We start from the raw sequence: 72,089 nt of genomic DNA on the forward strand, positions 1-72,089 counted from the left end.
AAAGGTCTAGCAGAACAGCTGGGCCCCACCTCTCTAATGGCATGGCAGAACCAAATGGCTTTAGATATGATCTTAGCTGAAAGAGGAGGGGTATGCAAATTGTTTGGTAGCATGTGTTGTACCTTTATCCCTAATAATACAGCTCCTGGAGGGACTGTGGCCAAAACCCTGGAAGGACTAACTGCTCTATCGAATGAATTAGCAGAGAATTCAGGTATTAATGATCCATTCACAAACTGGCTTGAGGGATGGTTTGGTAAATGGACTGGACTTATCGCATCATGTTTGATCTCAATTGCTGTGGCTTTGGCAGTTCTGGTCACTTGCGGATGTTGCTGCATTCCCTGTGTTCGAGGACTTTCACAAAAAGTGATCGAAACTGCAATCTCAAGAACAATGTATCAAGCACTTCCTACCTCCGAGGAGACATGTGTGGACGTTGAAGTTCAACTTAATGACATATAGCCCGAAAGTGCATAAAACACAGGGACTATCATCGAAATGTGTTGAGATAAAATAGCCACACAAGAGGAGGGAATGTTGGAAAAGTTTTCTATGTGCATTGTGTGACTATTTATAAAAATGTAAAATGGAGTCCAGTTTCTGTAATGGCTTCTAAGGACACGTTGCTGCTCTTCTAGTTCTATTGTTTGTTTTACTTCCTTAAATCAAACTTTGCTAAGAGTTGTAAAGAGACACTGTGATTGGCAATAAAGCTGTTTGCGTCATGAGCCACCGGTGGTCTTTAAGCCAATAGTACACTTTCTGTTGACCATATAAGAAGGTCATACACCTCGTGTCTGTATGGGACTTTTTGCTTTTTCACGTAGCATGTAGACTTCCATCCAGTTATACCGGTGTAACTGAAATAAAGCTATCTTGCTTCTGGAACACTTGAAGTTTGACTGATCACAGAGGAAGAATTATCCTATCAATTCTCTACAATTAAGTAAAAAAAAATCAGTCAGCCCCTTCCACACTGATCCTCCTGTGTCACTCGTATTGAAAAACAAAGCTTCCATATACCTCAATAGCTCATTTTTTTTCACTGACCTGGTCACATGACTGCTCTCCTCTGATGTTACACAGATGGTCATGTGACCGCTCTCCTCCTCCAATCAAAACTACACTCGGAGGAGGAGGAGAGCAGCCATAAAAAACGGAGCTATAGAGATTCTTACAAGCTTCGTTTTACAATGACACTAACACAGGAGGAGTGGTGTAGAAGGGGCTGGCAAGTGACTTTTTTTTTTCAACTTCAGATTATGCAGGAAGCACTGTTCCAGGGTGAGGGGAGGCGGTACGGCCAGCCTGACACCCCCTCAATGGGTTGCTCCTGGGGCAGCCTGCCCGATCCCCGCCCCCTGTTGGTAAAACACGATATCAGCGTATAACACGCAGGCACTGTTTACCCTCTGTTTTCAGGGGGAAAAAAGTGCGTGTTATACGCCGATAAATACGGTACTTGTTTAGTAAAAGCAAATTAATATACTATTATATACCATTACTATCTAAGGGAGATCATTTCTTCTCCATGTCCCTATTATGGAATCATTGAAACACCAACAGACTGTTCCCTGGTGACAAGCAAGTACAGATTTGTCTCTGGGTTATATAGAAATTATATTAGAATAGGTTATATTTCTGTCATTTGGGAACACTTTATACATTTAAATTCCATCTGATCAATGCTTTTGCTAAATGTTGTAAAAGAAAAAAACAGGTTAATATATTGTCTACAAACCCATCGAAAACATATGAAAACATTTTCAACATTTATGATAATTTCCTTTATGAATGCAGTCAGGAAAATGGATAACATGTATGGTTTCTTTCCCACATAAATGATTTCTAACAAAAAACATGGGCTTTCATTTTTTATGTTGTATATACAAGAATAAATGATTGGGGAAGTGGAAAAGGGGGGGGGTCTGATGGTAGATGGGATGGGAATGGAAGATGGTCCAATGGTGGATGGGAGATGATATAGAAAAATACAAACAAGACCAGATTGGCATAGGAGATGTTTGAGCAAGGTGACATGGAACACATCAGGATCTTAACTTAAAAGTGATACTAAAGTCTCATTTTTTTTCTATAACAAACATAATTACCTTCTCTGTGGAATGGTTTTGCAGAGAGCAGCCCAGATCCTCCTTTTCTCAGTCCCCCCCCCCCCCCCCCACAGCCAGCAGCTTGCTATAGGGTCACCTAAGCCGAGTCACTGCTCAGTGTGTTCATTCACACATGGAACAGCAGTTCAGCCCCACCCCTTTCTCTCCTCATTGGCTCACTATCTTTAATTGACAGCAGCATGAGCCAATGGCGCCCTGCTGCTGTTTCAGCCAATGAGAAGGGAGAGTCCCAGCAGCCGAGACTATTGTGTAACATTGCTGGATCGAAATAAGCTCAGGTAAGTATTAGGGGGGCTGACTGAAGGTTTTAAGATAATACATTAAGATAAAAAAGTCTGACTTTAGAACCACTTTGAGCAATGCATGACAGCGAGAAATAAATGATAAAGAACTGTGGAGAGGAAGAAAGTGGACACAGTAGGGTATTCACTGATTGTATAAAGGGGAAGTGGAACAAATACAGGTCAGGAGTCTGAAGATCAATCAAGGACAGGGTTTTGTTTTTGTTCTTGACTCCTGACCTGTCATGTCAAAGGGAGGCAGCTGGAAACAAAAGATGAAGAGAAGGAACCTTTGTGACAGAGGCCGTGTGAGAGAATGTCAGCAGGACCAGACCTTGGATTAGCAGCAAAAAAAGCCTGTGCCAGCAAAAGCCACAAAGTCAATGTCAGAAGAACAGGCACTTTCAAATTGCACTACTGAAGAAAACCACAGAGGTGAATGGAAAGGCCACAGCAAAGAAGACTGTAACATTTAAAGAAGATCCAAAAAAGGAGAAGAGAGCCAACAAAAGAGTGAAATGTTGACAAAGAGCAAATACAAGGTAGTAGTGCTTTTTCCCCTGAGAATATACAGTATATAATGTACACAAGATAATTTCAATAATTGTGGCAGAAAACAGAAAGTGTCATTCTCTCAATTGTGTACAGAAAGAAAATAATTTACATCAAGAGCAGGAATCTGGTTGGATGACTGAGCTAAGAACTAAAAATAATCTAGCTTTTCAATCACAGTGGTAAGAAGTACAGCAGTTTAAGCAGGTGCAGTTACATAGTCTACCACTAAGGCCGGGTACTAACGAGCAAACATGTACGGTGAAACCGGTCCGTCGGACCGTTTTCACCGTACATGCCTGCCAGAGGGCTTCTGTACGATGGTTGTACTAACCATCGTACAGAAGTCCGCGCGTAAACATTACGCGGGGCGTGTCCGCGTCGTCGCCGCGATGATGACGCGGCGATGACGTGGAGACGTGGGCGGGCCTGCCATTTAAAGGCTTCCACGCATGCATCGAAGTCATTCGACGCATGCGAGGGACGGCGGGCGCTCGGACATGTACGGTAGGTCTGTACTGACGACCGTACATGTCCGAGCGGGCAGGATTCCAGCGGACGGTTTTAAAACACGTCCAGGAATATTTGTCTGCTGGGAAAAGGCCCGGCGGGCAAATGTTTGCTGGAATTCGGCCCGCTCGCGCCTACACACGACCGAACATGTATGCTGAAACTGGCCCGCGGACCAGTTTCAGCATACATGTTTGGTCGTGTGTACGGGGCCTAAGTGGCTCTGTCTCAAAATAGAGTGCTAATAGTAAGTGGGTGCTAGGTCCATCCACTTTTAGACAAAAACATCCTGTAGCAATGTAATGGGTGGAATCAGTGCCCATATATACCAGGTTAGGAGGAGCCTGATTTGAGTTGGGGCATGAGAGTTAAACACCCCACTAGCCTGCAGATGTAGTCAATTATTGCAAAGGCACTATACAAAGCAGAAGGCCCAGGCGTGTCTAATACCCAGCAGAGATAGCTGTAGTCATACTGATTCCAAACATGGTCTAAGTTGACTGGGAATATGGTCTAACTGGACTGGGAGCGAAATGCAAAAGGCATTTAAGGCCAAACTAGTGTTCTCTAACCTGAGTACAATGCCTCTTGGCCTTATAGTGACACCTAGGAGAAGTGTACAGAATCTAGAGGAGCAGCTGCAGCAGTCCTGTCTCTGGACCGACATGAAGGATGTCATGAGCTGAATACATAAAGCCTAATTGGCAAGTCGGAGCCCTCTAAGTGAGTACTACTGTCCCCGTAGAATAAGAGAGTGACATCTGGAAGCTATGGAGTGGGACACAGAAGGAGAGACTAGCATACTACAGAAGGCACCTTGTGAATCTCGGTTTGAATAAAGCAGAATGCTACAGATTTAGTATACAGGGAAATGGGTCCCAACGCTATGGTGCTCCCAAGAAGAGGAGGGAGGAGATGACTTATCAGTGAGGTTCAATGTGTGGCTTTTTACAAAAGGCTTTTACAGCTTATCTGTGAAAATAAGTGTAGCGCTAAATGGAAGACCCACTTATGAGGTGGATCTACTAAGACAGGAAACCCTGGGGTGCTGTATTCCTCCAAGTGGACCTCTTCTGGTTCAATCCACCATTAACATACTATCTCCTTGGCTTTGGGCCAGGTCCGTTTTTGGATGTATATATGATCGCATAGAGGTATAATCACCAATTTATACACATTTTATGTTTTTGTGTCTTGTAATTTCACCAGCCAATACAGCGTAATTGCTTTTTGGCTGCCCTCTTCTGGGACACCTGAACCACACTAATACACTGTTGGTGTTGATTCATTCATGGGTTACATTTTGATATCCATGTTGTGGTAATCACTCACTGGTTTCTTTTTTCTTGTATGACTTACCATATTATAGTCACTTTATTTACCCTTTGCGTTAAGGTGGATAACACTTACAGATATTGTGAAGATATCTTCACACATTTTTACACTTTTATCACATACGGGTCACCCTGGTGTGGTCTATCTGTCTACCCTCAGTGGAAGAGGTCCACTCGGAGGAATACAGGTTTCCAGGGTTTCCTGTTTTAGTAGATCCACCTCACAAGTGGGTCTTCCATTTGGCGCTACACTTATTTTCACATTTACTTTTACAATTTTCCTTGTTGTGTTGGCTGCCTACACATATATAATTTTTTTAGGTTTAGCGCAATATATTTATTTTAATTTTTTTACAGCTTATCTACCTATGTGTATGACGATTTAGCTAAAGACACCTGTCAGCATGTCTATGTGGTGTGATGTGTCATTGCAATTTTTAAAGAACAGTAAAATGCAGAAAATATATTGGACATTCTTTCTTAAGAATATAAAGGTTTTGGTTGGTAATGTCATCTATAGGCCTATGGCAAGGAGTTGAGCACAAGATGGCAAAGTCTAAGAACAACCAGCAGTAAGTTATTGTGCTATGCATGAAGAAGCAGGATGGAAGCTTGGATGATTTGGCACCAATAGTTGGTCAATCAAAAGCCCTCTTACATCACTATGTGACTGTGACTCTTCAGAATTCAGCAGCGAGCTAGCCAACAGATAGATAATTGAGAAAACTGCTATAGAAGACCAGGTCATGAGTTTAGAATAATATGTCACTCTGAATATTTATACCACACACATTAAATCATAGCCCAGTTTTTGTACATGCCAAGTCAGCTTATATACAGTATATAGTATGTGGCTCAGCTGTCTGTTAGCAGTGCAGAATTAGGTGTATCACACAAAAGTCTGGCAGGCCTCTGCCAAACAAAACACTACCCTGAGACCACACATCTCCTCACACATCCATATGTTCACTATGGAAACTGTCCAAATCATGACTTTTCACTCTAAGTTTCTTTTACTGAAATTTTATTAAAGTTTTCCAGTATTACAAGAGAAATGAAGCAATAGAAAAAATAAATGTGCACTAAAAATAGCAGTATACATTGTACAAATTTTGCTCCACAATTACAAAGTAAGAGCGATAACAGTCAGATACTGTAATAGAATATGGGAAATACAAAACTTACAAAACATAAATTTATAAGAGTAATGCCGCGTACAGACGGTCGTTTTATGCGATGTAAAAAAACGAAGTTTTCTGTGAAGTAAAAAACAACGTTTTTGAAACTTCAATTTTCAAAAACGATGTTGCCTACACACCATCGTTTTTTCACAATGCTCTAGCAAAGCGAGGTTATGGTCACCACGTTTTTCCATTGAAGCTCGCTTCATAACTAGCTTCTGGGCATGCGCGGGTGTAAAAACGTCGTTTGAAACATCGTTTTTGTCTACACACGGTAAATTTCTGTGAAGTAAAAAACGACGTTTTAAAAAACGACACATAAAATTGAAGCATGCTTCAATTTTTTTTGGTCGTTTTTTACAAGACATAAAGCGACGTTTTCCCCCACACACGGTCAATGAAATTTACGTTTTTAAAAACGTCGTTTTTTTACATCACATAAAACGACCGTCTGTACGCGGCATGAGATGGTCGTCCAAGACTTTAGGATCATGTGTGTGCAAAAAGATGCCATAAAAGGAACAGAGTCCATCCAGACTATGAAGACAATATCGTGTAGTCAAGACCACAGATGTTTCTACGATTCAATGACACATATGAAAAGTATGGGTGAGCGGCCTGGTCAAAAAAAAAATGTAGGCAGCCTGGGCCTACCCTGTTCAACTGGAGCCTACAAGAGCAGTGAGAGAGAAAAGCGCATAGGAGCAAGCTGCGAATAGGACAGGAAAAGAAAGACGGTTCATAACCTTTTCAAAGCTAAGAAGCGGTGTCGTCCAGGACCGCTTTGTTGCCATAAATATATGAGTGATTACAGTACATTGCTGGCAGCTAGCATCTGCTATTGCCGCCATCTTGTTACACCCTACACTGCCCTTGTAAGCTACTGCGCATGGGTCAAAGTCTCCTCGAGCATGTGCGGGGACAGGTAAGCATATACACACGCTCGGTTTTCTCGGCAGGAAAACACTGCAGAGAATCCCAACGAGAAAATAGAGAGCAGGTTCTCTATTTTTCTCATCGAGATTCCCGTCAGGTTTCCCGACGAGAAACCATATACATGCATGGTTCTCTTGGCAATAAGCTCTCCGTTCGTGTGTACGAGGCCAAAGAAAATAAAACTGATGATTGGTAAGCTGCAATATTTTGGGTTTAATACCTCTTTAAGTCCCCTAACAGATGTTGAAGTTTGAGGTTCCCTACCAATCAAATGAACACTGGTGTGTGGTGCAGTCATGTGCAAAAAACATGACAACCAACCAGAAATGTTCTTTCCGTAGCTTAAAATGGTGAGACTAAGGCCCCATACACACCATAGAATCTATCCGCGGATAAATCCTCCCGTGTGTATGGGGCCTAAGGGCCTGCTGTATCATGTACTTGTATGAAAAAATATCCAGTTGTCAATATGAATGCAAACTGAAGTAACATAGAAGCATCTCAAATACAAGGCATTTTTTTTCTGAGAGTGCCTGAAAGCAAACTGCATTTGATTCAGTTATGCCGAGTACACACGACAGAATTTTTTCATCAGATATTAATGACCGTGTGTATGCCCCATCAGACTTTTTCCGTTGAAAATTCCGACGGACTTAGAAAGAGAACGTTCTCTTTTTTCCGACGGAAAAACTTCTATCGGAAATTATTTTCGTCTGTATGGGATTCCGACAGAGAAAAAAACACACATGCTCGGAAACAATTTGACGCATGCTCGAAAGCATTGAACTTAATTTTTCTAGGCTCGTTGTAGTGTTGTACGTCACCGTGTTTTTGACGGTCGGAATTTGGTGTGTCCGTATGTATGCAAGACAGCTTGAGCTGAATTCTGTCAGAAAAACCAGTTGGAGTTTATTCCGACAGAAAAACTGATCGTGTGTACGCGGAATAATGAATCAATCTTGTACCCCAAAGATAATAAAAGATGGCTTGTCATCACTATGGCCTATGATTTTTGAATGAAGCTATGAGGACTACAATCTCTAGATATGGGGCTTCTTTCATCCAAACGTCAGTACTCATAATAGCTGATATTTCTCCATAGACCACACACTTCAAACTTCTAGATTTTATCTTTTTTTTCTAGGCATGTTGAATCTGATTTGAGGCCATAGAAAAATATCAACAATTTAAAGTCTTGACACCTTTCAACACATTGTACATGAGGTCATGTGTTGTCAATGTTATTACCAGAACAGAAGATAAATATATCTTAAGCCTCATACACACGATCGGATTTCCAACGGACAAATCTGTGGAATTTTGTGCGAAGGGCGTTGGCCGTGAACTTGGTATGAATACAGACGGCAGAACTTTTTCAGTCAACATACACAAAACTACATGGTTATCAGCTCTTTAGCGCCACCCTTTGGGCAACTTCTGCTAATGTTGTGCTATGGTTAGCATTGGTTCGGAGCATGCGTGTTTGTACTTTGGATTTTTTTCCGACTTGTGTACACACGATTAGATAATCCGACAAGACACATTTGTTGTCGAAAAATTTGAACGCATGCTATAAAACATTTTCTGTCAGAAATTCCGACAACAATTGTCCAAAGGAGCATACAAACGGTTGGATTATCCGACAAAACCCTGCCATCACACATTTGTTGTCGGAAAATCCGATTGTGTGTACGAGGCTTTAGACTCGCAAGACTTATGCCGGCCATAGATGGATTACAATTCAGCTGGTTTAGCAGGAACAGACTACTTGGTTGTACTGTCTTCCATACAACCAGCCTGTCTGTTTTTCTTCACTGCCACTGGCTATAGCCGGTAACACTGATCATTGTATTCTGATGACAGGGTAACCTCCCGCTGTCAGAATACAATAGCACAGTGGGAGGGATACAGTCATTAGCGATGGGGGAATCTAGCAATCGTCTTCCCTTCAACCAATGTTTGGAGAAAAGAAAATTGGCTAATAGCCAGCCCAACAGTTTAACAGTTTCCTGTTAACAACCTTTGTTACACTGCTGCTTCTACAGCTTAGGATTGCTTCCTCAACCTAGCACCTAAAGTAGGAAAATAATAAAGACCCAGTGTTAAAAATAATGGGTAGCTTTTTTAGTGTAATGCCGCATACACATGACCGTTTTTCATGTCATGGAAAAATTCCTCTCAAGCCTGCCTTGCATACACACGATCGTGGGAAAAAAATGCTCGAGCAAAGCGCGGTGACGTACCACACGTACGACGGCACTATAAAGGGGAAGTTCCATTTGAATGGCCCCACCCTTTGGGCTGATTATGCAAATTTCCCCTCTCATAACTTGCTTCTGAGCATGCACATTTTTTTCCCCGTTGTTAAAGCCTACACACGACCGTTTTTCATGACGAGAAAAACGACGACGTGAAAAACAACGAGAAAAAATAGAGCAGATTCTAAATTTTCAATGGTCATTTTTCTCGTCGAGAAAAATGCTCTGGAGCCTACACACGATCGTTTTTGACCCCTTCCCTACCGGCGCATTGTCAAATGACGCCGGCAGGAACCCTCCCTCGATCCGCGATTGCCGCCGGGCACCTGCGATTGGCGGTGATCATGGCAGGAGTGTGGATCTGTGTGTGTAAACACACAGATCCACCTCCTGTCAGAGGTGAGGAGACCAATGCTGTGTTTCCAGTACAGAGGAACACACATCGGTCTCCTCCCCTTGTGAGTCCCCCTCTCCCCTACAGTTAGAACACACTTTAGGGAACATTTTAACCCCTTCAGTGCCCCCTAGTGGTTAAACCCTTCCCTGCCAGTCACATTTACACAATAATCAGTGCATATTTTTAGCACTAATCGCTGTATAAATGTGATTGGTCCCAAAAACGTGTCAAAAGTGTCCGATATGTTCGCCGCAATGTCACGGTCACAATAAAAAAATCGCAGATCGCTGCCATTACTAGTAAAAAAAATTATAAAATAAAAATGCCATAAGTCTATCACCTATTTTGTAGACACTATGGGCCAGATCCACAAAAACCTGACGTAACTTAAAAAATCCAATTTAAGTTACACTGGCTTAAAGTTTCTACCTAAGTGCCTGATCCACAAAGCACTTATCTAGAAATTTCAGGCTGTGTAACTAAAATTCCGCCGGCGCAAGGCGTTCCTATTCAAATGGGGCGAGTCCCATTTAAATGAGGCGCGCTCCCGCGCCGGCCGTACTGCGCATGCGCGTCGGCCGTACTGCGCATGCGCGAAGTTACGTTACGCCGAGTTTTGAGGATCGCGACGGCTTAAAGTTGCGTCGGGGAAAAAAAAAAATGACAGCGGCATGCATTCCTGAGGGAGAACTCCATGCCAATTTTCAAAGAAAAAACCGGCATGGGTTCCCCCCCCAGGAGCATACCAGGTCCTTAGGTCTGGCATGGGTTGTAAGGAGACCCCCCCACGCCGAAAAATTGACGTAGGGGGTCCCCCTACAATCCATACCAGACCCGTATCCAAAGCACGCTACCCGGCCGGCCAGGAAGGGAGTGGGGACGAGCGAGCGCCCCCCCCCCTCCTGAGCCGTGCCAGGCCGCGTGCCCTCAACATGGGGGGGTTGGGTGCTCTGGGGCAGGGGGGCGCACTGCGGGCCCCCCCACCCCAGAGCACCCTGTCCCCATGTTGATGAGGACAGGACCTCTTCCCGACAACCCTTGCCATTGGTTGTCGGGGTCTGCGGGCGGAGGCTTATCGGAATCTGGGAGTCCCCTTTAATAAGGGGGCCCCCAGATACCGGCCCCCCACCCTAAGTGAATGGATATGGGGTACATCGTACCCCTATCCATTCACCTGGAGGCAAAAAGTAAAAGTTAATAAACACACAACACAATGCTTTTTAAAATATTTTATTATTCTGCTCCGGACGCCCCCCCTGTCTTCGTTATTAGCTCAATTACCAGGGGGGGCTTCTTCTTCCGCTCTCCGGGGGTCTTCTTCCACTCTCCGGGGGTCTTCCGCTCTCCGGGGGGGCTTCTCCGGACTCCGGGGGGGCTTCTCCGGACTCCGGGGGGCTTCTTCCATCTTCTCCCCTCTTCCGCTCTTGACTCGGCGAACCCCGGTTCTTCTGCAGCTCTCCGGTGCCTTCTTCTTCAGCGCTGGCTGCCTGCTATGTTTGTGTGTTAGCTCGATTTCTAACAGGCAGCCGGCGCGGTCTTCTGTGGCGTCAGGGTCTTCTGGTCTTCTGTTCTTCCGATGTTGTCTCGTCGCCTGTTGTCGCTGTAATGATGGAAGCGCGCCTTGCATCACATTTATATAGGCATCACCGTCCCATCATGCTCCGGTAGGTACCCACGTGGTGGGTGCACGTGGGTAGGCACCCACCACGTGGGTACCTACCGGAGCATGATGGGACGGTGATGCCTATATAAATGGGATGCAAGGCGCGCTTCCATCATTACAGCGACAACAGGCGACGAGACAACATCGGAAGAACAGAAGACCAGAAGAGAAGATGACGCCACAGAAGACCGCGCCGGCTGCCTGTTAGAAATCGAGCTAACACACAAACATAGCAGGCAGCCAGCGCTGAAGAAGAAGGCACCGGAGAGCTGCAGAAGAACCGGGGTTCGCCGAGTCAAGAGCGGAAGAGGGGAGAAGATGGAAGAAGCCCCCCGGAGTCCGGAGAAGCCCCCCCGGAGTCCGGAGAAGCCCCCCCGGAGTCCGGAGAAGCCCCCCCCGGAGAGCGGAAGACCCCCGGAGAGCGGAGAAGACCCCCGGAGAGTGGAAGAAGAAGCCCCCCCTGGTAATTGAGCTAATAACGAAGACAGGGGGGGCGTCCGGAGCAGAATAATAAAATATTTTAAAAAGCCTTGTGTTGTGTGTTTATTAACTTTTACTTTTTGCCTCCAGGTGAATGGATAGGGGTACGATGTACCCCATATCCATTCACTTAGGGTGGGGGGCCGGTATCTGGGGGCCCCCTTATTAAAGGGGACTCCCAGATTCCGATAAGCCCCCGCCCGCAGACCCCGACAACCAATGGCAAGGGTTGTCGGGAAGAGGTCCTGTCCTCATCAACATGGGGACAGGGTGCTCTGGGGTGGGGGGGCCCGCAGTGCGCCCCCCTGCCCCAGAGCACCCAACCCCCCCATGTTGAGGGCACGCGGCCTGGCACGGCTCAGGAGGGGGGGGGGCGCTCGCTCGTCCCCACTCCCTTCCTGGCCGGCCGGGTAGCGTGCTTTGGATACGGGTCTGGTATGGATTGTAGGGGGACCCCCTACGTCAATTTTTCGGCGTAGGGGGGGTCCCCTTACAACCCATACCAGACCTAAGGGCCTGGTATGCTCCTGGGGGGGAACCCATGCCGGTTTTGTTTTTTACAAATTGCCGTGGAGTTCTCCCTCGGGAAAGCATACCAAATGCCGTCGCTGCAATGGGCCTTTACAAGGTGTGACTAACTTTACACTTTGTAAAACGAGCCCTAATTTTACACTTGCAAAATAACACTTACGGCGCAAAAAAGAAGCTAGAAAGCTTTGTGGATCGCCTTAAGTGCTAATTTGCATACTAGCAACGGCATTTCGACTCGAAATGCCCCCAGCGGCGGATGCGGTACTGCATCCTAAAATTAGGCAGTGTAAATCAATTACACATGCCGGATCTTCTGTGTAACTTTGGAAAAAGCCTTTTGAGGATCGTTTCCAAAGTTACACACAGACTGAACAGCACTTAAGTCGGAGTATCTCTTTTGAGGATCTGGCCCTATAACTTTTGCGTAAACCAATCAATATACAATTATTGTGATTTTTTTTTTACCAAAAATATGTAGAAAAATACATATCGGCCTAAACTGAGGAAAAAAAATATAAAAAAGATTTTTTTTTATGAAAAAAGTAAAAAATATTGTGTTTTTTTTTTTTAAATTGTCGCTCTTCTTTTGTTTATATCGCAAAAAATAAAAACCGCAGAGATGATCAAATACCACCAAACGAAAGCTCTATTTGTGGGGGGAAAAAAACTTAAAGATTTAGTTTGGGTACAGTGTTGCATGACCACGCAATTGTCATTCAAAGTGCAACAGCGCTGAAAACTAAAAATTGGTCTGGGCAGGAAGGGGGTGAAAAATGCCCTGTATGGAAGGGGTTAAAGCGGAGTTCCGGCCACAATTTCACTTTTTAAATATAAATACCCCTGTAATACACAAGCTTAATGTATTCTAGTAAAGTTAGTCTGTAAACTAAGGTCCGTTTTGTTAGGTTGTTACAGCATTTAGACACTTTATAAAATAGAAATTGACTGGGGCCATCTTAAGTGTGGGCATCATGAAGCCAAACTGTATGACTTCCTGGATTTCAGCCTTGCAAATCTCGCACATGCTCAGTGCTGCACAAGCAGTGTCAGATCAGGTTTCAGCACCTGTGCTGTCCAAGTCACATGATTCTTTGAGACTGGGGAATGCACAGACTCCTGGAAAGTTACACCCTCTACATTCCCAGGAGTCTGTGCGGTGTAGGTTAGGAAGCATTAAGCACCTAGGTGCAGGAAGAGGGAAGATTAACTATTCTGCCTAGCAACAACACTTTGAAGGCATCTAAAAAAAAAAAAAAATCCGTAAAGGACTAATGACATTTTTTTAAAACTACTGATGTAATGTTATATTTATGGGTGGAACTCCACTTTAATGACCAATTTGAAAAATGGCATTTATCTCGTCATTAAAACCGGTCATGTGTACGCGGCATTACAAGTTTTAGCATGGGCTGGCCCGCTTTTCGCTTCCTGTTGTGGCTTCAAAGTGGGTTACCGCCAATTGCTATTTTCACTACTTGAGAGGTAATGTTCAGCTACTCTAAATTTGTCACCTGTACAATGTTATATTGCAGTGATTTCTGCTACTCTTGGTTTATTTTTGGGGGGATTTTTCTATTCTTACATTTTTCTCTGTATCATTTTGAGAAAAAAAAAATAAACAAAACATTTCTTTGAATAGTTATTAAAAAAATAAAAATGAGTAGCACCAAACTTAAATCAGAAAATGCATTAATCATATACACACAATTAACTATTGGTTTAGGTATTGTGGTGATTTTTAAATAATATAATCTGGAGAGTGATTATTAGTATAATGGATCATTTAGAAGAGATGTGGGTGGCCAGCTGTGTCCGAAAATAGAGCAAGACAGAGAAACGTCCATAGCATGTAACTTTCATGGTCTAAAGTTCATGGGTGGTAACAGCAAAGCAGCAGCCTCCTGGATTCTGATTGGGCGTCTCGGAAGCCATCAGTGACATGTTTGTCATACTCAGGATACATAGACAGATGAACAGACTTGCAGATGAACAGCAACAGGAAAGCAAGCAGATGACAGAAAAAGACTAATGAGGACCAGAAAGCGTCACTTGGCCAATCTACAGAGTCTAATAAATACATTTTGCTTGTGTATTTAAAAAAGATACAATTTTAAGTTTGTTTCTCTCCCATCCATGGTTACAAAGCAGACCGTGTTTTATTTGATTGGTTTTATCCTTGCACATTTGATCTTCTTTGCTGTTGTTTATAAGACCAATAGTTATCTGGGACAGTCAGCAGTTCTGAGTGTTTTGCTGTTTTCTAACTGTCCGCCTCATTTGCTGTTTAATCATGTATTGGAACTTTGCCAACCCTCTTTTTGGCTCAGAGAGAATTTTTAAGTGTATACAAATAACAATATGGCTGAAGAGCAGGAACCAAAAAGTGAATGCAAGTCCTTTTTAACGTGAGCCTGTGATATTTGCACATACTAAAATTGCCCCTGCACTGCAGAAAAAGCACTGCTCCAGCAGCCCCAAAACCCAGGGATCTCTACTATGTGATTTCTGATAAGAGCTTACACGGTTGTGCTTTAGTCCAACTCCACACCTCCCTATTGACTAGTGGCGGCTGGTGCTTGCATTTTTTTGGGGGACGCAAACAAACTGAAAAAAAAAAACATCAATTGCAGCTACTGTGCCATCAAACGCAGTTACTGTGCCATCAAACGCAGCCACTGTGCCCATCAAACGCAACCACTGTGCCCATCAAACGCAACTACTGTGCCCATCAAACGCAGCCACTGTGCCATCAAATGCAGCCACCGTGCCATCAAAAGCAGCCACTGTGTCATCAAAAGCAGCCACTGTGCCATCAAAAGCAACCACTGTGCCATCAAATGCAGCCACTGCACCCATAAATTGCCACCACTGTGCCCATAAAACGCAGCTACTTTCCCCATCAATTGCTGACACTGTGCCCATTAATTGCTGACACTGAGCCCATCAATTGCCACTACTGTGCCCCATCAAATGCTACCAGTGTGCCCATCAATTGCCACTACTGTGCCCCATCAGATGCTGCCTGTGTGCCCATCAATTGCTGCTACTGTGCCCCATCAGATGCTGCAGTGGGCCCCATCAAATGCCGCCAGTGTGCCCCATCAGGTGCCACCAGTGTGCCCCATCTGATGCCACCAGTGTGCCCCAATAGATGCTGCCAGTGTGCCCCATCAGATGCTGCCAGTGTGACCCATCAAATGCCACCAGTGTGCCCCATCAGATGCCGCCAGTGTGCCCCATCAGATGCCGCCTGGACTTACCTGTCTCGGAGTGCATCAACGCCGATCTCCTGCAGTCCTCCATGTCTTCTTCCGTCCTCTCTCAGGCATCATATCACAGCGCCTGACGTTTCAGCTAATCAGGTGACCGGTAACAGAATCGCCAACCTGATTGGCTGAAAAGCGGATTCAGTGTTAGCAAAGCAAGAGTAACGATCTCAGATCCCTTGTGTATAAATGGAAGTTTCAGGGAAAAAAAGAACTTAGCTAGACAGGCTACAATTGAGCTCATGTTCAACAGAGTACTTAGCATTCAGCCCTCGAAGCCTCCGAAAAGCCACAAGACATAATAAGTAATCTCAACCTCCCCTCTAACTAGGAAATAATTCCCCAGAACAGCAGAGACCTACTACCTCAAATAGATTTTTATGGAGTCTTGATCATCCATCTATCTGGATGCAGCAAGGAAAATGATGCTTAGGAGGAGAAACTTAAAAGCTTTACTGGATCTACTCTTTACCCATACTCCATACCCAAGGGGCTCCCACTGATTAGGATACCCTTTTCCCTTTATTACACAATAGGTAGAGAATACGCCATGCTTTGCTTTCTTGAGGAGTTAAAAGGGAGGACCTTTATCCCCAAAGGAATATCCAAGTTTCATCACTCCCAGGGTGGTCTGACCATCTTGACTAACTGGAACTCCCTTCCCAGCCAACTTGGAAGGAGGTGACCCACAAGAGTCCTACATCTGAAGTTAGCAATCAATGGCGGAACTCACGCAGATATCAGACCCTGTGTGTTCTGTCTGCTAGACCAATAGATTATACAACCATTCCTTTATCTTCATGCTGTTTTTTTCTCTTGCCTTTCCCCCTGCCTTTTAGCAGGGTCATTTTGTTTTGTTCCTCCTCATCTTTTGCCCACTGTTATGTCTAAGTCTCTGTTCTAACATTGGTACACATACAGTCCGTGCAGCAATTGCAGCGATCTCTAGAGGTGTGCACTGGCATCTTAATACAGTGGTGTGTCCAATTTTTGGTAATGCCTTTGCGAGCCTAATTGCCTCTCCATGCATTGTAACTTTAAACATAGAATTATGTAGTGTTATATCTTATAATGCTAAATATAATGCTAATGCATCCCCTAGCTTGGTCTCCCCTGAAATCCTAGGTTTTGTGGTGTGGTTGTTGGAGTCCCACAGGTTTGTACCCTTTAACTTTAAGGGTGATCAAGACATAAAAAGATTACTTTTCCTCAAGGGAAACACAGGGAAAACAAAAGCAACTATAGCAAATCTGTACTGTCTAAAAACAAACCGGACAAGATGCTTAACCTCCTCTATTATCAAATAGGAAGGCTTTAGAGAAGCACTAACTTTTTTAACTAACTTTTTTTTGCATTCGTCTGTGTCTAAATCCCCTTCTGCCACTTCCATAAGTAAATCCTCATTAGCTTGCTCAAAACATAAATGAGTCAAATATTCTTTACACAAATTACAAACACAAAAGCTTATTCATATTACTCGGCAGCCCACACTTCTTGCTCCAGATTAGACCTTATTTTCATGAACCACTACCACTTACGCTGAGCACACTATGCATGATATTACGATATTAGATCACGCACACGTTTGTGTAGATATTGAAATAGGTTACTATGGCATTACAATAGGAAAATTAATGAGGCCTTTCTAACTGATGCCATTATTTTAGAATCCCTGAAATCAGATCTACTGTTTTCCTTAAAGAAAATGGCCAGTGTCGTACTCATTTCTATTAGGGGCTCATAACGCTTACAGTATATTCAGAAATTGTTGTATTTTGGAAATTCTACATTACAGCTACATGGTCAGATACTATGATCAATTCAAACATATTTTATTCCCTTATGTTTTGTATTTTATTGAACTGCCTCAGGTTATTATTGCCTTCCAGTATGTTGACATTTAGCCCTGGTTCACACTGGTGCTTTTTGCCATGTGATTTAACATGTCAAATCACATCTCAAATTGGCGGCATTTTCCGGCAATTGCAGGCAATGGCACCGTCCTAATCGATGTGACGCCCCATCTGCGGTGATGCACCGATTTCAAAAAGTCGTTTCTGTACTTTTTGCGATTTCGGGTCACGATTTACATTGACATCTGGGCAGAAATCTGTCCTTTACTGTGTGACTTTGGTCTCTCACCCCGGTCTTTCTCTCCCGCTTAGTGCTAATAAGTTTAGTCCTAGCTAGATGCCCCCCCCCCTTTGGATTTTTCCATGTTTCTTAATGCCTAGTACACACGGGCTGAATGTCGGGAGATATCGGTCCAACAAAAAACAGCCGACATTTGGCCCATGTGTATGTCAGCTGGTCCGACAGAAGCTGACAATTTGGCCGGTTTCTGTCATACAAGCATGCTGGAAAACTAGCAGCCGACTGGCTCCTTATCAGCACCCTCAGCCAGTGGCTAAGAGTGCTGACCAGAGTGTTCGGATAGGGGGCCCTGTCAGAACACAATAGCTCAGCAGGGGGAGATCGCTCTACTAAGAGAGAGAGAGAAAGAGAGAGACGTGTAAAGCGCAACACATGCAAACTGAATCGCCTCTGGGCGCTGTATCCATTTCATGGGTAAGAAACCCCTTGACCTCAGAAGAGATGGGTTTTAATCTTTCTCCTGAAGGCCAAGTGGTCCGACTCCAGTCAGATGGTGGTTGGTAGTGCATTCCACAGGCGAGGTCCCTGGACTGCAAATCTTCGATCTCCTTTGAACTTGTATCTGGCCTTGGGTATCTGGAGGAGGTTTTGATTGGTGGATCGCAGAATGCGATTGGGGCTATGGGCTTTTATTTTTTTATTGGGGGGCGTTGCCTTGAATACACTTATGTATTAGGCAGAGTGCCTTGAAAGTGATTCTGTCTTTTACTGGCAACCAATGAAGGGATCTCAGTGAAGGTGAGATTGATTCCCATGGTTTTTTCCCAGTCACTAGTCGAGCGGCCGTATTTTGAACGACTTGCAGACGAGTGATTTGGTATTTGGGGAGTCCTAGATAGAGGGCATTTGCGTAGTCGAGTCTGGAATTGATGATTGTTCCCACCACGACTGCAATGTCCTCTTTCGGGATAAAGGGCGTGAGTCTGCGTAGTAGGCGCAGCAGATGGTGGGATCCGCTGACTACTGACCCTATTTGTGCATCCATTGTCATGTAGGTATCGAAAATGATTCCGAGACTTTTGACTTTGGTGCTAGGGGTGATAGTTTTACCCAGAATGGGTGAGGGAATCCATGTTGACGCGGGGTGATTTTTCCGGTTAGCGTGAAACAGGAGAAGTTCTGTTTTCGAACCATTGAGTTTAAGATAACTGTTTGTCATCCAGTTATCTATTAGGCCCCGTACTCACGACCAAACATGTCTGCTGAAACTGGTCCGCAGGCCAGTTTCAGCAGACATGTTTGGTCGTGTGTGGGCGCGAGCGGGCCGAATTCCAGCAAACATTTGCCCGCCGGGCCTTTTCCCAGCGGACAAATATTCCTGGACTTGTTTTAAAACAGTCCGCTGGAATCCTGCCCGCTCGGACATGTACGGTCGTCAGTACAGACCTACCGTACATGTCCAGGCGCCCGCCGTCCCTCGCATGCGTCGAATGACTTCGACGCATGCGTGGAAGCATTTTAAAGGCGGGCCGCCCACGTCGCTGCGTCATTGTCGCGGCGACACCGCGTCATCGACGCGGCGACACCGCGGACACGCCCCGCGTATTGTTTACGCGCGGACTTCTGTACGATGGTGTGTACAACCATCGTACAGAAGCCCTCTGGCAGACATGTATGGTGAAAACGGTCTGACGGACCGCTTTCACCATACATGTTTGTTCGTGTGTACCCGGCCTTAGAGTGAGGCATTTCTCTAGTCCAAGAGAAAGATCCTTTTTGTTGCAGATGCGGAAATACAATTGTGTGTCGTCTGCATAAGAGTGGTAAAGTAACTTCTGGTTACTGATGATTTCAAAGAGAGGGCGAAGATAGATATTGAACAATACGGGCGATAAGGGAGATCCCTGAGGGACTCCGCATGACACCGTACGTTTTTCAGAAGTGAAAGACCCCAGTTTCACTATTTGTGATCGGTTTTCCAAGAAGGAGGAGAACCAGGGTAAAACACATTCAGCGACTCCGGCTACTTCAGCTAGCCAGTAGTAGTCTGTGGTCTACAGTGTCAAAAGCCGCGCTTAGGTCCAGCAGTATCAGACTGAGATTTGAGGAGAAGTGGTTTAACCTTAAACTGTGCAGGTTTTTTTTTACTGTCAGGCCAATAAGGATGTGGAACTCTCTTCCACAATTGGTGGTGTCAGCGCGAAGTATTGAAATTTCTAAAATACTATTGGATGTGTATCTTAAAGAACACAGGGCCAGATCCACAAAAGAGATACGCCGACTTAACTCGATTTTTCTAATTTTACACGGCGTGTATCTTTGCGCCCGATCCTCAAAACGAGAAGCGCCTGAAATTCCGGCTTTTCCGTCCTACCTAAAATAATTACACCGGCGCATTCTCGGGCGCAAATTACGCTAGGCACGCCGCTTTATTTGATAGGCAAAGATGCAAATGAGGGAGATAGGGCGATCCACAGAATTAAGTGTGTGCGCCGTAGATTACGCCCTGTGCGCACCTGTTAGTTTCCTGGTGGGAATTTACACTTTATAAAAGCAGCCCTAATTTTACACAGCCGTCTGAATGTCTGCTGAAGCAACACCATTCAGGAAGAGCTCAGCACACACACACTTTCAGGACTAAAATCTCTCTGCCAAAATGCCAGGACCATCAATGATACTAGCTGCATTAGTGTCTATAGAGGCACAAAGAAGGAGGAGGGCACAGAGGAGGAGGGCACAGGAGAGGGTATACCGCCCACGCCAAGATTTTTTTGGCATGCCTGCTTCTGAAGTATTCCGCAACTACAGATTTACCCGTGAGGCCATCCTGGAATTAACAACAATACTTCAGGATGATCTTACCAGCCCAACACAACGCTCCCATGCACTGCAGCCACTCACCAAAGTACTGGCAACTTTGCATTTTCTTGCCACTGGCTCATTCCAACGCACAAGTGGAGGCGTGGCTGGGATGGCACAATCCTCCATCAGCAGGTGTGTGCACCAAGTGGTCCCTGCAATCCTGCGGCGCATGGGAAATCAGTTTCAAAAACCCACCCAGGAGGATCAGCGTTTAAAGACCATGACAGACTTTTATCACATTGCCAGATTTCCACGCACCATCGGGGCCATTGATTGTACCCATGTGGCACTACAACCACCCCATGATACTGAGCACATGTTCCGGAATCGTAAAGGCTGGCATTCCATCAATGTGCAAGTGATCGTAGATGCCCATGGCCTCATCTGGCACGTCTGTGCTAAATTTCCGGGATCCTGCCATGATAGTTATATTTACCGGCAGACCCAGATCTCCAGAGATTTGGACCAGAACATGTATGGAGACAGCTGGCTGATTGGTGAGTGACATGTGTGTCAGGTATGTCCCCCCCATGATGCTGACATCACAAGGGGCACATGCATGACTAATATCCTCCTGTCTTTTCCCTTACAGGTGACTCAGGATATGCCTTGGGACCTCATCTAATGACCCCATTCAGGAACCCCCAAACCCCAGGAGAGCAACGCTACAACCAGGCGCACATACGTACCCGGGGAGTGGTTGAACGGACCTTTGGGCTTATGAAGTCCCGCTTCAGATGCCTGGATAAGTCTGGGGGTACACTGCTGTATTCCCCTGACTTTGTGTGCCAAATAATTGGGGCATGTTGTATACTCCACAACTTTGCCCTCAGAAGGGGACTGCATATTGACTTATGTGATGACCTGACCCCTGACCCAGGCAATACCCCCCCAACCAACTCTACCCGGTCTGCTGAGGGCACAGCAGCCAGGAGACGCCTTGCAGAAGGCATTTTTTCCCAGTAAACGTACATGATTAATGTCACAATAAGAATGTATCTTTTCCCTGTAAATGCACATCAATAAAGTCACAATGATAATGCATGAATGCACACCACTGTGGTTCCTAGCACAGACACATCACATGCACATCGAATTGGATTAGATCCAAGTCCCCCCCCCCCTTTGGGACTTGGGAGCAGTAACGCCACGCCACGGCTCCAATTATGTCACTGTGCATTCATACACCATTCAGGAACCTGGGATTGCACTTCTCCCTGGTCCTGGGGATCCCTTCTCCACCAAAACTGAGGGTGACACCCTTAATTTCTCAGGAATGCCACCCCCCCCACATTCACACATCATTCACACACATAAATCAAATCATAAGTACAGAAGACCAAATTAAATAATACAAAAAAAAAAAGCATAAACCAAAAAACAAAAGTATCCCAGCAAATTAATTAGCGGCGGCGATTGCTACGCCTTGGCTGGGCAGGGGCACGGGCAGGGGCACGGCCACGGCCACGCCGTCGCGGAGGATGTCCATTGGGGGGGGGGTGAGCTGGGGAAGGAGGAGCCTCCTGGGGGGGGTGAGCTGGGGAAGGAGGAGCCTCCTGGGGGGGGTGAGCTGGGGAAGGAGGAGCCGCCCCTGCTGGCCTGCCCTCCATGGCCCCTGCAATGCGAGTGAGACAGGCAGTGAGGGCAGCCGCATTGGCCTGGCCAGACCTTGTATTGTCCTGCACAGCCTGGGTCAGGGCACTCAGCTCATGGGCCACGCGTGTTGTGGCGGTCTGTATGTCGTTCAAACATGTAATGACCGCCGTTGAGTTGGTGGCCACATCACCGAGTGCCTCCATCATTTCACCCTGGCTGTGCTCCATCTGCGTAAGTTTTTCCAGTATTTTTCCAAGAGTGCGGGTCTGCCGGGCATTGTCCTTCACCACACTGGCCGACAGACGCTCGCCCACAGCCACGGTCTCCTGGGTTGGCCCCCTGGCTGCCGCTGAGTCTTGCGGGCCTGGAGGAGGGGAGAGAGTGACCCTGGTGACTGGAGGCCTGTTGGGGGAGAAGTGGGAGGGGCTACCCCTGATGGTGGCCTGACTGGTGCCAGCCTCAGGGGTAGCCTCAGGGGAAGACTCAAAGGTCATCATATCAGTGGCCAGGAGGACTTCCCGGCCAATCTGCATATTTTCCTCCTCCTCCCCCTCATCATCCTCCTCCCACTCATCCTCCTCCCCCTCAACCTCCTCCCCCTCAACCTCCTCATGAGTGGAGGTTTGGCCAATCCCCTCCCCTGGGGAATCCTGCCCTTCTTGGGACTCATCATCAGCCTGTCTTGGGGGTGGTGCTGCAGCCTGGCCCGATGGGCCTGCAACCTCCTGGCCTGCAACCTCCTGGCGTGTAACCTCCTGGCGTGTAACCTCCTGTCCTGCAACCTCCTGGCCATCTGTGGAGGACACAAAACAATCACATGTTTGAGGAACCACACACTTGGCACATCTTCCCTTCCCCCACCCACACATGCTAATCAACAGAGAATAAACAAAAAAACCTACCTGTCCTCCTAGGAACATCTGACGTATAGCCAGGCAGGCCCACCACCTGCTGTGGGTGGAAACACTGGGCCACTGCCCATTCCTCCTCCGTCAGTCTGACTGGGCAGGGTCCCCCTCCTCCAGTGCCCCTGGTATGGGCGTCGATCCTTGCCATCTTATTCCGGACGACGCTTCTCAGATCATTTATTTTTTTCTGTATGCCAGCGGGGGTCCTAGTCTCCCCCCCCCCCCCCCGCCGCATTGATCTGGTCGGTGATTTTTTTGATAAGATGCCTCCTCCTGGCCGGGGTGGTGTTCTGGCTCTCAGGGCCATGCAGAAATCGCCCATATTTCACAATGCCCCGAGCAAGAATTTGCTTCTCTCCCAGGGTGAAATTAAGCTTCCTGCGTTTGGGGGGCATCACATACACCACCCAGCAACAACAAACACACCCGACAAACAATCTACAATACACACCCAAAAACCTGACAAAAATATATACCACAAAAAACTAAACAAAATCTAAACACACAAGGACACAGCTAATAGTAATTCAAAAACAAACACGCACCAACAAACAAACAAAAAACAAACACCAAAAAACAATCAGCAAAAACAATAACAAACAAATTAAATAAAGACACTTCTCAAAAACAAACACGCACCAACAAACAAACAAAAAACAAACACCAAAAAACAATCAGCAAAAACAATAACAAACAAATTAAATAAAGACACTTCTCAAAAACAAACAACAACTAGACTCTCCAACTCCTCAAACACTTTTCTCACAAACACAACTTACCAACACACAAACAAACAGAGCAGAAGCAAATTGCTCATGGAAGGGGAACAATGGGATATACTTTTGCAAGGGAAGTGTGTGTGTGTGGTGCTTTTTACACACAGGGCGATCCTCAAACTAAGTACACTTGGCCTTTTACCTATCTCACTGATTGCGCCGAGACCAGTTCTGCACATGCCCAGTGAGGTCCCGATTCGTGCGCGCATGCGCAGTACGGCCGGCGCCTCATTTGCATGGGGTCACGGCTCATTACAATGAAGCACGCCCACTTCCTTCCCACTTGCAAAAACCCCGCCTTACGCCTCTGAATTTAAGTTACGCTGGCGCAAATTTAGACGCAAATGCGCTGTGGATACGGCACTTACGACACCAACTTAGGGCAACATAACTTAAATGACATAAGTTAGGACAAACTAAATTTGCACCGCTGGCTGAGGATCTGGCCCACAATGTACAAGGATATAGGAAATAATAATTAGAAACACCGACACGTGCACATACACAGAATGAACTGGGTGGACTATTGTCTTTTTTCAACCTTGTCTGCTATGTAACCATGTAAGCCAACGGGGACTTTTGCTGCCCCCCTGCAAAATGCCACCCTAGGCCTGGGCCTTGTCGGCCTAGGCTAAGATACAGCGTTGATCCTGCTTCAAACTAAACCTGGCCCCTCTGCTGACCAAATGGAGCCCAGTCTCAGTATGGGAAGCCTAAATGTACCCCCTATCAGCTGCCTGTAGTATGTCCAAAATTCTGTTCAGTATAAACAGGTTACAGGCTCAAAATATTATTGCTGTAATCATTTATATTTAATAAATAAGTTAAATTGAACATGTCAGGCTATGAAAGTGTTCCTGTTAACAATTCTTCCAAACTGTAGGCACTTACTTACTCATACCCAGAGCTTTTTTTATCAGAAAATAGGTGCAGGAACTCTACCATGACCCCGTTCAGATTTCCCAAACAGAAGGGTCTTAAAGGGGCATTAAATACCAGGATTGCATTACATACAGAGTGCAGAGTTCAGGGGGTTACACGCAGAGTGCAGAGCTGTTGCTTGTAAACATAGAAACCAGACTTCTGTGTTTACAAGTGATTGTGGTGAGCAGGCAACAAAGGGTCTGAAACAGAGGTGGTGGAACTGAGTTCCCCAAGTTCCCCCTGAAAAAAAGCCCTGCTCATACCTAAGGTATAGGTTATATGTAGGCCCCTACTAATGTTCTCAGCTAAGCCTCCTCTGTAGCTAAACTTCATTCTTTCATTCAAAAACTTAATTTGAGGGCTCAGTGGCCAGAAGATCAAATTGGGCTTTAAAATAGTGGTGGGATTAGCTCCAAGCTAGAGCAGAAGTCGCTGCTTATTTGTATGCCCTGTGTATTCTTCAGATCATTTTCTAACAGATTCACTTTAAAAACAACTGTTGAATCAAGGCTTCTGTCATGCGGAGGCTCCTATCCCTGACATGCATTCACTTGTATGTACACATTTTTGACTGCATCCAGCACTTAAACTTTGCATCAGGAATACAACACTAATTATATACATTTATAGGTGGATTCAGAAAGAGTTAGGCCGGCGTATCAGTAGATACGCCGACCTAACTCGGAATCTGCGCCGACCTAAGTTTAAGTGTATTCTCAAACTGAGATACACCTAAACCAATCTAAGATATGACGGCGCAAGGGTGCAATATTTAGGCTTGCCGATAGGTGGCGCTTCCATTGCATTCGGCGTAGAATATGTAAATGACTAGATACACCTATTCACGAACGTACGTCCGCCCGTCGCAGTAAAGATACGCCGTTTCCATAAGAGATACGCCGCCTAAAGATAAACATGCCCCCAAGGTGGCGTAGCCAATGTTAAGTATGGCAGTCGTTCCCGCGTCAAAATTTTACGTCGTTTGCGTAAGTCGTCTGTAAATAGGGCTGGACATAATTTACGTCCACGTCGAAACCAATACGTCCTTGCAGAGTACTTTGCCGCAATGCACACTGGGATATGTACACGGACGGCGCATGCGCCGTTCATAAAAAACGTCAATCACGTCGGGTCACAGTTAATCTACATAAAACACGCCCCCCACATCCTCATTTGAATTTGGCGCGCTTACTCCGGCCTATTCACGCTACGCCGCCGTAACTTAGCAGGCAAGTACTTTGTGAATACAGTACTTGCCTAGCTAACTTACGGCGGCGTAGTGTAAATACGATACGCTACGCCGCCGCAAAGATGCAGCAACGTACCTGAATCCAGCTATAAGAGTAAAAGTAGTAGAGACACAATCAGAACATGTAGCTAAATATAATAGGCAACTAGTTAAAAGTAATAACAGAATATAGAAATTACTAATAAGGATGGGTCGAACACCCCTCAGTTCGGTTCAAATTTGTTCAAACACACGAACACCGTTAAAGTCTATGGGACACGAACATGAAAAATCAAAAGTGCTCATTTTAAAGGCTTATATGCATGGTATTGTCATAAAAAGTGTTTGGGGACCCAGGTCCTGCCCCAGGGGACATGTATCAATGGAAGAAATGTTTTAAAAACTGATGTTTTTTCGGGAGCAGTGATTTTAATAATGCTTAAAGTGAAACAATAAAAGTGAAATATTCCTTTAAATTCTGTACCTGGGGGATGTCTATAGTATGCCTGTAAAGTGGCGCAGTTTTCCTGTGTTTAGAACAGTCCCTGCACAAAATGACATTTCTAAAGGGAAAAAAAAATTTAAAACTACTCGTGGCTATAATGAATTGTCAGGTCCCGGCAATACAGATAAAAGTAATTGCCCCCCAAATTCCATATCAGGCTCTTAAGGATATTAAGAGGAACCCTGCGCCAATTTTTTTTTTTTTTAAATGGCATTGGGGTACTGCTCAAAATCCATACCAGACCCTTCAGGTTTGGTATGGATTTTAAAGGGAACTTCGTGCCAAAATAAAAAAAAAATCCATATCAGATCCTTATCCGAGCACGCAACCTGGTAGGCCGCAGGAAAAGGAGGGGACGAGAGAGCACCCCCCCTCCTGAACTGTACCAGGCCACATGCCCTCAACATGGGGAGGATGCTTTGAGGTCTGGACCCCAAAGCATCATGTCTCCATGTTGATGGGGACAAGGGTCTCATCCCCAAAACCCTTGACCAGTAGTTGTGGGGGTCTGCGGGCAGGGGGCTTATCAGAATCTGGAAGCCCCTTTAACATGTGAATTTTTTTTCAATTACTTTTATCTGTATTGCCGGGACCTGACAATTCATTATAGCCGCAAGTAGTTTTAAGTGACTTTTTTTCCTTTAGAAATGTCATTTAGGATCCTGGAATGTCCGTGGATTGGGTACTCCAGCCAAAAGAGCAGCAGTATTTGATATGTTGGAAGCGCACGAGGTGGGACTGATCTGCTTGCAGGAGACACACTATACCAATGAAATTAGGAAACAAGTCCAAAATAGGAAATTTCAATATCAATACCATTCGGTCCACACCTCCTAATCAAGGGGTGTGGCAGTTTTGGTAAAAAGGGGAGTGATGTTCACTTGTAAGCAGATCAGTATTGATGAGGAAGGGCAGTATGTTTTTTTTATTGTGTTATAGAAAACAGGGAATATGTTCTAGCAAATATACAGTATACAGTATATCCCTCCTCCATTTAAATTGGAAGTTATGTATAAATTTATGGATTTTATGATGGATAAAACTGGGATTCCTGTCATAGCAATGGGGGATTTTAATGAGGTAATAAATAAAAAATGGTATAGGTTTCCAAGGGAAAGTGTACAGAATGCCCCAGAGAGTCGGTTGTACCAGTTTTTACAGGAATTCGGATTATTTGATATATAGAAAATGAGAAATCCAGAGGAGTTGCAATATTCTTTGTTACACTAGTTCCTATTCCACATTGTCCAGGATAGATTTAGTCCTGGGTAATGTGGAAGCATCTCAAATATTAAGGGAAATAGTATACCAGGCCAGAGGGGTATCGGATCATTCATTGGGGACAATAACCGTAAACCTAGAGGGGAGTAGGCGTGGAAAGGAATGGAAAATTAGCCCGTTGTGGTTTGAACTAATGGGGGATCCTGAGGAGATATTATTGAAAAAGAGTTTATAAAGTTCAATGAAGGAACTGTGGCGAGGGGAGTGATGTGGGATACACTGAAAGCATTCCTTAGGGGCCTATGTATTCAACAAGTGGCGAAAATTAAGAAAGTATCAAGGGAATGGGAAAATAGGATCAGGAAGGAACTAGAGAATACAGAGAAGGAATATATTGAGAACCCAACATTGGAGAAACAAAGAACATGGCTAAACAAGCAACAGGAGTACAGGGTTGAAATGATAAGAAAATCAGAGAATTAGGCCCCGTACACACGTCCGAGAAACTTGACGGGAAAAACACATCGTTTTGCTCGTCGAGTTCCTTGTGAAGCCGCCGAGGATCTCGGCGAGCCAACTTTCCTCATTGACTAACGAGGAAATAGAGAACATGTTCTCTATTTGGCCCGACGAGCCACCCTTGAAGAGGTACAATTAGCAGTTACTGAGATGGCTAATCAGAAGTCCCCTGGACCGGATGGGCTTCTGGTAGAAACCTATAAATACTACGGGAAAGTGCTACTCCCAGAACTCCTTAAAGTATTGAACTGGGCGATAGAAGGGGGGAAGTTGCCCACCTCAATGACTGAAGCTACAATAATAGTATCGCACAAGGAAGGGAAGAATCCATTAGAGACAACATCATATCGACCTATATCCCTTCTCTGTGCAGATGCTAAAATATTGGCTAAAATAATGGCGGGTAGGTTAAACAAAATTGTTGCGAGACTTATACACCAGGACCAAACTGGATTTATACCGAGTAGATCAACCAGCAAAAATATTAGGAGGGTATTTCTTAACTTGCAAATGCCAATAGAGAACGGGGGCACAAGAGCAGTAATGTCCTTAGACGTGGTCAAAGCTTTTGACAGCTTGGAATGGGGGTATATATGGCATGTTTTGGAAGTTTTTCGGTTTGGCCCAAAATGTTATAAATGGGTCAAAATATTGTACAACGGCCCTAGTGCGAGAATTAGAGTCAACAATGACTATTCAGCTAAGGTTCAGTTAGAGAGGGGCACGAGGCAGGGGTTCCCATTATCACCCCTGCTTTTTGCTTTAGCAATGGAGCCGCTGGCCACTGCAATAAGAACTGACACAAAAATGGAGGGATTCGTGAGACCGACTGGGGAGGAGAGAATTGCTCTCTATGCGGACGATGTTCTCCTCTTCCTCGGTGACACGGATCACTCCATTAAACAGGCAATGACTATTTTGAGAGAATTTGGAAGACTCTCAGGACAGGTCATAAATTGGGAGAAATCAGCATTAATGCCGGTAGACCCAATGAGGACCCAAACATTGGTAGAAATCCCACAGTTGGAGATAGTGGGAGTATGAAATACTTAGGAATATATATAACAAGTGACCTTAACAAATATATAGGGAATAATATAGTCCCCCCTGTTTAAATTTAAAAATAAAATTAAAATCTGGCGGCATCTCCTGCTGTCGGTTGCGGGGAGATGTAATTTGATCAAAATACTGTGGATGCCACAATTATTATATGTATTGCATAACGCACCTATATGGATACATAAAAATCGGTTCAGGAAAATAGACACCTTGTTTAGAGAACTAAAATGGAAAGGAGGACAAGCTAGAATCAGGTTACAAACCCTGCAACTTCCAATAAGCGAGGGGGGAATGGCAATACTACATCTACGTTGTTATTTCCTGGCAGCACAAGGAGTAAGTAAGAACAGAGCCAGGAGGTGACACAAATGGAGACCTAATGATTTTGGGGGCACCCTATAAAACAGTGGTAGAGGTGTTGGAAGCCAACTCATCAATGAACCCGTCAGCATACAGCAACAATAGACCTCTCCCTCAATAGTAGATTCCTACCAGCAACAATAGATCCCCCACAGCAATAATAGACCCTCCCACAAAAACAGATCCCCACCAGTGACAATAGATGGGATCAGCAGCCAGAATCAATAGACCCTCCAGCACACCCCACACCCCTTTACATACATATACTGTAGTGCTGGAGGTGACGAAACTGCGTTCCCCCATGTTCCCGCTGAAAAAAAGCCTGTACCTATCAATGGATGTGCATTGCAGATCAAAGAGAGACAAAGCATTTTTTTTTGTAAATGTGTTGTTTAGTGGTGCGCTGCAACACTCGTCTATTGAAAGGCGGCACCACATACATATCACATACCAGGTATTTATAATAAAAGCTTGGGAACAACATGTTTGATCCATTTTCTTCTATTGACTATTTCCAAGTGTAGAGGGATTGGAACACCTGTCAGTTTTTATTGCTGTCTGTGCCCCCATTAAGGAGATTCACCCTCTCAATTTGTCCTGTTTATCATTATTATTTAAAGCGAAAGTAAAAGAAAATCCCAAAATCCCCAGAAAAGTAATATAGGGAAAAGCTTCCAATGGGGACACTAGTTCTGGTGACCTGGGGGCCCCCAAGAAATTCCGTTAATTTGCTGGGATTTGGTCTCACTTCCTGTTTGGCTATGGGACAGGAAGTGAGGGGAAATCTCTGCAATAAAACAGAAAGAAAATCTGACAGGGGTTATATCCCTCCTTTAGTCTATTCAAAACGGAAAAAAAGTTTTGCCTATAGCTCTACTGTAACCTACGCACATTTACTGCAGCAGGGCGCCGCCCTGTGCCAGATCATGTACCTAGTATGTGATCTGACATTTCCGGGTCTGGGGTGCTCACTGCCGGCAACCCGCTCCCACTATGATTGGACACAGCAGGAGCCAATCAGCGGGTCTGGTGGATGCGATGTCTGCCAGGACCCGCCGATCGTTCAGGAGACAGGCAGAATGGCGGTGTAAACAAGGCAGACTGCCATTCTGTGAGAGGGGAATGTACTGATCCTGTGTTTCTGCTAGGCAAGTACACGGATCATTACCTTCCCTAGTCAAAGAACTGTAAGCACTCCATAGGAACACATTTAACACTTTGACCGCCCCGATGTTAACACCTTTCCTGCCAGTGTCATTAGTACAATAAAAGTGCATAATTTATAGCACTGATCACTGTATTAGTGTCACCGGTCCCCAAAAAGTGTCAATTAGGTGTCCGATTTGTCCGCTGCAATATCGCAATCCCACTATAAGTCACCGATCACCGCCATTACTAGTAAAAAGATAAATAAATAAAAATATCCCATAGTTTGTAGACGCTATAACTTTTGCGCAAACCAATCAATGTACGCTTTTTGGGCTTTTGTTTACCAAACATATGTAGTAGAATACTTATTGGTCAAAATTTATGAAGAATTTAGATTTTTACATTCTTTTTATTGGGTATGTTTTAAGAGCAGAAAGTAAAAAAAATTTTTTTTATCAGAATTGTTTTTTTTTTGGTTTGTTTATAGCACAAAGAAAAAAAATACAAAAGGTGATCAAATACCATCAAAAGAAAGCTCTATTTGTGGGGAAAAAAAGGACAGACATTTTATCTGGGTACAGTTTTGCAGGACTACGCAATTGTCAGTTACATCTATATCACCCACACTATGCAACAGATACAAAGCAAATATAAAAAAGCGGTTTGCCTATTTCCCTCATTTTGTTTTAGTACCCCACCTTCAAACACTTACTGACAATATATTTTCTGCTTCTGAACAATGGTCTGACTGTGTACTCCTCCTACACTAGCACTTGGCAGCATATTGTCCCAATGCTTACGATAGTTATAGTTTGGACTGGTGCCCATTAAAGACAAAGGTAAGGACCATGCCCAATATCTTCAGTTTCTGAAAGCTCTTTTAGGTCATTGCCTTTTATATACTTTCACTATGAGGTCTAATTAAACATGCTGCCTCCTGAGTCATAGCAAGATCTCCCCAACCAGTAGACGGCCTAAGCTTTGTTGACTTGAGATTTTTACGTCTGACTCACATTGGGCATGTCAGACTGCTGCAAAGACGTTGCTTTTCTTGCATAAAGTGCAGTGTTATCTATTACATATCTAAATGTTCCAACTCTGCCACCTGGTCACAGGAAAAACCTGGTCAAAAAACCCAAAGGTCGCACCTCTATTAATGATACCTGGGTCAATTGCAAAAATAAAAAAAAGTTATACTGTGATTTCTCTTGTCTGCAGGGCGAAGCTTTATTTGCAGACACTAGGGATGAACCAAGCACCCCCCCATTTCGGTTCTCACCAGAACCTGCGAACGGACTGAAAGTTTGCGCAACCTTTAGAACCCCATTAAATTCTATGGGACTCAAAGTTCGAATTCAAAAGTGCTAATTTTAAAGGCTAATATGCAAGTTATTTTCCTAAAAAGGGTTTGGGGACCCGGGTCCTGCCCCAGGGAACATGTATCAATGCAAAAGAAAGTTTTAAAAACTGACGTGTTTTGCCTATAACAGGCTGTACCAGTGGAGGTCTCCAAGCAAGTGTGCTAGAGGAGAAGAGGAATGTATATAGCCTGTATATAGAAAAGTTGTCCGAAGTAAAGTGGGCATCCCATAATACCCCTACTCCCCATCCAAGTTTTATCCCATCAATACAATACAAAAATACAAAGTGTTGGACTGTTTTCTGACTCTGGCAGACTGGAAATTCGGTGTGCCTAGGTGTTCAGGGTGTAGGATCCCATTTCACTTGTCGCTCCTATGTGGGGTACGCTACACTTCCAAAGGTTCTTCCAGCCTGCTGCTAGATACCTGTCTTAATGAGCCCCAGGACCATTTTTTCTGTTTCATTTTCTGTTTTAATTGTAGCACTACCCCCACAGAGGAGCTGCTGGATTTTTGAGTGGCATATTAGCTCATGGCTCCTTCAAAATTCCTAGGGGTGAATGTTGCATATTGCATATAGTAGAAGTAAAGGAATGTCCACGACAGGTGCTCTTTGCAGTGCTCTTTATTACCCAGCCGGTATGGTGAGGAAAGTAAAGTTGAAGAAGAATGGAGAATAGCAGATTCAGGCGTGATAATAGGAAACAGTCCTGCTCCCAAACGTAACACTTCTACGCGCTACTCCCGCCGGAGTGGGCTTAGCGTACCCGGACAGGCCTCTCTCACTGACCTGGCAGCCAGAGTATCATTCAGAAAATTGTAGGATAAAATCTCTGCCACAGACCCTCCTAAGTGAACTTGAGAAAGAGCCTCTGCCACAGACTCCCCTCGGTGAGCCTCAGAAAGACACCTCTGCCACAGGTCCTCTCTGGATTGAATTCTTGGAGATATCCCTCTTTAGATGAGTTACGCCTGGATCTCCTTCAACTTGTCGCCCAGGTACCGACTGACAGGTGGCTAATCCCTCAGTGTCCGGCTTCCTCGATCCCCGGTGGTTTGTCCAGGCCCTTTTGGACCGCCAGTCTCTCAATGGCGTTCCTCAGACTGACTCCCCACCGAACAGCAGTACAGCTTGGGATTCTCAAAAGGTGGGAACCCAGTCACTCACTGGGTCCCCGTCGCTTTTCAGATGCTCCGGGCCAGCATGGTTGCGGAATCAGGAACACCGCGTGGCAAGCACGCCCTGGCCAGGTATGCCATAGCGCCGGGGCGCCGTGGTGTGGCAACCCTAAAGGTGGGTTCCACACTGGACGAAGAAGACCCAGACCAAATGGTGTCTGCCCCATAAATACCCCTCCCCAGCATGCACAGCGAGGACAAACCCTCCTGATTGGCTGCTAGGAAAGAGCATCCAAACCTTGACTCCACTGCTACCACCTGCAGCACTGGGGCTGGAAGAACACCCCAGTACAATAGAATAAGCCTACAGCACAGCCAAGCTAAGGCAGAGACCCTGTTTTGCATTTAACAATCTGGATCAGAGTGTAACTACACTCTGATCTACCCTTACATTTAACTAGCACCAGTACTATAAAGCACATAGGCATTACACAAAAGTCACCCAAGAACACTTTTTGTCATTTGGTTGAGTTTTTTGCCTTGCAGCAGCCCTTCGGTGTCTCCTTATATCATTTCTAAATGCTTTTTGTTCTTACGATACAAGACCCCACAGGTGGATTTGTTATAACATGATGGTGTACCTTTTTCTCATGTGCTTCCTTTTGACTTTGTTTGTTTACCTGTATTACTTTGCTTTTAAACCTAATAAAGCTTATTCTTTAAAACAAATAAAAAATTACTCTGGCTGTTGCTGCTTTCTAAAGACAATGGCCTGTAGAACATGCTGCTTAATTTCTAATGCTTTCAGACTGAACAAGAGAAATTTAGTGCTAACAGCCATGGGCGTCTGCTCTATAGGGCAAGGGAGGGCGCTTGCCCCCCTAGAAACCAGTGCGGTGGCACGGCCAATCCAATTAGCTGCTCTCTCTCTCTCTTCTAGCTCCAGCTGACAGAGAGGGCGGCTCTCCTCTCCCTGTCACAGCGCCACTGCCGAGTTCTCTGGTAAATGGTGCAGCGTCAGCTGGAGCTAGAAGTGAGAGCGGTTTTAATTGGATTCGCCGTGCCGCTGCCTTGCTTCCTGCCTTCCTCGCCATGATTGGCCACAGCAGAGGGCCAATCAGAAGATTCTGGGGACTGGGGGCATCATGGGAAATGCAGTCCCTAAGAGTGGCGGCCCCAGCGTGTCCACAGACACCATGCTAAAGCCAGAGAGAGAGCCACGGTGTGCCCGCACAACCAGAGAGCCACGCTGTAACCGCACCAACCAGAGAGCCACATTGTACCCGCACCAACCAGAGAGCCATGCTGTACCCACACACACCAGAACCACGCTGTACCCGCACCAAACAAGGAAGCCACGCTGTACCCACACCAACCAGAGAGCCACGCTGTACCCGCACCAACCAGAGAGGGAGTCACGATGTAACCGCACCACCAGAGAGAGAGCCCAGCTGTACCCACACTACCAGAGAGGGAGCCCTGCTGTACCTGCACGACCAGAGAGGGAGAAAGACCGAGCCACTGCCAGGGTACAGGCATGCTACACTACTGACTAGAGTCACCCCAGGCAACCCAGAGTGAGCGAACGTCCAGCCAGGGGGATCACTGTTGCGGTTTCACCAGGTCTGGTAAGAGGGCCTGTTGGCCATTATCCATTACTGTTCCTAGGGACTGAGCCATTAGGAAGTGTCTAACCTGATATCCTCCCATCTATGCTGGGGGCAATTATTGCAGAAAATTACACCAAATGCTGGGAGTTTTTAGTTCGGAAACTGACACCAGTGCTGAGGGTCATTATTATGTACATTGGTACAGATGCTGAAGTTTTTATTCTGGGAAACCTGCACCGATGTGGGGGGGTTATTACTGTTGCTACTGACACCAATGCTGGCGATTTTTATTGCGGAAACTGACAGCAAAGCTGGAGATTGTTATTGCAGAAACCGGCACTGATCCTGGGGGTTGTTATTTCCTTGGGGGGGGGGGGCTCCATTTTTTATGATATTGTTATTCAAAGTTGCTAGTTTCTTGATAGTTGCATCAGGTTTCTCAAACCTTTGCATGCCTGCGCTTTATGTGATAATGACTAAGCCCCTCCCCTTCATGACATTGTCAAAAAGGAACCGAGCATGGATGACCTTAAATTGATGCCCCCCCCTGAAAAAAGTTCAGCGGACGCCCATGCTAACAGCATGGATGGAGGAATGTCCACAGGATGCTATTGGATTAGGCAGCCACTGCACCCAAGTCTTCCTTAATACAGTGACACTGCTGAACAGTGACTGCAACTGGCTGCTATCACTATTTGGCCAATAATTTTCAACCTGACCATTCATAGCCAGTTTAAGACTTCATACCTTTTGTTTTGATGTACCTCAAACTCTGTAGCTAATAGTACCTGAAAGCTCAATTGGGCTTTGACTGATTTATTGGTTCTTTATACTGTACTACCCTAGGTATTGTCTCACAGGAGTCTGGATATTAAAAAGGCCACAAAAAAGTGGGCAAAAGAGCAGCACAATTTTATCAACTTTCCAAAATTTTAATTATGTGCAGAATACTAAAATTTCTGTTATATTAAATGTATAACCCATGAATACAAGGACATGTGGTAACAACTGAAATGCAGTATAATGCCCAGGAGCACTGAGCTACAATCTACACTGGGGCCTTTTGTTCATATTATTCTAATTGCTTTCATTATTATTCTTACCAGAACATTCATAAAGTTAAGTGAAGTTACATTTTTTAGTCCTCAGTTGTAGCCTCTGTGACAGGTTTCCATTTGACAAATGTGTGAACTGTTTTACCTGTCAAATTATATATAAAGCTGGCCATACATGGATTGAAATTAGGCCAATGTCGCTTTTCTTAATATGTTTTTATAAACTTTATGATATCAACAGCTGTAAAATACTTAGACTCCCTTCACTAAAGCAGGTTGTTTTTGCCATCCTTTAGCACTGTTTTAGCTGCACTTTTGCGGTGCTTTTCGGCTGCTAGTGGGGCAGATTTTACCTTAAAAAAAAGGTACAAAATATAGTTTTACGGTCCATTCAAATTGCTTTTAAGGCGCTTTGAAAGCGATGCCCATTCACTCTTTTTATATAACGTTCCACAAGCGCACTGACCCAGTGTGAAAGCACACACTGCAAAGAATGGGAGGCAATTTTCAGGTGGTTTTTAGAGGCTATTTCTAGCGCTAAAATGCCTGAAAACTGTGGGTCTTTGCGAATTGTTGTGTGTACCTGCATCATCTATTTTTTTCTACATATCTAAATTTAGAATCTAAATTCAATTTCTTTCTCAGTTCAGCCACACATACAATGTTTTCTAAATAATTGGACTAAAAGCAAACAGATCTCTCTAGGTGAAATGAGCGCAAAGTTGACTGAACTATACAAGCTTCAGTGTAAGTACTTATCATGAACAGTGAAGATAAGGAAAGAGTGATGATGATAAGAAGGGAAAAACAAACAGAATATTTAAAAATAAAGCCAACTTGAGTTTGAACCTTGTGCAGATGCACAAACCTCAGTTGAGAATATTATGCAACCACTCATAAAATATAGAAAACACATATGTAATCCCAATCACTAAAATCTCATATGATCTTCAGCGTGGAATTTCAAAAGTTATTTTTAATATTTTTAAACCGTTCATTCAAATAATAACTGGTAGCAATGGGACAAAACATGGATGTCCCTGTTCCTGATGATTTACGTTTTAACCCCAAAACACCTACTACGATATAAACCCAGCATGAGGTCGCTGCCCATGCTGATGATTTATTGTTTTCGTAAGTAAACCTGTGAGCATACCTTCCCTAACTTGCTGATGGAACTGAACAGATATAGCCAACATTCTCCTTTAAAAATTAACCTACAGAAATCTGAGGCTCTCCATATCTCCATATCTCCATCTGCAGACACTGGGTTGAAAAACCTTAAACTCTATTTCAATTTTGAATGGGCTGAGAAGCACTCAGTACTAAGAATAACCCAACACTTTTAAAAATCTTTGAGGCAAAACTTTTTATTCCTTTCCCGGCAATAAACTTAGATCTGAGAAGATGAACAGAAGACTTAGCTTGGCTACATGGTTTGACAGAGCTGTTATTTTTAAAATTAACTTACTTGTCTCCTAAACCTATTTTCAAACTCTACCGATCACAATACCTCTTCTATTCTTACAAAAAAAGACAGAGAGAATTTAACAGCTTTATTAGGGTTAACACTAGCCCAAGTTAGACTATCTTATTCTCGCATACCCCCTGCCTATGGAGGCATAGGTTTCCCAAATCCCCTTAAATATTATCTGGCAATCCACTTAGCCAGGGTGTTATACTGGCGCAGACACACAAGATTAAAACAGTGGATTGTCTTGGAGCAAGAGAGCATGGAAACAACCCTTCAATGCTACATTGGTGTAACGGGAGGGCCTGTGGGACCCAGAGGCTCTTGCAGGGTGTGGGGTACTCCTGCTTCAGCTTCACTGATGACTCTTGTGTCTAAAGTCATCCTATGCCCACTAGGGGCATAGGATGACTGAGAAATTATATCTTGGACTACATGAGATGGGACAGTAATGTAATCCACAATATATTCAAGAATGTCTGGAAGAACTAATTACAGGTTGTTGATTCTGAACCCAACAGGTCAATAGAAGAGTGACTCATTCATGTGGGAACACAGACTGTTAAGGGGGTAAATAAGTCTGCTACTGTCATGTAAACTAACCTAAGTCTGGCTTCTAAAGATCTTTCATTGTGTTATGCTAATTGACACTATATTGTGTGAATTTCTATAGATGTTAGATGTGTATTGTGAGTTAGCACAGTCTAAAGGTCAGATGTCTGACTTATGTCTACTAAAGGAATGTGTATTGTATAGCAGGTGAGAGAAGCCGGAGTCATGATGTCTGACTTGTCAGCTGTAGTAATTAGCTCATGTTAATTATGTCAGACCTGGTGCCAGAAAGTCTGACTAAAAGATGTGTATTGTGGCTCATTGTATCATGTTGTGGGTGGATTCAGTCATTGTTCATTGGGGTTTCTAACTGTATATAAGAAGCCTGAGTTTCCCATTAAAGTCTATCCATTTGGAACCAGAGAACAGAGCTCTGTGTCTTGTTTCTGGGGAATCCTATAGGTCGTGTTCTTCTGCTGGATTGTGGAGTGTCAATAAGCTGTCGTGGGTTGGTGGAATGGCATATCTTAAACGGCGTTAACCCCTGACCGTTACACTTGGTTATTGCAAACTCGCGTCAGATTTGCTGGTGATGTAAAGAACACAAAGTCCACAACTATGACCTTTGAATGTCCATGACTATGACCTTTGAACAGTGCCGGTCCAAGACATTGTGCTGCCTGGTACCAAGAATGAAATGCTGCTCCCCCCCAAAAAAAATCACGCCCACCAAAATGCCCCCACATTTATTATTTTATGTCATGATAACTAAAGTGGACCTGTTATGGCTCTATACATAATACAAATAAAAAACTGCGCCAATGAGAAGAACTAGCAACCAAGTGCCAGTACTGAATTTCAAAGAGCAAAGTGTTTAAACCCCAATAATGATTAAATAATAGAGGTATGAATAGTGAAGTCCCAAATGTGTAGAGTGGATCACATCAGAATGCACAGACAGGATAAAGAAGCACCACCGTGAATATGACTGCTGTGAGGAAACCACCACCTTATGGAAAGCCGCTTACCGGAAACAACCAGATTCATAAGCAAATATGTATAAACTCCATCCATGGACTGAGACACCGTATTAACAGGGATTCCAATGGGCAGATGTCCAATGGTAAGCTCACTTGCTCATAGATAAAAGGTCTTTTTTCGGAGTTGCAGAATGGAACCGGAGCTTGAAAGGGCAAGCTTCACAGCTTCCAATACAGCAGACAGCGTTTCTTTGCCCGGTCTATTCTCCATCTAGTTGCTGGTCACTCCGATCATGTTCAGCCCGGTAACAATTCTCAGGTAGGTCTGGGGGGGGGGGCCCACGCAGGGTTGGCACAGTCTGGGAGTTGTTTCCCCCCAGAGAGGAAAAAACTCCCAGACTGTGCTGACGCTGCGCGTATTATGTAATTTGTGTTTATCTCATTTAATTGCTGCCTCTGATCTTTAGTGATGCTAATTTTATATTTGTTTGGCGCTTTTTTTCTTTGTATGTCTCTACATATATATAGGAGTATGAAGAGGACCTGCTAGGCCGCGTACACACCATCGGTCCAAACCGATGAAAACGGACTGAAGTTCAGTTTCATCGGTCCAAACTGTCCGTGTGTACGTCCCATCGGTCTGTTGTCCTTTGGACAAAAAATAGAGAACTTGCTTTAAAATCGAACCGATAGACCGCTGACCGATAGGTCCAAACCGATGGTTAGTACACAAAAGCATCGGTTCAAAACCCGCGCATGCATAGAATCAAGTCGACGCATGCTTGGAAGCATTGAACTTCGTTTTTTTCAGCATGTCGTGTGTTTTACGTCACCGCGTTCTGACACGATTGGTTTTTGAAACGATGGTGTGTACACACATCAGACCATCAGTCTGCTTCAGCGTTGAACCGAAGAAAATGGTCCGTCGGACCATTCTCATCGGATGGACTGACTGTGTGTACGCGGCCCTATGGTTGTTTACATGTATAGGGGTAAAAAAGGACCAGTCATGGCTCTTTTCATGTATAGGAGTATAAAGAGGACCTGTCATGGCTCTATCGTGTATATAGAAGTATAAAGAGGACCTGTCATGGCTCTATACGTGTATATAGGAGTATAAAAGAAACCTGTGCGTAGCTAGCGGCCGCAATGTCAGCCGGCCACTCAAGATCGCTCCACAGAGAGCCAGAATGGGGATCTGTCAATGTAAACAGACAGATGCCCATTCTGACAGGGGAGGAGAGAGAGATCTGTTGTTCCTAGTGATTGGGAACAGAGATCTCTCTCCTCCTCCAGTCAGTTCCCCCCACCCAAATAGAAACACCTCCCAGGGAACACATTTAACCCTGACAGTGACATTTACACAGAAATCAGTGCATTTTTATAGCACAGATCGCTGTATAGATGTCAATAGTCCCAAAAATGTGTCAAAAGTGTCCGATCTGTCCACCACAATGTTGCAGTCTTGTTAAAAATCACTGCCATTACTAGTAAAAAAAATAATAATAATAAAAATGCTTGAAGTGCATTATTTCTATTATTACATTGTTATATAAAATAAAATAGTTCAAAATAGTTCAACTCACCATAAAGCCTCAAAAAAGATGACACCAAAGTTGTCAACATATACAGCTGTATATTTTAGTATAGAGGCTGCCAGGCAAAATCACAGGGTTCAAATACAGGCTCAGACACTTCAACAATACAGGCTCAGTCTAAGGGATTTATTTTTAAAATCGATTGCTTAGAAAACTTGAAACAGGAGAGGGGTTCAGAGACCAGGATACTCCAAATAATAGCAAAATATAACATGAGGATAGCTTCTCACTAATCTTCTTTAAGCAGCCTTTCCTGGAGGTAACAGGGGATGGCCAGTTTATCTAGGACACTTTAAGTGCAGTCTCTGTTCATATAGCATCTTCTGGCACTTGATTCCCATAGGTAGTTCCTCATTGAGGGAGACAAACCTTCCTTCTCTAGTCAAGTACTCTGGGATTATGCCCTCCAGCAAATGATCATTTAGCAATCTTCTCCAGGCCTTCATGTCTGAACCTGCTGAGGCCCAGACTGAATTGTTTTGTCTCACTAGCTATATCCCAGTGGCAGATGCCCCTGAAGAACTGGGACCCTCACTGGAGAGGAAAGAACACTCTGGAAAAGCCTCTCAAACATGTATCACCTCCTCAGCCAACTTCTAGATGCCTCCCTTCAGGGATTGGCTAAGGCATGATAAATATTCAGATTGGACATTTGACTCTCTCTGCCCTATATTCTGGAAGCTTCTTCTAGAAGCAGGTGGGAGAAATCAAACACCCAGCTAGGAAACACTGACCAAACAAAAGTAATAGATCACTCATCCACTGACTGCAGTGAAGCCAGAAACTAAGTTTAGCTCAACTAGAGGAGGGCGCTACACAGTTTTTTTTTATAACATTTTATTTATGTTAGTAACACTTTTTCTTGTATGTTGTCCTTATTGAAATCAGATTGTCATTGACATGTTTTTAACATAAACAGTGATCCCACTATAAGACTCCTTGTTCAGGCATTTCCTGTTATGGTGTGACAATAATTAGTCCCTGTTCCCCAACTGTGTTCCTGCATTGTCTTCCTATTACATGACCTGCCCAAACCAGTGTTCCTTGCTGCCAGGACCTGCTAGGACCTTTTCCTGGTCTTGGCCTGAATACTGTCAATACTGTCAAACAATCACTAAATGACCACAGTTATTTTTAATCCAAAACTCTGTCAGTATAACACTTGTCAACGAGCTAACAAGTAACACTAGCACTTGAGAGTTAACCCCTATGTGGCCATATTTTTGAAAGCCATACTGACAAGGGTTTCAACGATTGAAAATAATACTGTAAATTCTAATGTCTTATCACAACCAAGAACCCCCCTTGTGACTAAATGCAGTCACTTCATATGCTCACAAATGTAGGTAGATGGGTATTCAACTGCTGGGTGCTATAGTGCCATGGCACCTACCTATAGTTATAACCTCTGTGATTACTGCAGGGGGAAAATTAGGAGAAATTCAGTGGCTTTTCTGATTTAACAGTTTGTTAGCCGGTTTGGCAGTCTAGTGTGATGAAGCCGATTTTCCTGGCAAGAAATATACTGTACTCATCAGAAACAGCTGCTGTGAAATTGGATTGTGTTTCTAATCTCTATGCTAGGCCACAGCTCATATTTATATGTGTGTTTCTGCTTTTATAGAGCCAACAAGGCTTGAGGCACATTGCAAATCTGACAAAACAAGTAGCCATAGAAATAGGGATCACAATTGAAACACAAATACATTTTAATTGAAATAATTCATTTTTGAAGAGGAGGATGATGGACTCCTCATTGTGCCTTAGACATACCACAGTGTCTCAATTTAAAAATGTACTGTATGACATGACTCCTCTTCTATAAGGCCTATGACACACTAGTGACAGCATTGCGAGAGGGAGTAAAGAAAACACTTGTTTCTATGATGTTCTTTTTTCTCTGCTCAGACTAATAAGGACTCACTACTCCACTAGTCAAAATGCAGCGAAATTGCCCTCATCAGCAAGGGAACAACGCCTTGCAGGTCCTTCAAAAAGGGAGTAACAAACAAAAAACTGATGTTTTCTTTTCTCTCTCTGGCAATTCTATGACTAGACCGCCGCTGCCCTACACTAAATTGCGCCTCGCTCTCAACGGAGTGGACTGAAGCCGTCGGCGCCTCCTCCTCTCTGTTTACATCCAGTGAGAAGAAGGAGCCTGAGGGACACACACCGCTGTGTGTACACATCCGCGGCCGCGCTGTTCTGAGGTCTGTACTGTACTTACACTCTAGAGGGACATGTGCGGGGGAGAGGGGTGCCCAGGGTGATGGGGGGTTTGCATCAATTGGGGTGTCTATTCTGTGGGGGTCTGCACTAAATGGGGGGTGTCTATACTGTGGGGGTCTGTACTAAGGGGGGATTCTGTACTAAGGGGGGTGTCTATACTGATGAGGGGGTCTGAACTAAGGGGGGTGTCTATACTGATGAGGGTCTGTACTAAGGGGGTGTCTATACTGATGGGGGGTCTGAACTAAGGGGGTGTCTATACTGATGGGGGGGTCTGAACTAAGGGGGGTGGCTATACTGATGGGGGTCTGTACTAAGGGGGGTCTGAACTAAAGGGGGTGTCTATACTGATGGGGGGTCTGAATTAAAGGGGGTGTCTATACTGATGGGGGGTCTGAATTAAGGGGGGTGTCTATACTGATAGGGGTCTGTACTAAGGGGGGTGTCTATACTGATGGGGGGTCTAAAACTAAGGGGGGTGTCTATACTGATGGGGGTCTGTACCAAGAGGGGGATTCTATACTCATGGGGGTCTGAACTAAGGGGGGATTCTATACTGATGGGGGGTCTGCACTAAGGGGGGATTCTATACTGATGGGGGCCTGCACTAAAGGGGGGGTGTCTGCGCTAAGAGGGGGGGATTCTACACTGATAGTGTGCTTAGTGAGGGGGGTCTGTACTGAGGGAGGGGGTCTGTACTTAGTGGGGGGGTCTATACTGCAGGAAGGGGGTCTGTAGTTAGTGGAGGGGGGTCTGTACTGAGGGGGGTCTGTACTGAGGGGGGACTATAGTTGGTGGACAAGGGGGTGACACCAATTTTTTCTGCACCAGGTGACACCAACCCTAGTGACGCCACTGGTTCAGCCAGTTCCTGCTTAACCAGACACATCTTGATCAGTGCACGGCCAGCTTTAGTCACTTTTTGGCCTTGTGACAGTAAGAGATGCTTGGTAGTTTGGGGGACACAGGGTGTGCACATTTTCTTGGTGCAAGACCGCAGAGCATAGATGTGGACTGGAGAAAACAGTTTTTGCAGCTTTCTGTAGGTTTTGGTATTCCGGCATTGGGCTCTGTAGTTTGGAGATTACATAGTGTCTTGGGTGGGACAGGATCTCCAACCCTGTGTCCAGATTTTGTAGATGAGCAGCAGGGTGTGTGCTCAGGTGAGCACAGCCCTTACAATGAGGGTATGGGAAGACCTCAAGTCTCCCTGTTGGGGAACATTCTATCCCAAGAGAGACAGGATGTCCCCAGGAGTCAGAGGGGGTCTGCAGGAGGCAGCCAGAACATGTGTGACTGCAAGAAGCAGTAAACAGCCTGAGGACTAAGGCCAGAGCGGAGCTGTGGACGCTAAAGTGAAGCCGTCCACATTGAAGAATCCTGTGGTCTGGATAAAGAGCAAAAGTACTGTTAAAGTGGTTGTATAGCCTTTTTTTTTTACTTTTACCTACAGGTAAGCCTATAATAAGGCTTACCTCTAGGTATAGAGAATATATTCCCCTCGCAATGCTCTGCCGATTGCAGCGGCGTATGCACAGGGGGGATCCTTGGCTAAAGGACCGGCAGCCGCCGAACCTTGCCAAATTGAAGTCTCCCGCGCTCCAGCCAATCACAGCGCTGGAGCGGCGATAACCGGAAGACACGCCGAGTCAAGATGACATCTCGCTCGGCGTGGACCAGGTAAGTTCTCTTCTCCTCGTTCCGAGGTAAGTATTTCATAATGAGCTAGTATGCGGTGCATACTAGCTCATTATGTCTTTTGCCTTGCAGGTGTAAAAAAAGAAAAAATGCATATGCGGGTATACAACCGCTTTAAAGTGAGCCAGGTGAGCTAGCATTTTCCATTGTGTGTATTTGCTGGAGAAGAACCCCTGTGTGGCAAACCTTTATGTTACAGACTTTTATTTGCCTTTTTAATAAAAATGGGCTACCATGCCCCAAAATATAGTTCCTGACTGACTTGAATCACTGACAAAAGAATCTACCACAAGAGCTTATGGTCCCCCATGTTACAGCATATACACACACCTTCAAGCAATCGTGAAAGTAGGAGCTAGTAAACATAGATGGGGAAGCTGCTCTGGATTCAAAAATACATAGATGTGTACCCATTACTGTGTTGCAGCACATAATAAATGCCCTGCTATATTCTGTATTGTACAGTATCTCACAAAAGTGAGTACACCCCTCACATTTTTGTAAATATTTTATTATATATTTTCATGTGACAACACTGAAGAAATTACATTTTGCTACAATGTAAAGTAGTGAGTGTACAGCTTGTATAACAATGTAAATTTGCTGTACTCTCAAAATAACTCAACACTCTCACCACCATGCTTGACTGTGTTCAAGACACACTTGTCTTTGTCCTCCTCATCTGGTTGCCGCCACACACGCTTGTCACCATCTGAACCAAATAAGTTTATCTTGGTCTCATCGGACCACAGTGTAGAAAAGTGTAGCGCTAACAATGAAACAATTAGTGATAAACAATTGTAAAAGATAACGTGCAACACCACGTGAATTAATGGTATATTAAAGTCCATATATTAATGACTGAATCGGTGAATCCTTCTCAAATGAATGGAAAACGCACACATAATCCAATGCTTAAAAAATGTGAAGAGTCCACCACCACTTATGACAAGGGGCTTACCGGATCGATTGGACCCAGACAGGCATATACCTACTAGGCCAATCAAACTTTGTTAAAGATGATACGCTGAAGAGGGTACACCATACACGTCATGCGATTCGGTATCAATGAAGAAAACCTCAGGCAAATGGTATGAAAATGGTTTTCAGCAAGCAGCGACGTTCACACGGAGGGTATATCAGTAATCCAACCGATAAATATGAAAAAGAAAAAGCAGGGCGCACATAGCATAATTCCGTAAAAAAAAAAAACAATATTTATTTTAAAAGAGAGTAACTCACATTTTGCAATGTTCAATCGAGCTCATAAAAAAAGGGTAGCAGGAACAACAGCAGTTCATCCCGACATGTTTCGTTACAAAAAGAACATCATCATCATCGGACCACAGGACATGGTTCCAGTAATCCATGTCCTTAGTCTGCTTGTCTTCAGCAAATTGTTTGCAGGCTTTCTTGTGCCTCATCTTTAGAAGAGGTTTCCTTCTGGGATGACAGTCATGCAGACCAATTTGATGCAGTGTGCGGCGTATGGTCTGAGTACTGACAGCAACATCAACCTCTGCAGCAATGCTGGCATCACTCGTACATACCTCTGGATATGACGCTGAGCATGTGCACTCAACTTCTTTGGTCGCACATGGCAAGGCCTGTTTTGAGTGGAACCTGTCCTGTTAATAAGGACCCTCCACTGTATATATACGTCCTCTTTTTAAACATGGATATCTCAGTAACGGCAGCAGCTGCTGCCACAACTGAGATATCCATGTTTTCAGCGGGCGGCCGTGTAAACGATAACGGCGGTCTCCGCAGCGGATTCGCCGCGAGATCGCCGTTATCGGTGGCGGGAGAGGGCCCTCCCGCCGCTTTTCCGTGCCCTCCGCCGCTTACCGGAGCCGTCGGTAGCGGCGGAGGAGATCCGATGTTGCCGCCTGGAGAGTGAGGACTTGAGTGAGGGCAAGATGGCCCCCACCCGTCCTCATAGCTCTGCTGGGCGGAAGTGACGTCAAAACGTCAGTCCCGCCCAGCCTCTTAAAGAGACAATTTTTTTTCTGTCATTTTTTTAAATGACAAATTTTCCTTTTTTTTTTTTTTTTTTTTGCATTTAAGCCTAAATATGACATCCGAGGTCTTTTTGACCCCAGATCTCATATTTAAGAGGACCTGTCATGCTTTTTTCTATTACAAGGGATGTTTACATTCCTTGTAATAGGAATAAAAGTGATCATTTTTTTTTTTTTTTATATTTTAGTGTAAAAAATAATAAAATCAATAAAATTAAATAAGAAAACAAAAAAAAAATTTTTTAAAGCGCCCAGTCCTGATGAGCTCGCGCGCAGAAGCGAACGCATACGCGAGTAGCGCCTGCATATGAAAACGGTATTCAAATCACACAAGTGAGGTATCGCCGCGATCGTTAGAGCGAGAGCAATAATTATAGCCCTAGAGCTACTCTGTAGCTCAAAAAATGCAACTTATAGAATTTTTTAAACGTCGCCTATCTAGATTTTTAAGGGTAAAAGTTTGACGCCATGCCACGAGCGGGCGCAATTTTAAAGCGTGACATGTTGGGTATCATTTTACTCGGCGTAACATTATCTTTCACAATATATAAAAAAATTGGGCCAAATTTATTGTTGTCTTATTTTTTAATTCAAAAAAGTGAATTTTTTCCAAAAAAAGTGCGCTTGTAAGACTGCTGCGCAAATACGGTGTGACAAAAAGTATTGCGATGACCGCCATTTTATTGGCACCCTCTAGGGTGTTAGAAAAAAAATATATATAATGTTTGGGGGTTTTAAGTAATTTTCTAGCAGAAAAAACTGTTTTAGTCTTGCAAACACCAAATCTGAAAAACACCTGAGGTCTTTAAGTGGTTAAACAGTCTTGGCCACCATGCTGCAGCTCAGTTACAGGCTATTTGGGGCCAATTTGGACATTTTCACTTAGGAGTGTACATACTTTTGTTGCTAGCGGTTTAGACATTAATGGCTGTGTGTTGAGTTATTTTGAGCGGACAGCTAATTTACACTGTTATACAAGCTGTACACTCATTACTTTACATTTTAGCAAAGTGTAATTTCTTCAGTGTTGTCACATGAAAAGATATAATAAAATATTTACAAAAATGTGAGGGGTGTATTATCTTGAATGTAAAGTAAGTAAAGCTTTCTTCTGTATTTTATCATATGGTGAGTCACAGTTCAAGACTTTGTAGAAATGTTTGAATCTGGTATTACAGGAGCTTCATTACAAAGCAAACCCCCTGTGTGAGGATGCAACCACTGTACTGTACAACGCAGAGAATACTAGTACTGAAGTAGTCACTGCCCCAGAGGAGGCAGGACAGGAGTCAAGTTATTGCTATTTCCATCAGAGTCTAATTATACAGGTGTTCAGCTTTGTAAAATATTCCCTTTGAATCAACTGTTTCCTTTGCCAATGTTTACAATAACTGCTGCCAATTATTCAGCCTATAAACAACCCACCGATGCATAATTAATGAAGAAATCTCAGCTCAGTTTGACTTCAAAGACCCAGTTATCTTGTATCTGCCACAGCATAGAGAATCTGATGTCTGGCTGTCAGTCAAAGCCAACACATCAGAAAGGCCTCTGCCCTTCCGATGACAATGACTGATCTCTGTATACTTCAGAGCCAAAGGGAAGTAGCTACAGATGGACATGAGGACTTGGCTTTTGACTTTTGGCAAAAAGTCATAATTTGCATATTAGTAACAATGCTGTGTAGTCTGCTTAAGATTCATGTTTTGGGGATTTATATTTAATGGATTGTATTTTGAAGGTACAGCTATATTTGCATGTTTGGGGAATGGAAAGGCTGATTTAAAAGTGTAATTCCATTTTTGATCATGCTTTTGGGGGAAATATATATAATATAATATATAATATAATATACATAATATATTAAAATATACAGTTGTTCGTGAAAGCTTTCCAAAATTACTATTTCATTTTTACACGCCTTCATACTACTGTCTACTGACTGGCAGGATGGCAGATTCAGCTGGATATTCAGAAAGGCTAAAGAGAGGGTGGCGGGAGAAGTTCCAGTAACCGGTGCTTGTGGGATGTCCAGCGAGATTCCCACGCTTACTCTCCTTGTACTTTCCATGACACTAAATCACTGTCCTTTACAACCTAGTTTCTGTCCCTACTTCATCCACTTGCAAATGCATGACAAATCCCAGCAGGGTCCCTTATTTATGAGGGCTGCCCCATCCAAGTTGGCCACAGAAGGTCACTGGGAAATGCAGCATCCAATCAGGCAGTTGCTCTCTCTGTGGCACCTATGGAGGCTGCAAAAGAACCACCTCTTGCCAATACTCTTGATACCTTAAACATGGCTTCATCTGACTGCACTGACAATTTTTCACCCGATTCCTTCAATGTTCATATAATCAATAAAAAAGATGTCAGGCAGAAGGGTGCTGACTGGGCCACCCATAGCTTGAGTTTTGGTAGGTTCATGAGGAATCAGCTAAAATTTGCTTCACATATCGCCAACTAAGCAAACAATGGAAAACAGAGTGTAGTTTCAGATTTCCTTCTGACTCTTCTCAATATTCTTTGCAACTTCTTACCACTAAATACAGCCACAAACGTCCAGAGGTGACCAGGAAAATGAAACAACATAAGAAAAAAAAATACCTCTCTTTATCCATTTTGAGATTTGGTGCTGTCCACATTAGTTGTCCCATGAGTACGATTTGTTAAATACAGCCTTCTATTAATGTTTTATGAAGTCCAGGACCCCGCATTCACTATATTTGGTCTCCCACAGCACACTGAACATGGAAATGCAATAGTTTTAGTAAATATAAACTGCTAAATACCTTTTCTCATCATCAGCAGTTGTGGCTACTAAGGCCTCGTACACGCAATCGTAATTTCCGATGGAAAAAGTCAGATGGACTTGGATGGATGGGTGTGTATGCCCCATCGGAGAAATTCTATCAGAAATTCCTATGAATTCCATCGGAGATTACATAGAGAACATGTTCTCTTTTCCTCCTATGGAATTCCGTCGGAATTCCGATGTGAATTTGGCTCAGACAAAGGTCCGATATGTGTACAGGGCATATCAGTGTCTGGTTAAAGTGATAGTATAGGTTCACGTTTAAAAATAAATAAAAATAACAAACATGTCATACTTACCTCCACTGTGCAGTTCGTTTTGCACAGAGTGACCCCGATCGTCCTCTTCTGGGGTCCCATGGTGGCTTTCGCGGCTCCTCCCCGCAATAGATAACCCCCTCTGGGAAGCTCTCTCCCGAGGGGGTTACCTTGTGGACGCGCTCCCGTGACATACACTCGGCGTGCATAGCAGTAGGATTATTCAGATATTATTACAATCTTTTTCAGGAATATTGTTAGTGCAGCCCTTAGTAGACATTTTAATGATTCAGCCATCTCAATACAATCTACTGTTTCATTTGAGTTTGACATGTCTGCTTTAAAGAAATCCAATAATTACGAGTCCCCTTTCTCTAGCAGGTCAAAGGGACACGGATGTAGGCTGAAAGTCTGGAACTATGGTAGGGATATCTTGCTACTAGAGGAACATATACTCTTATGAAGCAAGGGGATGATTCAACTCAACAGACTTCACCTATAACTGAGATATCACTCTTGACATAAGTGGCCCAATAACTGTATAGCAAGACAGTTTTCTGAATAAAAGATCCTAACGTATTTTAAGTTTTAATGCCATTGCTTATTATACGAGACCTGCTAAAATGCTCAATGAAATAATTACATTTAAAGCACATATGTTACAATGAGATCATCACTTATTGGAAACAGGCGGAAAGGTAGTTCAGACACACATACTGTATATTTTGGGTTAACTCCAAAAAGACTGGTGGAATTTAATAACATCTTTTCCGAGGTAATAGTAGGATAGGAAATTGTCTGGTTAAGTTCTTTATTTTCTTCCAAGTAAATCGGCTATCCTATCTAAATCCCATTTAATGAAAAGGAATGACATTGACACAGCTAACTCCTCATCCAAATGTGACATCATTAAATGGACGCTCTGTAATTATGGATTGCATAACATTTTAAGTGATATCATATGCGGCTTGCGGTCAGACGTGCAGTATGTTCATCACTCATGATGTAGGCAGTAAATCCAAATGAGCTGAGAACATTAGAATTGTATGATTGCTTTGTCAATGTAGATCCAGTTCATCTAATAGGAATAAAATGATAAGACTTTAAGATTTAAATGCCAGACAGCCAATACAACTTTTTAAGGGAAGAACTCCCAGGAAAAGTTTGAAAAAATGCTTTTGGTTTCTTTTTCTGCTCCTTAAGATGTCATGAAATTATTTTTGAGTTCCTCTTTTGCAATTATTTGCCTTATACTAAATTGATACACAGAATTTGAAGGTTTTAGGCTTGGGGTAGAAGTACCTAGGGACAGATCCTCAGAGCGAGTACGCCGGCGTATCTACTGATACGCCGGCGTACTTTCAAATTACCCGCGTCGTATCTTTAGTTTGAATCCTCAAACCAAAATACAACGGCATCTGGGTTAGATCCGACAGGCGTGCGGCTTCGTACGCCTTCAGATCTAAGATGCAATACTTCAGCGTCCGCTGAGTGGCGTTCACGTTGTTTTCCCGCGTCGGGTATGCAAATTAGCTATTTCCGACGATCCACGAACGTACGAGCGGCCGGCGCATTCCTTTACGTCGTCTCTAGTCGGCTTTTTCCGGCGTATAGTTAAAGCTGGTATTTTGCGGAGTATAGTTAGACTTGCCATGTTAAGTATGGCCGTCGTTCCCGCGTCGAAATTTTAATTTTTTATTATTTTTTTGCGTAAGTCGTCCGTGAATCGGAATGTACGTAAGCGACGTCATTTAGCGCAATGCACGCCGGGAAATTTCGGGACGGCCCATGCGCAGTTCATTAGGCGAGGGGACGCGCTTCATTTAAATGAAACCCGCCCCCTAATCGCCGATTTTAATTCCGCCGCCAGAGATACACTGTGCCGCCGTAACTTATGGCGCAAATTCTTTGAGGATTCAAAGCAGCCAAAAGTAAGTTACAGCGGCGTAGCGTATCTCACATACGCTGCGCCGATCTATTTATATGTGGATCTGGCCCCTAGTCTTTAAGAAGGTGGGTGGGAAAGAGAAGTGGGTTGTCTTATGGAATATAATACATTTAGCAGCAATATTACAGGTGGAGCAGTAACCTAACAAGCAGCCAAGAGTCAGGGTAGAAGGAAAGGAGTATGCAGGCTCTACAAAGTGATGTCACCCCCCTCATGCAATTGAAATACACTCACCAGGCACATTATTAGGTACACCTTACTAGTACCAGATAGGACCCCCTTTTGCCTTCAGAACTGCCTTAATGTTTTGTGGCATAGATTCAACAAGGTGTTGAGTTATTGTTGCCTTCCTATCATCTTGAACCAGCCTACCTATTCTCCTCTGACATCAACAAGGCATTGTCGTCCACACAACTGCCCCTCACTTGATATTTTTTCTTTTTCGGACCATTTTCTGTAGAGATAGTTGTGCATGAAAATACCAGTAGATCAGTCGTTTTTTAAATACTCAGACCAGCCCGTCTGGCACCAACACCCATGCCACATTCAAAGTCCTTTAAATCCCCTTTTTCACCATTCTGATGCTCGGTTTGAACTTCAGCAAGTCGACTTCATCACGTTCAGATGCCTAAATGCCTTGAGTTGCTGCAATGTGATTGGCTGATTTGTGTTACCAAGCAACTGAACAGGTGTACCTAATAAAATGCCCAGTGAGTGTATATAACACAGAAGGGATGAATGAATGGATCACAGGAACAGGAATATGGGCAAACAGATAAATCTTTTAGCAGGTCAAATAGTTCACATTCATGTATTTCAGTGGTGAATTGTATGATATTGTATGCAGCTGTATGTGGTTGATACATTTAAAAAAAAAAATCAGTATATTAACTCCTTTTTATATGTTATATCATTTGAATGTATGAATCCGCATTTACATGCTGCCCAAACTGTCCAGCAAAACTGTCAGCCACTGCCAGGGGTATCTTACAATAGTCACCTTAAAATGCTAAACTCCAGCCAAAATAAACATATCTGTCAGGTTTTCACTGTCTATGACCCTATATGACTACAACAAGCTTGCATTTTTACCTGGGAAATAATTATATTACATCGTGAAAAATGCTCTGGAGCCCACACACGGTCGTTTTTAATGACATTAAAAAAAACTTCATTTTTTTACAACCCGAAAAACGGTCTTGTGTACGCGACATTAGACCAAAAAAAATATATAGTATGTTGCAGATTACCAGTCATTAGTTGTGTTGGCTGCATTCGTTTTTTTTTTTTTTGTTTGCTTTTCCCTGGTGATCTGGCCAGTAACACACGTCTTGTATTAGAGTGCCCCCACTCTGGATGAAGGAGCACAGGGGGCAGATATGGCCAGTATCATTGTCAGTCTTGGGAGAAGGAAGTGTTAGATGGACTATTTGGACTAATTGAAGCCAAACTCCAGCCCAGGCAGGCATTAGGGTCATGGGACCGCTGTGATTGGCTGTTACAGTGGTCACATGATCGGAGAGCTCCCAATCGCAAATATGCATCGGGAGCTTTCCAGTCAAGTAGGGCGCACAATCTCAGCACAGAAGTGTTTACATAGGGCTGCCTATATGCGCCTTTTCAATTTAATTCTACTTCTAATTATTGTTAATAATTTTAATTATATAAAGGATATATAACATTTTTATTTGGTGCACAGTTTAATAAAAATAATGCTCTTTTTTGTGTAGTCAATTTCCGAGCCTCTTCAGGCCTAATGGTGACCTCCAGAGTCAGGGACAGCTGACATCCTTCTATGTAGAGTGGGTTACGAGGCATGGTGGGTGCAATGCAAAATAGAGTAATGGGTGCCAGACACTTGAATGCAAAGGGATTTATTGTCTCTTAAACAGAACTGTGGGTTAGGGCCAGGACACCCTTTAGTAGATGCAATGTTAATTGGCAGACTCCAATACTTTTATAGGTAGACAGCCATGCAGGGAAAGGCACCCAGCCGGACGCCATATCTGCATGTGTAGACACGCTGTTTCCTATGGCAAGAATCTTAAACAGTTTCTTACAAAGGTTGCAAAGTACAACACATGTCCACCCAGACAGCTGTCCAGGTGGCACAGAACCCCAGATGACCTGTCCTCACCCAAATAAATAGGCTCTACCAGCAGGCCAAGGGACCCAAGAAGATCCCTGCTCATTGGTTGAGATACCCCATGTATTCCTAATCTGTCCTTGCAATGCTCTTGTCTTATCTTGTACCACCAGCTACCTGGCCATCTAGTGACAGAAGAGAGAAGTGCAGCCATTTTAGAATTAGGGTGGAATCAATTTATCTCCTATCAACTGGCCAAGGCAACTGTACCTGGCAGGTACATTTACTAGCAACCCTGCCTAAACATCAGGGTGCTACGTCTGTATATTTATTTTTATTACATGTATTTACATAGCGTGGACAATTTAGGCAGCACTTTACATATACACTGTATATATATGTAACCTGGACTGTAGCCGATAACTGCTGCAGAACTTCTTCCTTTGTTGCTGCTGTGTTATCCTTTTGTGGTGTGGACAGGGTTAAACTGAATACTAATTAATGGAGAAGTGCAGCAGCCATTTTTAAGGAGACCACTTTGCAATGCTTGTCTAAGGGAATGTCCCAAGTGCAGGGGGCAGCCACCTTGGCTGGGTCTGATTCAATCCTGGAGGTGATTGTTTAATGCAGTGCTTCTCAAAAAGTGGGGAGGGCCCCACTGGGGGGGCAGCGAGGCTCCGTAAAGGGGGGCTTGTTTGACCTGGCAAAAATTATCCCCCGTTTCCAGCCCGTGCAGCACCTCCGCACAGCTCACTACACAGATGCTCTGATCCTCTGAGTTATCGCTCCAGCCTACCAACTCGGCACTCCGCCCATCCTGTTCCACATGGGCCAAGCCTCCAACCTTCCATCCAATCCCGCACCAGCACTCTGCGAGTCCTGATACCGCTCCTCCGCTCAGCGTCAGTGAGACATCCTGCACAGCCTGAGTGGAGCGCGTGACTCGATTGCCCATGGTGCACAGGGACTGACAGCGTCCTCTCACCCACGGCCGACGGAATGTCCGTTCGCCTGAAGGCCTACACATCCATCTGGGTCATGGTAAGACAATTTTATAGACAAAAGATACTATTTACAGTCGAGCGGGGGGGGCCCGAAATGTTTTCTTCTTCCTAGGGGGGGGCATGACAGAAAATAATTGAGAAGCACTGGTTTAATGCAACAGAGCAAGGAGATGAACACAACCTTGCCATAGCTGACCACAATCTGGAGAAGCAAAGAGTCTACTCACCTTGTCTCAGAGATATAAATCTGTCTTCCTGGGAGGAAGTGAAGTGCGATTTGGATGCCTGGTGAGATCAGACTGTACATGAGGAAGGAAAGAAGGAACTAGCTCAGCAGCACTGAAAGAGAGATATTGCAGCAATTCGTATCCCTGTCTGAGGAGTTGAACCAAATTACATGTCCAGAGACCCAGAGGACGGAGCCCTGGGTTTGGCAAAATACTTCCATTGTACATGTACATCTGTTGTCTTCTGGGAACTGTTGTGCTTTCTTCAACTTTGCCAGCCAATGTTTTTATTTTTCATCAATCACTGGCCAGTGGGATAAAACTGGGTCTGTCTTTATATACTGTTGCTAGATAAATGCAGTTCAGTTCTATTAATTACTGCTATTCAAAATACTGCGTGTGTTTAACCATATCTCTCAGAGTAATGCTATTGCCTTATTGATTCTTTGTATAAGTGCACTTGCTAATCCTCTCTCCTTTTAAGTAATGCTTGGCCTAATAAAGTCTTCTAAATACCTCACAGTGTATCTGTAAGTGCTGGGTGAGTGAGCTGTATACATGTTCAGAACAGAAACATTTGTTTAGTTTCAGATAGATTTGTTATGTTACTGCCCAAAAAAAAACATCTTATTAAGGGCATGTGGCCTAGTATGGTGTAGATGGGGGGGTGCTGAATTACCCCCCCCCCTTCCTGGCCTGCCTGGCTGCATACACGCCGTTTGTTTTACATGTGGTGTGGGGTTCCCCTTAAAATTGGGGGGGGCCCCATGCTGTTTTTTTTCTGAATTTTTCATTGCCGGCATTCTTTTGTTTACATTTCGGGTGTCAGTGATTCCCCTGAGTCAGTCGTTAAGGACGTGGTGGCCGGCTTCCCGGCCGCTCCTTAATAACCAGCTATTCTTCACACAGAATTCGAATCGGTCGATCATTTTTCGATTGATCCGAATTGTTACGAAGATTTGGGATTCATTCGAAAACAAATATATAAAACTAAATTAAAAAAATTTCAACAGAATTCACTACTATTTCATTTTGGAGATTTGGATACACCCGAATCTCAGAATAACCAAAAATGTGTCCGAAATGATATTCGGACTCAAAGGAATTGCACGTGAGGTGTGTCATGTTCTGGTGTGCAGAAAAATCACAAAACCATTCAGGGGGTTCTCTGGGGTTAGTGCTACGCATATATAAAATCAATGGAGACTGGTCGCCATAATATGTAGTAGCCAAAGCATGGCACTTACGGGGAAGAGGGCTCAGTTCCATTGCTCATTGCAAATTGCAAACTTTTGGCCAAAAACTTCTCAGGTTTTCTGCCAGAAGTAAAGAACAACCTTTAATGCGGTGCATAGCCATTGCCCTGGTCAGCTGAATCACAAGAGTCAATGATTTGAAGAACTGATCAATCCTGACCCATTTTCATAAAAAGGTGAGGTCACAGCAGCTGTATTGTCCATATGTTTTGGAACTGGGAAGGAGCGCTAACAAATCTGTGTAGGGAGTGATACTGCTTTTTTATATTAGTTATGGCATTGGTACATGTCTCCTATGGCAGAACCCAGATTCCCATGTCCTTTGCTTGATAATAACTACAAATGGCCAGCATTGAATAGCAACATTTTCCACCCTCCCCCCTAAACTTCAATGGAGTTTGCTACATAGCTTTTGATCTTTAACCAAGATTTGCAAAACTGTTCGCAAACCAAATCCAGGCAGATTAATTTATCCCTACTCACAGACTTTTCAGCAAAGAAAAATCCTAGATAATGGATGGCTGTGCCCTGCTGAAACATTGGTCAGTTACTGTATAATTTAAGGCGCTGTATGTGTTTTTTTTATAGAAGGAGAGAAAGAGAGAGTTGAAAAACTATCAATAAAAAGTATAGTTTAGAGTTCCAAACATTCCTTTTGTGAAAAGTGAAATAAATACTATAAGGCCGAGTACACACGACCGGTCCATCCGATGAGAATGGTCCGACGGACCGTTTTCATCGGTTCACCGCTGAGGCAGACTGATGGTCTGATGTGCGTACACACCATCAGTTCAAAAACCCATCGGGTCAGAACATGGTGACGTAAAACACACGACATGCTAAAAAAAAAGTTCAATGCTTCCAAGCATGCGTCGACTTGATTCTGAGCATGCGCAGGTTTTGAACCGATGCTTTTGTGTACTAACCATCGGTTTGGACCGATGGTCAGCTGTCCATCGGTTCGATTTTAAAGCAAGTTCTTTCATTTTTGTCAGACCGATGGGCCGTACGCGGCCTAAGACACAGTAAAACCTTGATTTGAGAGTAACTTGGTTTGAGAGCATTTTACAAGACAAGCAAAATGTTTTAATAAATTTTGCCTTGATAAACAAGCAATGTCTTGATATAAGAGTAGCGTCATGTCACAACTGAGTAAAAAAAGAAGAGAGGAGCCTCTAAGTGTAGCAATATGGTTACATTTAATGAAGGTACAACATTTAGCAACTTATTGCTACACTTAGAGGTGCCTCTCTTCTCTTTTATACCCTGTAAAAAAAATGCTTTGATATACAAGTGCTTTGGATTACAAGCATGTTTCTGGAACGAATTATGCTCGCAAACCAAGGTTTTACTGTATTTGATTGTCCCTAGCTGTTCCTGGTTCACAATCTGCAGAACACCATTCTGAAACAATTCCCTTGGTAACATTCACCTGTGTCCCTTCTCTGAAAGCTAGCAGCCAACACTGTTTTAGTTGTTACCTTTTATTTAAAGTCAGTTTTTCAGCTGAAGGCCCCCTCTGACATGTCAAATTCAACAGAGCAGGCTAATACCTTGTGGACATATAGGGCCACCTCCAGCCAGTGGTACATTCCTGACACATAGTAGTCCATTGATATCATTGCTTGAAAGCGTTTTAGTTATAGTCTCGTCATCCCTGCCCATATTTGCTTGACAAGGGCACGAGAGCTGATTTATTCCTTCGGTCCATGGGAGAGGCCGTGCTGACCTCCCCACTGGATGCAGCTAGCTAGTGAGTTGACTAAAAAAGTAATAAACCCCTACTTAGAAAAAGCAGAGATTAGCAGAAAGTCCAAAAGAGTCCTTATGCTCATAAGCAGAAGCTACTGATGTAATTTTCAAAACATTCAAAGACAATGGTTCCTTAAGATGTTGCTAGTGCTGAAAAGGTGGATCTTTCAATCACCCGGTGACATGTATACATATCGTGAAGTCCCTCCACCGAGAATAATGAGCCTCTTACCAGATGGCAAGTAACCAGAGCAGTTGGCTATAGCCCAGCCACGGCCTTTGGGTTCCCCAGGGATCACAGGTAAAAAGCCAGCAGCGTCACGACCGTTTTGAAATCAATCGCTCCAATGCAGGAAATTGTATAAAAGAAAGGACGCATATAGCGTAATACCGTTGGGTAACAAGTTTTAATAAAAAGTAATGTACTTACAGCAAGTTGAAATAAAAACAGCAGGTGTTTTAAAATGTAAATGCCGGCCGGCATACAGGAGCCCTCCTCCCGAGCGTGGTGACGTCACTGGCGTAGCCTCCCAAACACGTTTCGTCACAAAGGGGACGTTCTCAATGGGGGAGACCCCCATTGAGAACGTCCCCTTTGTGACGAAACGTGTTTGGGAGGCTACGCCAGTGACGTCACCACGCTCGGGAGGAGGGCTCCTGTATGCCGGCCGGCATTTACATTTTAAAACACCTGCTGTTTTTATTTCAACTTGCTGTAAGTACATTACTTTTTATTAAAACTTGTTACCCAACGGTATTACGCTATATGCGTCCTTTCTTTTATACAATTTCCTGCATTGGAGCGATTGATTTCAAAACGGTCGTGACGCTGCTGGCTTTTTACCTGTGATCCCTGGGGAACCCAAAGGCCGTGGCTGGGCTATAGCCAACTGCTCTGGTTACTTGCCATCTGGTAAGAGGCTCATTATTCTCGGTGGAGGGACTTCACGATATGTATACATGTCACCGGGTGATTGAAAGATCCACCTTTTCAGCACTAGCAACATCTTAAGGAACCATTGTCTTTGAATGTTTTGAAAATTACTGGTTTCACTCTATCGGAAGGGGGTCTGTTTTTTCCAGCTGGTGTGTAAGCAGTCAAAGTGCCAAGCTTGCATACAGACAGAGCATATGTAGGGGTTGGGGACATTTTTTCTTCTGCTCCAGCAAAAATCAGGAAGTTTTTTTTACTGGAAATAGACCAGTGGGTATTGGTGAAAGCTGCCTAGAGTTTTAAGCTTTCACTCTGAGAAAGCATGGGCAGCCTATTGCTTGGATAATTTTTGCAGTCTCCTCAAATTCCTTTCTCGTCCATTGAAAAGACTAATGAGGACCAAGGGGGATTGAAATTCTTTTTGTGCCTCAAATTTCATTCGAGTCCCTCTAACCAGCTGCCATTATTTTGACCCAGTTTGCATTTCTGTCCCTACCCATGTTTGCTTGACAAGGGTAGGGACAGCTTTACGTGGAAAATATATTTAAATAAAAAAAAAAATTAAAAAAAGGAAATTTGTAAATAATTGGAGCAAAAAAATAAAATTCATAAAAACAATTGTGATGGTGGGTAGAAATATATTAATGTGGGAGCGCCCAGTCCATGAACTGAAGGAAAGGGTCTGTTTTCAAGAGTTCTTTAACGTGTGATTCAGTAGGGCAATATTTTCCATATAGTAAAGTGCTTGCATACTGTCCTGACACTAGCCAATTTTTGTCAAACACATACCCGAAGTCTATATTTTTAATATTTCAGCAACAACTAGGGATACAGGGATGGAAGGGGGTTTGTGAAATGTGGAGTTGTGGTTTTGAAGTGTTTAGATGCACTCTGTTTTAACATTTTTATAAAAGACTATGTTCAGAAGGTTTTGTCCCTTTCATGACCAGCACTATACTAATTTAACTGGCAATTACTAGGTCACACAACACAGTTATCAAATGAAATTTATATAATTTTTATTACACAAACAGAGCTTTCTTTTAGTGGTATTTTATCACCAGTGGGTTTTTTTTTTTTTTTGGGGGGGGGTTGCTATATAAATAAAAACATTGAGAGCCGGTTCACACTGGGGCGACTTGGGATCCGACTTGAAGTCGCCTCAAGACGTCCCAAGTCGCGCTGTCGAGAAAAGCAATGCAAGTGAATGGGAGCGGTTTTAATACACGCGACTCCAGTCGCTCCGACTTCAAAAGAAGTTCTTGTACTACTTCAATCCGACTTGTAGGCGATTTGTACCCATTGATTTCCATGGAAGTCTGATCCAAGTCTGATCCAAGTCTGATCACTGTCTTAACTGAAGCGACTTTCCAGGAAGATAACATACATTTCTCAGGCAAACCTCTCCCTCCCCCTCCCTCCCCTAGAGCTGATTGTTGTTTGATTGGCCACTGGAAAGTCTCCTGTCCTGAAAACGACTTCAAGTCGTGTTGTAAATCGCCCCAGATCGCCCTGTGGTTCATGCTCAAGTCGTGTCGGAGTCGCCTCTGAAAGTCGCGCTGGAAGTCGTGTCGCCCTAGTGTGAACCGACTCTTAGAAAAAAAAATAGTTTTTCTTAGTTTCTGTTATAAAATTTTGCAAACTAATAATCTTTTCTCTACAAACTATGGTATGTATACAGTATTTGAAAATTCATCAATCCTGATTTACTGACTGCCTATCTCATTTCTTGAGGCCCTTAAATGCCAGGACAGCACAAATACCTCCCAAATGACCCCTTTTTGGAAAGTAGACACTCCAGGGTATGGCATGGCAAGTTTTTTGAAGTTGTAATTGGATGTCACAAATTTTTGAAAAATTAAGACGGTAGTAAGCTCAATAATGGCATGCAATGCCAAGCTGCGGTTTCCAAAGCGAGCAAAGTCCTTTCTTGTATTAAGAGAGGTATGGACTCCAGAGACAGAGATATCATTTTGCCCCTGTACAAATCATTAGTAAGACCTCATCTGGAATATGCAGTTCAGTTTTGGGCACCAGTTCTCAAAAAGGACATCGGAGAACTGGAGAAAGTGCAGAGAATGGCAACCAAACTGATAAGAGGCATGGAGGAAAGATTAGAGGAACTGAATTTATTCACTCTTGAGAAGAGGAGAATAAGGGGGGATATGATCAACATGTACAAATATATAAGAGGTCCATACAGTGAACTTGGTGTTGAGTTATTCACTTTACGATCAACACTGAGGACAAGGGGGCACTCTTTACGTCTAGAGGAAAGGAGATTTCACCTCCAAATACGGAAAGGTTTTTTCACAGTAAGAGCTGTGAAAATGTGGAACAGACTCCCTCCAGAGGTGGTTCTGGCCAGCTCAGTAGATTTCTTTAAGAAAGGCCTGGATTCTTTCCTAAATGTACAGAATATAACTGAGTACTAAGATTTGTAGGTAAAGTTGATCCAGGGTAAATCCGATTGCCTCTCGGGGGATCAGGAAGGAATTTTTTCCCCTGCTGTAGCAAATTGGATCATGCTCTGCTGGGGTTTTTTGCCTTCCTCTGGATCAACTGTGGGTATGGAGTTGGGTGTATAGGATTTTACTGTGTTTTTTATTTTGTTTTTTTATTTTTTGTGGTTGAACTGGATGGACTTGTGTCTTTTTTCAACCTGACTAACTATGTAACTATGTAAACCTCTGGGTGTTATTTTTTTTTGCACCCTGCAAGGTAAAGGCATAATGTGCTAGTATGCATCGCGTACTAGTACAATATGTGAAACTTACCTTACAACAAAGCCCTTCACCACTGACAAGGCTTCCCTCTTCACCTGTCTTCCTTCAGGGTTGGCGGACTCCGACTGTGAGACTGGCCAGAGTCGCGATGACGTCACTCACCATAGTGACACTATGCTACTCTGGGGTGGTTGTGATCAGGGATTTATTCTATTTTTTACACTGTGAATACTTGTTACAGTGATGATCAGTTGTTTGAACTGTCATGAGTGACTTTCAGTTACGACTCATTAATTGTTTACTATTGTGATGCTGTGAATGGCCACAGCTAATCACATGGTACAGGGTGCTGTGATTGGCCCAGGTACCATGTGATAGCTGTGGGCCAATCACATCATCACAATAGTAAGCAAGCTGTCATGAATGAAAGCCATTCATGACAATTTTACTTACATTGTATCATGTGTTTGCTATGATTTTTTCATAGCGATCACATGATACCCTGGTCCATACAGCAGGCAGGTACCAAGCACTGTGATCCGCTGACAGGCTTGCACTACTTCGAGCGCAGGGGCACCCCAGTGCGCATGCGTGTCATGACGTACAGGTACTTTGCGGTGCTTGGGAAGCCGTCCACTAGCATTAAATGTACTGCTGGTGGTGGGCAAGTGGTTTTAAAAATAAATAAATGTAGGTTTTTGAACAAAAAAATGTGCAGTTTATTTTACAGGAGCCTGTAAAGAATTGCACTCGTGATCTGTGGATCGCGGGTACAATGAGGTATTTGCAGAAAGTTTTGCGCTATAGGCAGTATGAATGAACTACAAGCATGCCAATCAGCACACTCACAGTCCATTGAAACTGTAAGTCCATCTGTGGCGGTGGTAGACAGGACTTGCTGTTTGTTCATTTACAGATCTGTGAATGAAGGACATTTTTAAAATATGACATTGAATGTGGGAAGAAGAACCCCAGCATGCTGTCAGTGGGGGTTAGCTGCATAGTAACAAGTTACACCTAAATACAGATGTAACATATTACTAAAGGTTAACCTGTCCTTTAAACTTTGTTTTGCCTTTTTTAATAAACAGTGTGGTACTGCAAAAAAAAAAAAAAAAAAGCTCATAAACAATAGTGTTAAACTGTATTTCCATAGTTCATTTTGTACATATGCAAGAAAATGCAGAAAGCCTTATAGCCCCTGGGATTTTTTGGGAGGGCGATATAAAAAGTTACCATAGATATATAAAACAGATATGTAAACAAGTATCTAAAAGACGTGAACTAAAGTTCAAAAGATAAACAGCGCTATTGAATTGTTATGTCAATTCAGAGAATAAAGGCCAGTGGACACAGTTGGTGTAAAAGGTGATCAAATCATAAGTGTAAGTGCACCAAATCAGCTCAAGGAAAGATACCTCTATAAGCGGTTAAACTCACCCACCAGAGGTATGAGCCTACCACAGCACAGCAAGATTAAAGCTCTGCAGTTACACCATCTGGTCCTCCAGGTATTGATAAGGCAAAGCACGTCTCAGCAAAGTGTCATGTAAGAAAAATAAAGATACAAATGATAGTGCAATATTGTCTAGATGAAACTGGCTCAGATAAGTAAATTGACCTAAGGTGAATGCCTGTACAATATAACACTGTTAAGTAAGCATATAAACAGTAAAGGTTTCACCGCTGTCACCGCCGTTTTCTATCCTCCAGGGGCCGCGCGCGTGCTGTGCAGGAACTGCTGTAGCAAGTGCTGGATTATGGTTGGTAGTAGGTGGAGCGCAGGTGGAACGCAGTCTGTATCCGTGTGTAGCGCCGTTGTAGCCACGCCCTAAGGTTTGATCACCTTTTACACCAACTGTGTCCACTGGCCTTTATTCTCTAAATTGACATAACAATTCAATAGCGCTGTTTATCTTTTGAACTTTAGTTCACGTCTTTTAGATACTTGTTTACACATCTTTTAAATGGGTTTTCCCGTTTTTATTCAAATAGCTGCTTTTTAGAAAACACCACTTTCACATTTGTGGCGTTCTCTTATTTATCCTTGGTATCCTTTATTCCACTTTACACTTGGTCACTCTAAGGTGTTTTTGTAACACTAAGCGCCGGCAGTGCAATATTAGGCCTTTTTTGCACTCTTCTTCTCTATATAAAACTGATACTTTATTGTGGACAATGGTTAAAAACCAACTTAAAAGATGACCCAGTACAAAACATGTACAATAGAGCTATTACTTGTTCATACATCGGTACAAATTGCTTCATACAAACATTGTAATCTCTACATGTTTCGCAAAACAAAGTTCACTTCAATAGGAGTTTGGTGCTACCAGCTGAAAGTTTAAAAATCTAGGAATAAACCCAAAATTATAATGAGAGAAAAAAAAAAAAAAAAGGAGGAAGGAAGTAGACTTACCACTCATCAGGATATTCCACTGATAACCAAAAAGAAAGATAGGGGCTAGAGCCGTCCATACATGTTCAGGAACCCACAGCGGGAAAAGTCTGTTCGGGGGGCTGTGGATATGGGGGAGCAAGCCAGAATATGGAGAACTAGGGAAAGAGAGCCAAGGACACAAGTTACTCCTGCAAATAAGAAAATGTTCTAGTGAATATTTAGACCTTGGATCTCCACAAGGGCGGCTAGCTAAAGAGGAAAAACCTCTATAAAAATCAGTACAGCAAAAGTAAAAGAGAAGGTGTAAAACAGCTGTTTTGGGTGGCATGTTACCTCATGGTGAATGTAGAAGTAATGGAATGTCCACGACAGGTGTCTTTTCTGTGCTCTTTATTACCCAGCCGGGTAAAAACAGTAAACTTGTGGTGAAAGGTAGAGTTGAAAGGAGAAGAACAGCAGATTCAGGCGTAGTAATAGGGAAACAGTCCGGCTCCCACGTGTATCACTTCTTGCGCCACTCCTGCCTGAGTGGACTTAGTGTACCTGGACAGGCCTCTCTCACTGACCTGGCAGCCAGAGTATCACTCGAACCTTTAGGGAAAAGTCTCTGCCACAGACCCTCCTGGAGTGGACTAAGGGAAAAACCTCTTCCACAGGCCCTCCTGGAATGAACTTGATTACGGAGATGATCCTCCTCGATAGAATTTCGGATGCATTTCCTTCAAATCGTTTTCAGGTACCGACTGACAGGTGACCAGCCTCTCAGTGTCTGGCTACCTTGATCCTGGGTTTGTCGAGACCCTATTGGATCGCCAGCCTCTCATTGGCTCTCCTCAGATGGTCTCCCCACCGAACAGCTATCTTGCTTGGGATCTTAGGATTGGGAACCCAGTCGACTACTGGGCTCCCTGCCACAGCTCAAATGTTCCGGACCAACATGGTCCTGGAACCAGGAACACCGCGTGGCACACGCACCCCGGCCTGGAAGGCCATTACACCGGGGTGCCGCACTCAAAGAAGATGACAGACCAAATGGCGTCTGTCCCATAAATACCCTCCCCCAGCATGCACAGCGAGGAAACTCCCTCCTGATTGGCTGCTAGGGAAGAGCACCCAAACCTCGACTCCACTGCTGCCACATATTGTCCTGGGGTGGGAATAGCACCCCAGTAACAATACTGTAGAATGAGCCCACAGCACAGCCAAGCTGAGACAGAGACCCATATTTAAACATATTAACGGGATCAGAGTCAGTTAACACTCTGATCCCCCTCTAAATTTAACTAGCACCGGAACTTTGAAGTAACCAGGCGCTACACAGCAATAACAAATAGAGGTATACATAATACCTTGAGTATACAAACTAGTAAGACAATACATGTTAGGAGTATTCCGGCCTAAAGACCACCATAAAGGAGGCCAACTAGAGAAGGCAAACCTCCATAAATATCAGTAAAGCCTGGGCAAAAGATCAAGTGTGAAGCAATGCTAACAAATCCAAATATCAATAGTGCCAAAAGAAGTAGTATAAGGAACCAGATGTAAATGTAAATGACAACCTGAAGTGAGGGAACAAGCCAAAGAAAGGATCAGGTGATCGCCATTGTACTTACATTAAAACAGAGTAGTACCAGGACAGGGCCTCTGCTCCCAAGAATAGATGGTGCAAATGCAACTATCCCCTACCTGTGCTCTTTACTTATACCCTACCCAGGGCACAGGGCCACTCCTTCCCATCCAGTGCCATGTAGAAGGTGGCATACAGTGGCCTCTAAGCAAATCAACTGCCATGGAACAAAGCACAAAATGCCTGCCAAAATGCACGACTGTGCATGCGCGCAGTACGTGCTGCGTGATGACATCACATGCGCAATATGCACACGCAGTGTTATAACGTGATAATGTCACGCCAATGCGCAATGCATGCTCAGCCATCGGCAAAAGAACAGAGCGCCGATGTAAACAAAGGACTACTCTAAAAACACAGATCCATAAAAGGGGGGGAGAGTTGGGACTTTGAATGAGATGCGTTTTTAATTATATACAGTTAGACAGATTAATTTGGTTTAGTGCTTTTTTGCTTGGTAACTTTGAGCCTGGCTATTATGGAAACATTTTTTATATTCCATATATATACTTAATCGCATACTGCTAAAAACGCATCTCATTCAAAGTCCCAACTCTCCCCCCTTTTTATACATTTACAGGGATGGAGGCCTGTGGTAGTGTCTATCACATGCCTCATTCAAAGTCCCAACCCTATTCCCCCCTTTTTTAATACTATTCAGGGATGGAGATGCATTTTCAGGAGTGGAATAGAGTGCCTCCACCGATCTACCACCAACAGCTAACTTATGCATTGTAATTTTTTTGACTAGCTGACCCAGTTTGATGTGGTCCGCACCTAGTCTGGTGGTATTTTGGTTTGGTAGGCATGTTTGGTTCCACTCCTGCATTTCTTTTGTTTTTACAGTGCCCTTTTTTGCCAGACCAGCTATAGGTAGGGGCGGGTTTAGGTCATCACCTGCCCCCTATCTACTGATTAGCACGCCTGTGCTCCTCTTTAGGAGGCTTTAAAAATCATAGCTAGGACTGCAGTACACGGAGTGCCTTGACGTTGGCCTGCAGCTTACCCAGGTATTTGCAAATACATGCAACTAAACCTCTGTTTTTAATTACATACAGTTAGACAGATTCATTTGGTTTAGTGCTTTTTTTGGTTGGTAACTTTGAGCCTGGCTATTATGGAAAAAAAAATTATATTCCATATATATATACTTAATCGCATACTGCTAAAAACGCATCTCATTCAAAGTCCCAACTCTCCCCCCTTTTTATACATTTACAGGGATGGAGGCCTGTGGTAGTGTCTATCACATGCCTCATTCAAAGTCCCAACCCTATTCCCCCCTTTTTTAAAACACAGATCCAAATCCCCAGGGAAACAAAGGAAGAAAAAAAAGCTCACAAACAATAGTGTTAAACTGTTTTGCCACACTTTGATTTGCGCAAATTTGGGGACTTTATTTATATTTTAGATCCTATAGCTTTTTAGTCTATTGTGGCTGCTATTTCCAATGTTCAATTCAGGCCTATTACCAGGCTGGATAAAAAAAAAATCCTCCATACTGCATACTGCACACAGTAGTAGCTACCTACATTTCCAGGAACTGTCACAGTTGCTGATTGCTAGCAGTGCGATACAGGAGATACCAATGCTACCATTTATTATCAGGAATAGTGAATTCCTGAACTTGTGCCATGTGGGATCAATTTTCCCACTTCCCTTGTGGAATGGCTATATTGTATTGTCACACAGTTATTTAGTGGGTATCTTTAGGAGCAATTATAGTGGAATATCCCTGTCTCTGAGATAGGAATCTTTTGTTTAATAGCATGGCACAAGTTTTTTCACATGTCAAGCGGCACAAGATAACAAGCAATGATTAATCTGGGTTATTCCTCAGGGTGCACTTTATTTGACAAATTAATGTGGACAAGTCTTTAGAGTATTCTCTGCCGCTGACCTCAGTGCCCAGATGTTTGTTAAAGCAGAACACTGCTAGGAAAAGGGCTTCAAACAAATATTCTCCCTGAGCAGAGGAGACAGAAAATTAATATGACATCTGCACTTCATTAAAGGGAAATAAACTATTTCAGATTTAACTGGGTACAGATAAATTATACTGTGGATTAAAGGAAGACAAATGTGTCAAATTTGGTTACATTCTGGAGCAATGTGGTGGCATTTTCCATTTTCTTAAAGCTAAATTCCAGGAAGAAATGTTATTGTATATGTATACAGGTGCTTCCATATATGTCTTGGACTTACAGTGCACAATCCTCTTACCAGTCATCAAAATTGTCATCTTTATTCCCTGAAAATCCCTCTATAATCTGTTCACAGGACTGGCCACCACCAGGGTTGGACTGACCATTCGGGCACTGCACGAGGGCCCCATGCCACTAGGGGGCCCCATCAGGGTTGCCAGCCTCAGTAAAACCAGGGACAGTATGTAAAAATCTGTGTTTAAAAAAAAATCACAAGATCATAGCTGCCCAGCCTCTCCAGTACCCTTTCAGTGTGTGTATGTGTATTCTGTGTGTGTGTGTATGTATACTGTGTAGGTATACTGTATACCGAGGGCCAGATTCTCGTACATCCGCATTACACATTTCAACGCGTAAATCAGCGTACACGCCCCTAGTGGCCAGCGTAAATATGCAGTTACGATCCGACGGCGTAAGAGACTTACGCCTGTCGGATCTAAGGGAAATTATGCGTAACTGATTCTAAGAATCAGGCGCATAGATACGACGGCGCAACTCAGAGATACGATGGCGTATCTTGTTTGTGAATCTGGACCTGTGTGACCACATAATCTATTGCCCGGGGGCCCCATGAGTTGTCAGTCTGCCCCTGGTCGCCACTATGCCCGCTATCCCCCCAGCCAACCGTCTTTTACATTCCCCGTTGTAGTTCTTTGTAAAGCAAGGGCTGATGTAATTACAAACACTGATAGGAAGTGACTTTGCTGCTTCTGAGATGCCCAGAGCCTGGGGATTGAGGAAGGGGCCATGTAAACAAAGGATGTCACAGACTTTTAAAACAGAACATTTTAAAATGTGAAATTTTAATCAAATCACATTAGCTTATCTATCTATACAGGGCTATATTGTCCAGACTTAAAGGAGAAGTCCAGCCGGAGCTCATACGGCTGGGCCTCTCCTATGGGTCACAGGAGTGCAATTTGTTTTGCACTCCTGTGACCCGTTTTCAGCAGAGAGCGGTCTGAAGTCCGCTCTCTGCTGACATCACAAAGATCAGTTCAGGCACCACGTCATCCCGACTTAGGAAGTCTGGTTCTGCCAGGTGCCTGGACTGATGGCAATTTCAGCCTCTCAGCTCCCCGCTCCCCGCCCCTCCACAGCTCAGTGATCCAATGAGCATGGCGGAGCAGAGAGGAGAGCTGCTGACTGACAGTCAGCTGCTCTCCGCTCGGGGAGGTGAGAAAACTGAGCCATCAGGGATGTTTGGTGGCTTGGTTCTCAGTGAAGAGGCAGCAGGGGACAGATGCAGCATCCACCTAGGAAAGTGTGAATATGGCATGAAAAAAAAATCCCATACTGTCTGGTACACACTATTCGTTTTTTTTTTTTCGTTCAACCTCACAGGTTGATCGGAAAAAAAAAAATCAGTCAGCTCCGGTCAGAGCCACTGTACTAACAATCCGACGTTAATACAGTGATCTCCCCCACTGAGCTGTTCTGGCCCCCTGCAAGAACACTCCGATCAGTGATTTCTGCCATTGGCGGAGAGCTCTGATTGGGAGTCGGTCAGTTGCTGGTTAAGAGAATTCCCTTGTCAGCACTGTCTGTGTTGATGGGGGAATAGTGTGAATTCCTTTCCTGCAATTCATGGCTGCAGGAAAGACATTTTCACTGTGTATGACCAGCCTTAGCCCCTGTTCACACTTATGCGACTTGTCATGCGATTTGACCGTTCCAAAACGCATGACAAGTCGCACCCCATTGCCGACAATGGAACCGTTTATATCGCTACAAGTCATGTCGCAGCGATTATGAAAAAGGGTAAAAGGGTACTACTCTACTTTTTATTTCATTGCAACTTGCATAGACTTCACTTAAATTAAGTCGCAAGCTGCAATGAAATCGGCAGTGCAAATCGCACTGATGCAGAGCAATTTCAAAGCCGCACTGGTGTGAACCAAGGCTTAACCTCCATCCCAGAGTTCGTCTTCAAAATGAAACAATGGGCAAAAGGAAATATGACGTATATGATGCAGGCTGTCAATATCATTATTACAGCAGCTTTGTCTTCCTGACTCCTCTTGTAACATTGTTTTATTTTCTGTTGATCCTGCCAGTAGATCGGTGAATTGATCAATTCTTGTTATAGGGTGACAATGCCATTTGTTTTGCAAATTACTGCAGCATTATCACCCTGTAGACATGTAGCTAGATTCAGGATGGCGAGCGCATAGTTGCGGCGGCGTAGCGTATGCAGGGGTCAAGTCCTGGGGAAAAAAGTGTGGGAACTCTCACCCAAGATCCACTCCCCCACCAAAAAAATGATACGCTCATATGCATAATTACTAAACTGCTTGCTTAGAAAGAAGCAAGTTCTTTCTAAATCTCGCGGTAACTCGCGGCAGACCTCCGCAATGTCTCCTGGGAACAATGACAAAAGCTCCCAGGAGACATTGCGGCATCGAGGAATACCCGCACACTACCCAATGAATCCATATACAGGAAGCGGCCAGTAACATAAAGGATTACTAAGGTTCGTCTGCCCCTGACAGTGACTCGAGCTGGGCATCGCCGCTTAGTGAAGGATTGGCTCGGGCATCTCGGCTGCTCTAGTCCTGCAAAGGGAACTGCGTTCCTGCTGTGAAAAAAGTGCAGGAACTCCGTTCCCACGCGTTCCCGCAGGACTTGAGCCCTGAGCGTATGGCATTTACACTACGCCGCCGTAAGTTAGCGAGGCAAGTACATGATTCACAAAGTGCTTGCCTGCTAAGTTACGGCGACGTAGCGTAAATCGGGCAGGCGTAAGGGCGGCTAATTCAAATTCGGCTGAGGGGGCATGTTTTATGTTAATGGGGCTTGACCTGACGTGATTGATGTATTTTACGAACGGCGCATGCGCGTCCGCCTACATATCCCAGTGTGCATTGCGGCAAAGTACGCCGCACGGTCCTATTGATTTCGACGTGGACTTAAATGACGTAAAACCCTATTCACGGACGACTTACGCAAACAACGTAAAATTTTCAAGTTTCGACGCGGGAACGGCGGCCATACTTAACATTACTATTCCAGCTATTTGATGGAATAACTTTAGGCCTGATAATGCGTTACGTAAACGGCGTATCTGTACTGCGTCGGAGGGGCGTACGTTCGTGAATAGGTATATCTAGTGATTTACATATTCTACGCCGACCGCAATGGAAGCGACACCTAGCCGTCAGCCTAAAAATTACACTTTAGGATACGACAGTGTAAGACACTTACGCCGCTTGTATCTGAGCCTAATTTAAGCGTATCTGGTTACCAGAATACGCTTAAATTAGCGCCGACGCAAATTCAGACTTAGGCTGGCGTATCTACTGATACGCCAGCCTAAGTCTCTCTGAATCTAGCTAATGTTATTCTAAAATGGATATGTCTTTTTAGGTAAATGAAGGTGATAATGGTATTTGTCCACAGATACAGTGCAGTGAGTGAGCATTTAACACTATTTAAGACACAAAAAATGTTAACCTACAGGTTAATCAGGTGAAAGTAAAAAAAAAAAAATGAAAATGAATGCATCCACCATATCTAAGGGCATGTAAGCTACAAATGCACTCCATTTTTGTTTTTAGAAGATATGCTTTAACCCTTTCACTGTCAAAGCCATTTTTGCCTTTTTTTTTTTTTTGTTTTGTATACCATAAAATAAGAATTTTAAGCCTGAAGTTTAGTTAAAATCCAAAAACAGCATATATTTAATTCCACACTTCTCATCACCTCCCTATATAATCTTTTATGTAGCAGCCTGCAGGAAGGAGCAAGGGGAATAGTATAGAGCAGGGATATGCAATTAGCGGACCTCCAGCTGTTGCTGAACTACAAGTCCCATGAGGCATAGCAAGACTCTGACAGCCACAACCATGACACCCAGAGGCAGAGGCATGATGGAACTTGTAGTTTTGCAACAGCTGGAGGTCCGCTAATTGCATATCCCAGGTATAGAGTGAGGCCTCGTACACACGACCGAGGAACTCGTCGTAAATGAAACATCGTTTTCCTCGACGAGTTCCTTGTCAGGCTTGTCGAGAATCTTGACAAGCTTTCTTTGCGTACACACTGTCAAGACAAAATCTTGTCGTTCTATAAAGGGGAAGTTTGATTCCACTGGCGCCACCCTTCTGAGAATGTGCGGGTTTCTAAGCATACACACAAACGTGTTTCTCGTCGAAAACCAGCCCGACGGGGAACACGACGAGGAAATTGAGATTCCTGACGAGGAAAAAAGGAACTTGTTCTCTTTTTTTCTCATCGAGTTTCACGACAGTTTTCTCGATGAAAAACATACACACGACCGTTTTTCTCTGCAAAAAAGCTCTGCCAAGTTTCTTGATGGATTCTGATGAGGAAAACGGTCGTATGTACGAGGCCTGACACTTCAGTGGCAGCTCTGAATTTGCTAGGGCTACTAATATCACATCCAAGATACTGTCACCCATCGGCACTCTGAA

Source organism: Rana temporaria, chromosome 4, assembly GCF_905171775.1.
Source record: "Rana temporaria chromosome 4, aRanTem1.1, whole genome shotgun sequence".
Classification (NCBI taxonomy): Eukaryota; Metazoa; Chordata; class Amphibia; order Anura; family Ranidae; genus Rana; species Rana temporaria.